General features: G+C 35.1%; 1 protein-coding gene across 1 annotated transcript; it reads right to left on the reverse strand.

Annotated features, from left to right (window-relative positions):
* Positions 1-1,854: 1,854 nt before the first annotated feature.
* CD28 (CD28 molecule) lies at positions 1,855-40,798 on the reverse strand. The gene is made up of 4 exons (XM_051983753.1): positions 40,638-40,798; positions 16,446-16,802; positions 13,773-13,897; positions 1,855-4,672 (listed from the first exon to the last, which is right to left on the reverse strand). The coding sequence occupies exons 1-4, from the start codon at positions 40,690-40,692 to the stop codon at positions 4,544-4,546; spliced, it is 666 nt and encodes a 221-aa protein (XP_051839713.1). The 5' UTR covers positions 40,693-40,798; the 3' UTR covers positions 1,855-4,543.
* Positions 40,799-72,089: the final 31,291 nt, after the last annotated feature.

Consider the following 72,089-nt stretch of genomic DNA (forward strand, 5'->3'; position numbering starts at 1 on the left):
TGAATTTTGAGATAAAGGGGAATGGAAAATCAGGAAGGAAAGAAAGTACATAATTCAGAGACATGTAGTACTTGAAGAGGTTTTTATTGTTGAGAACTTTCAGTCTTCGATTATTTGTGGAGTTTTCTTGGCGAAGATACTGAAGTGGTTTGCCATTTCCTTCTCTAGCTCATTTGACAGATGAGGAGATTAAAGCAAGCAGGGTTAAGTGACTTGTTCAGGGTTACACTACTAGTAAGTATCTGAGGCTCAGATTTGAATTTATAAAGATGAGTCTTCCTGATTCCAAGCCCAATTCTCTAGCTGCCATATTTTGAAGAATAATAGGGAGCTAATCTGGGTGTTTCCATGAGGGATTTTAATTAATATATATAATGGCGCTAAAGGTTTGTAGAGCTAGCATTAGGAGGTTGGAGAGGGGTGCAAAAAGGGAAGACATAGTATACCAACAGAAAATTTCACAGGTTACAAAATTCTATCTGAAATGCCAGATTCAAGAAAGAAGGGGAAAGGAAAAGGAAGCAAGCACTTATTAAGTGCCTACTATATGCTAGGCACTGTACTAAGATATTATTTCATTTTTGACATTTGATCCTTATAACAACCCCTGTGAGATGGGTGAACTATTTAGTTAAGAAAATTGAGACAAGTGACTTGCCCAGGAAAGAATTTCTCTTCCTCCTTCTTCCTAAGCTACTAGATTTTCTTACTCTAAGTCAAAGGTTCTTAAACTACAGGTCACAATTCCAATGAGGTGTGCATAATAGAATATGGGGATTATGAAATTATGATTTATTATCAATAAATGTTTGCTTTGTATGCCTGTTTTACATACCTATATATTCGGGGTCAGAATAAAAAGGGGTCACAAGTGGAAAAAGTGTTAGAAGCTCTGCTCTAAGGAACCAGATCTTAAGTTAATATTTCTTGGTGCTATAGTCTACCTATGTTACAGATAAAATAGACTTTGTAGGCTGGCCTATAAACCTGATCTCTGTTTATAATATAATTTCTATGAAGATTTTATTAAGCATTGACATGGCATTGTGAATCTGAAATTCAAAAGAAATGAGTTTCAATTCTGACTCAGATTAGCTGTGGCAAACTGCCCCTAAGAAATATCACTTATCTCTTTGCTCATTTTCCTTACCTCTAAAAGGACTAGAGTTTTTCCTTTTCCTTTACAAGAGGCTGTTTCATTTATATAAAGAAACTGTTTATTAATAGTAAGCATTTCAGTGAAGAAGGGATCTCAGAGTAAGGATGTGCTGGAATTGGCTCTGACCAACTTCTGGGAATTAATTGTTAAAAATTCCATTTGGGTATTTACACTATGGAAATTAGCAAATGCTATAAATAAGGAACTGGTTTATTGTCCTGTTGAATGTCTAGACTTAGGAAAATGATAGAGAAAATGTTAATAGTGAATAAAATGATCTGTATAAATGCAGATCAATCATAAAAGTGTGTTATATATTTTCTGTATCTCAGTTTCTTTATCTGTAAAATGAGATGGAGATAAAAATAGGAAACAACTCTAGCATCTTTACAGAGAAAATCCCCAATGGGATCATGAAGAGTTGGTTAAAAAATGTAAAAATACATTTTCTAGGAGCCAATTGTTAAGTCTTTATCAGAGCCTGTTGTTAAACCTTTACCAGATTGATACATCCAATCATGTATCTTTAATGATACCCCTAAAAAAAAAACCTTTAAGATTGTATGGTTGATTTAAAATAAATCCAATCATTTGCCTAATAATGGCACTTCAAGCCGTTTCTTTTTTTCCCAGGGTAAATACCCATTACCTTCAATCAATTCCCATATGATATAAACTCAAGATCTTTCACCATGTTGTGAGTAGGGATTGCTTTTTTCTTTGTATTTATTTCCACAGCACTTAGCACATAACAAAAGCTTGATAATAATAATTAATAATTAATTGATAATTATTGTTCCTGATTTAACACTTTCTAAGTTATTAGTTTCCTCCAAAATTGTGGCACACAATTGGACCCAATATTCCTGATGACCAGGGCAGAGTACTGCAGTCTAAGATTACATTAGCCTCTAAAATGACATATCACACATTCTCAAATGTTTTTCAGACAAGACAAGATCTGGATGCTCCTCATTTTGTAACTGTGAAGTTGATTTTTTTTAACCAAAGTGAAATATTTATCCATAGTAAATTTCATCTCATTTGGTAAGAGACCCTTTTATCCCCAAATGGTCAGAATATAATAAATTATAATTTTTTATGATCAAAGTTAGCAGCTCTTGGTATTTTTTTTTTGCCTTTATGATATCTAGGGCCTTAAATCGTGATTTATCACATTGTTGTTTAATTCTTTTCTTTGTGAAAACTCATAGTGAAAATGGACTTCCTCATGCAATATGTCTGTTTTAGTCCTGTTTATGGTAAGTAAGAAAATCTCAAGTGTGAGTCATCTTGAGTAAACCTTTTCCAGTCATGAAAAAGTGGAAAGAATTGATCTTTGGTCATAAACAGTAGTATTTTTTCTACCCATGCCCTTTTGAAAATGTCTCCAGCTGAATGGCTTACAAATGCAGTCTGCTAGCTTGGGCTGATGAAGAACTCAGTATGCCAAAATGCTGGTAATGGGTCTTTCTTGCCAACATAAATTCAACTGTCCTTTGCAGTTCAAGGTTAATGGGTGTTGATCTACTCGAGCTTAATTGAATTAATGGAATAGAAACATTACAAATTCCATTAATTTTATTCTAAATTTAGATCTAAATTTCCCTTTCCTCATCACAAGTTTAAAATGAATATTCTCCATATATTGAGAAGCAAAAAAAAAGAAAAAATTCCCTGTGTTTTTATTACCCTACAAGGGATTTCAAGAAATAAGAGCATGGTAAGAGCTCCTTACATCATTTTTCTTACATTTTAATGTGTGTTATTCAGTAATACACATTATGTATTAGTACATCATCTTTTAGGGGTGTCATTTTCTCTCTTCCTCATTTCAGGATGTGTTAAGGTAATCCTTGAGTTGTTTTTCCCAGTTCATGTGTTTTATGAAGTCCATAATTTAGCAAAATGCATCACACTCATTAGTAGCTCATAACACTGATGAGGTCGTGGAGTCAATGATAGTCGGTCCATTAGCAAACCGAGAGTACATCACAGATTCATCAGAGATGGAGGCAGAAAAAAATGTCCATTGTCATTCCAGAATTCTTTCTGTAATATCTCTTATTTACTTAGTCCAATCTCATTGGCGGTGATAAATGTCTGGAAAATTCCTCCCTCTGTTTCCACTGATGTCCAGGAACTGATAATGGGGCTAGTTCAGCACACCAGTTCTGAGTCTGTAAACCAGACACAGAAATGAAGTCACCTAAACAGGTTGTGTTCCATTGGCATAGCTTTTAATTCAATGGCAGCTGATCTTTCCAGGACTGAGGTCTCAGGGCTGGGAATGAGACTCTTAGTTTCACGCATTGCTTTTCATCTCTCTATTCTCCAGAAGACGCATTTAAGCCAATTTCTTTCATCCATGTGGAATGATAACATAATTTTTCACAGTAGATTCATTTATTTTACTTCTTCAAGAAGCTTCATCTTTCAGGTTTCCAATATTACAAAAATAACTGTCTAAACCTGAAATCCATAATGAATGCAGACCTTTTTCAGTCTTATTGACAGTAAATATAGTGGCATTTGGGACATCTGATGCCTCTCTCTAAGCTCAGTTCTTCCCCAAAATCCACCTTATTATTTTCATCTCATAATCAAATTGCCTAACTATTCTCAGAGTCCAAAAAAATAAAATTTCTCTATACAACTTACCCCTACATAATTTGATGGGAAATGAACTTCTGAACAGATAGTTTTGATTTTTGTTGTGATACATTAACTATGTTGAAATATGAAAAAATAACCATTCCAGCATTGTAGAGCCAGATTTCCTTAAGAAAAATCTACCAATTCTTCTAAACTAAAACATTAACAATGACAATATTAAATATAAAGTATATGATTTCTATGTGAGCAGAGCATAATTAAAACAAAAAAAAATTCAAAGTATCAAATTCCCTCATTCAAAAGGGACCTTTCCATTCTTGCACTTACACAATTTTTAGGTTGAGGCAGATCTTATATTCATTTAGGTTAATGCAAGGATGAAGGAAATAGAATTAAACCAGTCTTTTTTTGACAAATTGGGGGACTAGACATATATACCACATAAAAATCCGTTTGACTTGGGTTCCTCCAACACTATACTTTTCAATCAGGTCGGCTAATTCAGGTCAAGGTTGAATAGGAATGATAAGCTTGGTAAAAATGAACTTGCCTATTCCTGAAAAAAAAATGTTTTGGGAGACCCTATTTCATAACATTATAAAATGATCTTAAATATTTGGGTTATTCTCTGCATGAAAGAGGCATGGTGGCCTGCAAAAGGTCAAATATAACCGGCTAGTGATGGGAGGTGATCACTTCCTATCCAGACAAATAGGGTTGAGGAGATGTAGGGGTGTTAGCCGGCTTGCTTCTGGATAGGCGTCTGTGTCAGGATCGATAGGCAGCATAGTCCCTAGTTGGGGCATAAGGTTGATAATGTTTTTTGGTTGGTCCTGGTCTCCGAGGAGTCATGTTCATGTAGTCACTGTGGAGAATCCTGTTCTTTTTGCTCTTCAACTGCAAGGAAAAAAGGAAAGTCAGAAGGTTTCTCAATCTATTTTTCAAAAAATGTGAAACATCAAAAATTTGTGAAAACTGATTAGGATATTACTTATGAGACAAAGATGGCTACCAATTATCCTTGAGAGTATTACACACAAGGAAACTTTGGAAAGAAAGTGGGCAGCAGGCTGAAATATTTTGTCTCAATAACAAATATTGAAGGCTATGTCTAGCTATGTGAATTTTTAGATGCCTGCCATGAGGGTATTTCCTCACAACAGTGTCCACTGATGATTCATTTGTTTTGTACCATACCTGCTACTCCTCCACTGAAATTCTGTTCTGTTACCTCATTCTGATGTGTAGGTGACTGGTTTTGAGAGATGTTATTCAAACTCAAGTTCTGGAAAACTGAAAAAGTTATGAATATATCTATATGCCTCCTATTCATGAACCAGGCTACTCAAGCCAAGAGTGCTTAAATTGTAGTCTCAAAACTCCTGGATGGTGATAGCATTTTGGGGTCTATTTAGATATGACAAAGCCTTAAAATATTTTTTAAATATTTGAATTTAAGTACAAAAAGAAATTGCATTTCTGTATATACCACAGAATATAGAAGGAAGGTTCCATATGAAATTGTGGATCTACTTGCCCAGTAGGAGATACCCCATCCATCAGTTCACTTTAGTGAGTTTGAGCAGCAGAGACCAACTTCCCTATACTACTTTACAAAGTGTTTTGTAAATCTCAAAGTTTATAAATTACTACAATTAATTGTATTTTTGCTATTTCTTTTAATCTAGACCTGTGAATTAATTGATATGAGGAACCATTAAAATTCCCTTTACCAATATGTCTGTGTATGCTTTGCAGTTTTAATCTTAGCCCAAGGCTACACAGCTAGTTTGTGTCAGAGACTCTCCCTGAACCCAGATTCTGAGGCTAACTGGCTATCCCTTGCTCTATGCTGTCTATCATTATATATTAGGAATAGGAAGTAATAATGGCATCTCTACATGAGAGACTTTGTTTACATTGCCATTTGCATTTATTTGTTTATAATAGGCTTCCAAACAATCCAGTACAGTATATTGATATATTAAGTATATCAGTAAACCAGTATATGTACATATATATGTGGATATATATATATACACACATACATATTAAGTATGCCCTAATACTATATATACCTGATAGAGAGATAGAAAATACTATATATGCCAGATAGATAGATAGATAAAAAGAATACTGGTATACTTAGTATAGCAGGTAAAATCCTACTAATAGTGTCTTTATTATGATTAAAACCCATTAAAGATTAATGTGTGAAAGGCACTAGACTTTAATACTTCAAAAAATCAATTCATCTAGCCTTTAAGCTTTTGAGAGATCATTTTCAATAGTGTGGAAAAGACTTTATAAGAGATTAAGAAGTGAGTGATTAATGAAAAAGCAAAGACTTCAAGTCATGGATTACATAACATTACTCTCTCCTGGTTTTGCTCCTATTATCATCATAATTAACCATTATCATCATTTATCTCTAACCTGCTAAACACAAGTAGCCCCTAAAATTTAGTCCAGGATTCTCTCAATAGAGAGATGCTCTTGATGATCTTATGTACAAAAAGAAAGAGCATTTCTGTATATACCACAGAACACAGAAGGAAGATTCCTTATGAAATCATGGATCTACTTGCCCAGTAGGCGATACCCCATCTATCAGTTTAGTTTTAGTGAGTCTGAGCTGTAAGCAGAGACCAAATTTCCTATGCTGCAAAATGATCTTATCAGTTCCTATGGGATTAATTATCATCTCTATTCAGATCAAACCTATATCTATTTATCCAACCCTAATCTCTCTTTATTACCTTCATTACCAACAAATTCATTGAATTTCCCGTTGACATCTCAAACTCAACATGTACAAACCAGAACTCATTAGTTTTCCCTCTAAATTCATTCCTTCTCCAAATGCCTCTATTTAAAATAATTATTAGTTTTTTTAAAAAAACAAATCTATTTTCTCTCCCTCTAACTCCTCTATATCTGCTCAGATTAGGAGCCTGAGGATCATCTCCCTCAGTTCTAAAGTCTTCCCTCAGCATTTCTTAGATGTCCTCTTTCCTCTGTTTACACTACTAAAACCCCAAATAGTGCCCAGACTATTTTAATGACTTTCTAATTTATTGCTCTATTTTTAGCCTTCCACCTTTCCAATCAATCTTCTACTAATAGTTTCTAAGGTAAAAATCTGACCATGTTATTCTACTGAAAAATCTTCACTGGCTCTAGGATAATATACAAACTCTTTAACCTGACTTTTAAAGATCCATAGACTGCCTCCAAGCTATCTTTCTGGTTTTATTTAACATTTCTTCCTATTAGCTATATCCTCTACCCAACACCCCATCTCCCTCCTCTATCCATTTATTCCAAACCCAGAATACACTCTCTTCATCTCAGCATTTCTAAATGCTTATTATCCTCCAAGGTTCAACTCAGGTGTTACTTTTTTTCTGCAAAGTCTTCTCTCCTCCACACAGACTAGTATTCTCTTCTTTCTCAGACTGATTACCTTTTATTTATTTACCTGTGACTTCTAGTAAAATATAAGCTTCTAATTAATTGCTCATGTTTAACCTATATTGGATTACTTGCTATCTAGAGAAGAGGGTAGGTGGAGAGGGAGGGAGGAAAATATGGAACACAAGGTTTTGCAAAGGTGAATATTGAAACTATCTTTGAAAGTATTTTTAAAAATAAAAAGCTATTTTAAAAATTAAAAAAATGAATAAACTTCATTTTAGTGGGGCTCTATTTTGATTTTATAAAGATAAAATGAATCTGGAATAGTGCATTGTACAAAGCAGGCTTTTAATAAATGATTGTTGAATCAATACATGGATGGATGAATGAAGTATAAACTATTCTTTGGAGAAGTTTGACTACAATTCTCTAATCCTTCAGAGATCTATATCATTATTGTGGGTGCCACTTCTACCAACACAGAATGAAACCCATCTACAATTTAACAGATAATCTTCAAGAATTTCTATGGACAAAATCATTCGCTATCCTGCGGTCAACTTGGCAAAAGGCCTTGTTGAATTTAGTTATGCTAGTCCTTGGACAATAGACATAAAACCTATCTCAACTTCCTTACAGTGAACTTAGGAAGTAAGGTTATAATCTCCTGAGACACTTCTTAGTTCTAGGATAGCTTCCCATTTGTCCCTTCTATTTTAGGGCTCCAGGGATCGGCCCATCTGTTCTCTTTGCCGTCAGAACTCATAATCCTCCTGGGACCCACTTTAGAACAAACCTAGGATAAAGGGGAATTTTCCCCTACTTTTCTGTCCCATGAGGTTTCATAAGAGTTTTTATTGTTAGAAACAAGAGGAAAACCAGCATAAATTAAAAAAAAAAAAACAGAAAGTTGCCAAGTTACAGAAAGACTTAAAAGTGATAGTTATCCCAGGCATCAATGGAACATGAAAGGGATTGGGCCTGATCCTTATTTCTAAATTCTATCACCAATTTCTTTTTTTGTTTCAGTCTAAAAATTTATCCATGCTCAACCCTTCTTTATTCTTAGTGGATTAGTGAATAAGCTTCATCTAACTTCTCAAACATTAAAAACCCAGAGGGTAAAGTAGGTAAGAGTCAGTGTTACACGATTTGTCCACAAAGACTCAAATAAATAACTTCTCTATCATATAAGTATTTTAAAAAATAAAAAATTAATAAACTTCATTTTGATGGGGCTCTATTTTGATTTTATAAAGATAAAATGAATCTGGAATAGTTTATTGCACAAAGCAGGCTCTTAATAAATGATTGTTGAATCAATACATGGATGGATGAATGGAGTATAAACTGTTCTTTGGAAATAATTCTCTAATCCTTCAGAGATCTATAATTTCATTGTTGTGGGTGCCACTTCTACCAACACAGAATGAAACCCATCTACAATTTAATGGAGCTTAATTATCTGTCTGCTTCATTTAGAAGATCAGCATGGGTTATAAGCCAAGGGAATAAGAGATCTGAAGGGATTTTTAAGGATGGAATAGACAATCTTAAACCTGGGGTTCATATTTTGATAATTGCATTTCAACGTAATTGGTTTCCAAGGGCAGCTAGTTGGTGTAGTGGAGAGCATCACCTAAGTTCAAATCTGGACTCATACACTTAACATTTCCTGGTTGTGTGACCTTGGACAAGTCACTTAACCCAATTGCCTCAGCAAAATACACACACACACACACACACACACACATACACACACATATATGTATGTGTGTATATATATATATACACACATACATATATGTATATATATAATTGGTTTCCTTTGTAATTCAATTTTTATTGTATGCATTTTAAAATGTTATTATGAGAAGGAATCCACAGTTATTATCAGACTGCCAAAGGAATTTATGACATGCAAAAAAAAAAAAAAAAAAGGCTTAGAACCTCTGGTAGAGGATATTTGACCATGTTCACAGGTTGAAAGGAAGGAGTCAGGAAAGAATAAGGAGCAAGAGAAAGAAGAGATAATTGGGATGGCATAAAGTCCCTAGCACATGAGAGAGGATGACAAAAAGAACATGGATAGAGACTCGTCTTGGAAAATAAAAGAAATGTATCTGAAAATCATGGTATCTCAGAATAGTAAAAAGCCTCAGAAGTCAAATCCAATTCATCCCTGAAGCAAGACTGTCCTCTAAAACACCCCTTACAATCAGTCATTAAATCCCACTTAAAGACTTCCAAGAGTGGGAAGCTTATTCAAAGCAGCCCATTCCTCTCTCAGACAACTCTAATTATTCTGAAGATTCTTCCTTATATTGTCTCAGAACCTGCTGCTTTGTAACTGCTATCCATTATTGCTCATTATTCTGTCCTATAGGGTCAAACCAAGTCATTAAATATGAGTTCCTCTTCAATTCCATCTCAAAATTCTTCTATAACCTTCTTCCCTCCTGTCTGCTTTGTATACCAAGGAGAATGATATGCAGTATAAAACAAAACTGATTGCCAGGGAATTGAAACCTTATAGAAATAAAGAAATGGTAAGGGACCACTGAGCTACTTGAAGGTCATGTGAATAGATCTATTGCATGTAATATGGATGCCCTCTGGATCTGTTCCCCAAAGCTTCTTGCACATTATCTACTCACATTTCAGAGTTCAAGTGCTTGTCCACAGAAGGAGGAAGTATAATCAGACTGTCATTAATTTCCTTGGAACATGCATACAAGCAACCAGATGCAATTAATAGAGTTTATAGTATTCTGAACCATTCCCCACCCTCAAAAGGCAGACAAAAGACACATAAAGTATATGCCTATAGGCATACAGGAAATTTTGACATTTTTTATGACTACACATTTCATAGTCTTGCTAATAAAAAACAACCCTTTATTCTCTCTGCCTTTACCTCCTTGTTGGATGGTTACCATCAATGCAAAGGCAAAAGCATATGTGCAATCAGGATTTTGCATGACATTTATGCTGGGTATTGTTCTTTCAGCAAACATATTAAGCACCTGCTATCTCTAAAGTATTATGGATGTAGTTGAGTCATGGTTCTCTGATCACATATTCCAGTCAACAAAGTTTGCTTTATTTTTGGATTTATTTACTAGGGAGAAGAATAAATTTAGAAAGAACATACTTTTTCCAAAGCAATCAAAAATGTATCAATAAGAATTCTGCCCAACTTTGACTGGATGGGTTCTAATATCTTGAATCTCCTCTAACAAATTAAGAGATCCTGGATAAATTCTACCCACCATAGTTCCAAAACTCTGGAATGGTCATGGAGCCCGAACCCTGTGCAACCCCAAATGAGAATGCCCATCCTGTCATTCATCCCACATCAAGCTCTCTTTTAAATTTTGCTAAACTGACTCTCTCTACTTCCAGGAAACTAATGGTCTACCTCTACCTTTTTATGACATAAAATAGGAAGGGATCTCAAAGACTATATAATGAAAAGTTACTCATTTTGCAGAGAAAGAACTGAGGTCCTAGAAGGATTCAATAGTAGCAAAATAAATCTCAAAACCAAATTTCAATCCATGTCAGCAAACTCCAAATTCAGTTCTTGTTTCTTTGCCTTTCTTCTACCAAATTATTAGATAACTATTTGGTGCAATTTATATAGTGCTAGACCTGAAATCTGGAAGATCTGAAACCAAATCCTACTTTACATACTCTCTGTGTGATCTGGGGAAAGTATTTAATTTTCTGTGCTTCAGTTTATTCATCTGTAAATGAGGATAATAATAACACCTACTTCCTAGAGTTAATTTGAAGATCAAATAAATTATATAAATGCTGTTATTTTTATTTAAAAGTGGGGAGCCCAGCATAAACGTCATCTACATTTTCTTTATGTTATTGGAAGCACATCGATAATGCATTTCTTTACACAGTGGAATGAGTTTGCACAGCTGAGTGATTGGAGGGGAGATCAAGGATAACAGATGTGGGGCTATGAGCCTGGGGGTGTACTGTGCTATATTCACTCAAATGTCAACTACCGGTCAAGAACTAAGAATGAATCTGCAGCTGTCCCCAAGAGCTCCCTGAGTCTATAACTGTTGACAGGTTGGCATTAGGAGTGCAGTATACTACTAAACTGCAACTTTAGCTAGACCCCTCTCCTTCAGACCAGGTAACTAGCAGTCATACAGTAAGTTAACCCTCAAGAAGGTGCAGTAAGATGTACGTGACATATACTTTTTGGATATGGTCAATAAAGGAATTTTTTTGTGCTTGACTAAGCTATTTCTTTTTTGAGAGGATTTTTTTTATTTTTTAATTGGAAAAAAGCGATGGGAAACAGAGAAAGAAAAATTTTTACTTATTAAAATTTATTTATTTATTCATTTTTTTAAAAAGGTCATGATGCAGCTTTTGTTGTGGGGGCTATGCACTTCCATACTCAGCACAAAGTCTCTTTTTCAAAGCAACAACAAGAAAAGATCTCAGTAAGAAATCTGAGTCTGGAGTTTGAGGAACACCAGTTGAATCTCATTCAGAATTAGAGGAGACCTCCATCAATTAGTTCAACTTGTAGCTGAACAAGGATGACGCTTAACAGTCTCCCCTGAGAAGTACATGTGCAGACTTTGCTTGAAGTTATCCAATGAAGTAAGAAATACTATACCTCTCCTGAAAGATTCTTCCACTTTGGGGTAGCTTTAATTTTTAGGAAGGTTGATTTTTGTTTTTGATAATCAGCTCAAATGTGGCATTGTACTTTGAGAAAAGGCAAGCTTTCTATTTCACCTTAATTATTTGTGGGCATCAGAGTTTAGGATCAAATGCAAATAAAAAATTGTCACCAGGTGAATGAATCACCGCCAAGGACTTTGGCAGCCCTTTCTCTAAGCCATGTGTCTGAATTGCCAGATCTTTGAGAATGGTATTAACACTTCATTTTACTGAGGATCTTCATTCTGAGCTAGACTCCTTCAGTGCTCTTATTGTAAGAATTACAGAACTAAATCCTCCAAGTAGTCTATAATTGAAAATGAAATACTATTTAAGGGCTTTTGTAAACTTTGGGATGATATCTATATAACTCATTTCTATTGTATTAATCTCTTTGAACCTTTCATTGAATTCAACAATCATTTATTAAATACTTATTATATGTTGAGAAACAATGTGGAATTGTGACTATTGAGTCAACCAGGAAGATCTAAGTTCAAATCTCACCTTGGATACAAATGATCCTGGACAAATCATTTAACTTTTCAGTGCTTTAGGTAACACTTTAAGACTAAAAGTTGAAGAGGAAATTATGGTGTGTATTGGCCCAAGGGTTCCTGCCCTGGAAGTTCCCTAGATCCATAGTCTAAGGGGTCTTCAAACTTTTTAAATAGGGGGCCAGTTCACTGTCCTTCAGACGTTGGAGGGCCGGATTATAGTAAAAACAAAAACTTTGTTTTGTGGGCCTTTAAATAAAGAAACTTCATAGCCCTAGGTGAGGGGATAAATGTCCTCAGCTACTGCATCTGGCCCGCGGGCCATAGTTTGAGGATCCCTGAATCACTATCCCCTCCTGTCTACTAAATATATGTAGTCTGTTGGATATATACAAAAACAAAGGATGAAATAGTCCCTGCCCTTGAGTAGTTTATCTTTTATTGGATTCTTTAGCAAATTACTATACCATCCTATTAACTGGTCTGTTGATTCTGCAAGTTACCATCATATTGTAAATATGCATATTTATAACAACTTGCTCAATAGTCTCAAAGAATTCACATAATCTCTGAGTGTACCTGATAATGCAGAAGTAGGTTCAATTTTGGATCAGTCAAAAATCCTAGAAATTTTTTTTTAAATATTATCTTCTTTGGGGTTGTACCACAAGTCCACACTAGCATTTCAACACTTACCATTCTGTGATTTAGGGAGAGTAGTGGGAGGGAGATCCAAACCGGAAGCCCTAATCTGAAAGGCCATTATTGAAGTGGTTTCCACTTGCTATTAGCTTGTCTATACCAAGTTCTAGATTGGTCTGCATTCAGTCCAAAGAGACAAAGCTGAAGAAGGAGGAGAGGGTGAGGTGGGGAGTAGAAAGTAAAAGACTGCCTGAAGGTTTATTAAAGCTAGTAAAATCTGATCCGTTGCTGAGGGGGGTCTGCAGCCACCACTGTAGTTTCATAATGATAGCTCAAAGCTTGGCCTCTAACAATTAAACCTCATCAGAGGTAGAAAAAAAATCTATGACTCAGATAAAAATCTCGATTCATTGCTAATTTGAAGGCAAAGCAGCACTCTGCACCACAATTCACATGGTTCCTAGCCCAGAAACTGAGTACTCCTTGGATGGCTGTAGGAAGGACATTCTCAGGATGCTCTGTATCTCTCCTTAATCCCTGATCATCTATCTCAGTATCTAGAGGCATAGAGAAGTCTCATCAAGGTATCTCAAATCTACTTGAAGAATGAGAAGCATTCAAAGATTATGAGAGTCACCTACAGAATTATAGTAAGGATTGGGGGTGAGGGGGAGGCAAAAACAGCAGTATCATTGGGCTCTATCACTGATATTACTGAAGACAAGTACTTAATTTCTTACCCAGCAGTTAAAAAAAGCCACTGTAATTAACATGCTATAGGAAGCAAGGACACATAAAGCCGCAACAACTGCCCAAAAGGGCTTGGGAGACTCAGGAGTTCCAGGAGTTGGACAGACCTCCTTCTCTGAAATAGAAAAAAAAAAGAACAGAATGGGTCAGAATAGGCAAGGAGTGGCAGCTGAATTCATTCTCTGCTTTCACAACATCATATCAGGAAGGATGGAGAGAAATAGCACGCCCTAAAGCTCCCAGACATCTGCTGCAGAGTGAATGTCTTTTTCTGTATCAGGTATTAGTCATTACTGGAACTCAGGATGAAAATGTAAGAGAAATGGTTTTGTGATCTCAGACAAAAGCTCTCTGCAAGTTATATTGTCTCAGAGCCTCCATACATCTCATTGTAATTTGGAATCCTTCTTCGCAGTAAGCTCTATCCTGTGTTTTCAGGCTTTTCATGTCAGGCACTATGTAATGGAAAGTGCTAATACTTCTATGAGTAAGCTAAGTGATGTTCCAGAACTTCAGTTTCCTCAACTGAAAAATTTGGGAAATGGTAAATGTCCCTTCCAACCTAAACATTTTTTGATTCTGTGAAAAGAATTGCAGGCAGTCTGAAAGAATGAATGTAATTTTGGAAGAAAATAGAGTCACAGGATTGTAGGGTTAGAAAAGGTCTCCAAGATCATTTAGAATAAATCAACCTTTCCCTAAAGCATGATTGCCTACTACACTATCGCAAGTCACTGATTATCCAGATTTCACTCGAAACCAGTGACAAGGAACTCATTTTGAGCTAAGCCTTAAGAGGATACTTTGCCTAAAGATGCTATTTTGAAATGTTATTGTTGTTGCTTAGTTATTCAGTTATGTCTTACTCTTTGTGACCCTGTGGATCATGCTATCCATGTGGATTCTTGGTAAAGACACTGCAATATTTTGCCATTTTTCACTCCAATTCTGAAATATCTCCAAGGAACAAAGAGTTCAATTCCCCTGCTCTATCACTTATTTGTTATATAACCTTGGACAAGTCATTTTACCTCTAATTAAGTCTTAGTTCCTCTCTTAAAATTGATTGAACTAGACTTGAAAGACTCAAAATGTTGAATTTAGAAATAAGGTAAGATGAGACCCATTGGGTTTCTATTTGGCCTTCCTTTTCATCTTTTAGTTTTGATTTTATATTATATTGTATCACTAGTTTAGAGGCAAATATTAAGAGCTTCTATTTTAGAGGTGGAGAAAAGCCATCCATAATGGTGCCCATGCTCATATTATTTTGGCATCAAGTTATAATATGTTACAATCAAATTCCAGAATAACATCATAAAACTACCACTGAAATGCAATTTGATCAATTGGCCAAAATGTTGTTTCCTATGACACTAACTTCCCCATTCAATGTTATATCATTTAACTCAATGCTTTCTCAGAACCAATTAATGGTGTTTGGGGCATAAGTTCATATGTAATAACCAAACAATTATTTTTTTTAACCTTGGGATCAATTTAATCATAACATTATTTATGTATAAGTAGGCAGTAATAAGAAAATGTTGTCTAAAACTGCAATAGGACTCAACAAATGAAATATTCTTTTGCTACTTGATTGCATTTTCTATTTGTTTTTGATCACCAAAATGACTCTACCAGATAAAGCCAATAAAGCCCTCTTGTGCAGCTTACTATCTGTTTCTAGCAATATCTCATCATTAGCTGAGGAGAGAAAGAAAGCTAAAATAAAAATAATGCCCACAGGTAAAATACTGAGAAAGAACAAAAATGTTATTGATTTTTCTTAATTCTAATTTTGAAAATAAGGAGTCTACATTTTTAAAATGCAAATGATCATAGCATTAAAAGATTCATAATACTAATTCCATACAACATTGAGAAGTAGAAAATGCAAGTATTATTGTTATCCCCATTTTACAAATGGGGAAATTGAGGCTCACTAGAATTAAATAATTTGCCCAATGATCATATAGTTAACAAATGTCAGAACTAGGGTTTTAATCTGTCTCCTGATTCTAAGTTTAGTGTTCTTTCAGAATCTAAAGTCTCAGAATTGTGATTTGTTTCATTCCTATCAAGAAACCAACCCTAGCAATCATCCAATTCTCTGGCTTCATAATACAGATGAAGAAACTGAGATGCAAAGAGCTTAAATGTCTTATCCAATATCACTTGGCTAGTTATCAGTCAAGCCAACAGTGGAATTTTAATGCATTGCTCTTTCCATCCCGCCATCCCACTCTTTTGAATAGACATACCAGTTGGGTTCTGTACATTTAAAATGTCATTGAAATTTATAACAGAGAGGCCTTAGAGACCATCTAGTCTAATCCCTTTATCTAATAACCAGAGAAACTAAAGCCCAAAATGGCTGTCCATTACTTGCAGAAGTCACACAACTAGATATTAGCAGCTAAAAGAGAAATCTCCTGACTCATAGACTGGAGTTTTTCCCCCACATCTCAGCAGAAGGTATTGTTGCAAAGGAGGAGGCTGGCAAAGGGATATTAAGAGCCCAAGTCAGTGAAGTAAGCACAAATAGAGCTCATTCTTCCTTTCAGCCAATTTCTCTCTCAAAAAGAGGTCAATGTTCCTCCTTTGAGAATACCTAGGCAGACATAAGAATACTGTATTACCCTTTTAGAATTATTTTATACCTTTCACGTAGATGATGGTTCCATTGATCTTTTCGTTGGAGAGATATGGAGGAGGATACATGAATTCGATTTTACAGAAGTAAATATCCGTTTGGTTGACACTCATATTCCAGAGTTGGAACTTCACTGTTTTGTTATCAAAATCCACATTGCAGCTGAAGTCCTCAGTTGAGGAAAGCAAGGGCTTATGGGTTCCATTTACATACACAAAACAGACTTCAAGGGCACTGTTTGTTCCCTTTTGGAGTGAAGCTCGAAATTCACTTGGAATTTTATCATAGGTGTAGTTACAGGCAAGGGTTACCGCTTCATGATTGTCAGCTATAAGCCAGGGTGGCTGTTTGACCAAAATCTTGTCTAGGAAGGAAAGATAGCATTTATTTAGAACAGGACAGGTAAACAGGATGGGCTTCTGAAATGAAATTTATTCTCCACAAAATAAATAAATCTTTAATAAAGGTGAGCCTTTTTTTTGGTTGGTAAATCTAGACTGTTTGGTCATTGGTGGGGATGGGGTCATCATGGTTTAAGGAAAACAGGCAAATACATTTCCACTTTTGACTTAAATATGGGGCATTGCTTCCAGTTGAACTGGATCTGACTTGTGTTATATTCTGTTTGATCAAAAAGGTCCTGAATGCTAACATTTTGAATCTGGTTGAGATTCCTGTTATGTTTATGTGAAGCTGAAAATTGCTAAAGGGGTGGGGCTGATTGCTGATTGTTTTGATCTGACTTTTAAAGTATAGAGTGTAGAGTACTTTAAAGTGTAGAGCAATATAATTATTCTTCAACAGGAAACTTGACAGATGTATATAGGAAATTAAAATATGTTTTAAGACATTGGGTATTTTATTCATTAGCCTTCCTTGAATAAAGATGGAATAATTTTTAAAAAGCCAAAAGTAAATTGTTTGCTTTAATTTTTTTTGCACTGTCACTGCTCCTGAAACTAACCTCTCTGAAAGAGGTGCCAAATTTGTCACCTTATTTGTTCCTTTTCTTTTTCATCTGGACTTGTGATATTAACTTAGGTAGTATGTCAAATAGATGGAATGTTGGATATGGAGGCAGAAAAACTTGAGTTCAAATCTTTGCTGAAACACTTACTAGCTATATAACCCTGAGGAAAACACTTAACTCCCTGAACCTCAGCTTCCTAATCTATAAAATGGGGATGATAATAGCATCTAACCAATAGGATTGGTGAAAACTGGTAAAGTACTCTTCAATTGTTAAAGTGCTACATAAGTGCTTATTATTATCATTCCTTGGTATATAAAAATGCTGGTGAAAAAACAGCTCTTCAACTTATGGTATCAGAGTTGGCAGGAAATTGAGAGATCAAATAACTTGTCCTGGATCACCTAGTTAGACCTTAAATTCAGAACTTTTTAATTCTGAGAGCTAGAGCAATAAAACCAAAAATGTTCTATTCTGTGGTGGAGTTTCCTTTCCCTAGAGAGATGCAATCACTAACCTCAGTAGGTTTTCCTTTTTTTTTCCTAATTACTTGTCTTTTTCTCCTTGAAATGCATATTCCCTAAGTGTGCATGCAAGCTGTGGTGACTTTACTGATAATAGTGTTTTAGAAAACAAAAATAAATAATGCACTTCATTATAAAACATTGCACATATACTATATAATCTTCTAGATTTCCATCTTTAGCAAAATACTGGCTGGCATTAGGGTTAAGGCTAGAAGGAGAAAGATTCAGAGTATGTTAATGTTGACGGGTAGGAAGGTCTAAAGCTGTTTATTAAATATTCTCTCATTTTGTTATGTTGTCACATCCTTATCAGAGGTGGATGGAATTAGTCAATAACTTTCATTAAGTCCTTGTGGGCTAAGCCTTAGACTAATTTCTAACAAAAACCACCATTTCTAGCACCTGTAGCTTTGTTTTTCTGAGATTAAATAGTAGAACTATTTTTAAAGGGGGAAAGGGAGATGATTAGATGGCACAGTGGATATAACACCAGTCTAAGAGTCAGGAAGACTCTTTCTGGGTTGAAATCTGGCCTCAGTTATTTCTTATTTCTGTGATCCTGGACAAATCACTTAACTCTGCCTCCATTTTGTCATCTGTAAAATAAGCTGGAGAAGGAAATGGCAAACCATTATAATATCTTTGCCAAGAAAACCCTAAATAAGGTCATGAAGAATTGTTAGAATATTTCTAAATATAGAAAATATTTAATAAATGCTTTTAAAAAAGACCCTATAATTTTTCCTAATATGCTACTTTGCTACTGAAACAAAGGACCTAAAAAAAGGAACTGAGAAATCATCTTATCCATACTCTTGCCTTTCAACTGAGCAAAATAGAGAATTATTGGCCCTATTTTTTTAAATAAGTTTTTATTGATACTTTTTTGTTTGGCTGGTTGGTTTTTTTAATTGACACTTTTTATTGATTCCTTACATTACCATGGTTATCCCAAGAGAGCCATTTCACATGACAAATAATATTTTTTAAGAAAGGAAGATAATCAGCACAACTAATCAATGTATTGAAAATGTCCAAAAACATGTGCAATGTGTGGCACCAGTGGACCTCCCACTTCCACAAAAGGATGGGTTTGAAATGTCTTCTCACATACCACTTCATTGCTGATTGATCTTTATAATTTTGTTACATTTGCTTTTTATCTTTTGGTAATTATTTTTTCCATTTATATTGTTATAGTCAATATGTATATGTGTGTGTGTGTGTGTGTGTGTGTGTGTGTGTATAATGTGTGTGGTGTATATATTTATATATATATATGTATGCGTGTGTGTGTATATATGTATATATATGTTGTATTCTTGGCTTTGCTTACCACACTCTACATGATTTCATGCTTCTTTCCATGCTTCTTTATATTCATCCCACACATCATTTCTTATAGCACAGTAATATTCCATTACATTCATATACCACAATTCATTGAGCCATTCCCCCATTTATGAGCATCAATTTTATTTCCAATATTTAGCTATCACCAAAAAATGCTGCTATAAATATTTTGAAGTATATGAGGACTTTCTGCTAGCCAAATACTTTTTGAGGTATAATCCCAATAATGGAGTCTCTGGTTGAATTTCTTATGAGGAGATTCCTTAGTCTTTTCAGGGGTTTCATCACCATCAGCATCACGGAAACTTTTTAGATCATCCTTACAAAGCCAAGTTCTGGAAAGACCAGATCTTCATGCTTTTGAAGCTATTTATATTGCATCAACATAACCATTAAGCCCATTGATTTAAAAATGGCTAAATAAATTGTAATGAAATATCACTATGTCATAACAATTTATGCATGTAAAGAAAACAAGGAAAAATGGGAATAACTTTTTGAACTGATGCAAAGTAATGTAAGAATACCAGGAAAATTATGAACAAAATAACTCCAACAAGGTAAATAGAAAGAACAATAAACTGAATCTGAACCTTGTATTATAACAGAGATATTAAGTGACATAATGGCTAGAGTGCTGGACTTGGAGTCATGAATTCAAGAGTTCAAATCCTGTTTTATATATTTATTAGTTGTATAATGCTACAATGGACTCAATTTTTTTGTTATTAAAATGATGATAATAATAACATCTGCCTCAAGTTTGTTGTGAGGAACAAATGACATAATATAAATAAAATGCTTTGCAAACATTAAAGAATTATATAAGTACCAATTAATATTAATATCATCATTATTATTATTATTGATGGCCAATCTGAACCAAAGAAGAATTATGAGTATATCTCCCTCCATTCTTTGCAAAACTTGGGGGCAAGGAGTGAAATGTTATATATAATACTTACTGAATGTGTTGATTAGTTTTATTAGAATGCTTTCCCCCCCCCTTTTTTTTAGTTTCTTGTTTCAGGACATGAATATCGTGGTGGACAAAAGAGGAGCAACATATTAAGAAATCAAGGTTATATAAAAATAAAAAGTATCAATAAAAAATTAAGTTTTAAAAATTGAAATAGCAAATCAGTAAAACTTCTGAGTAAATTGGTATACAATCAAAGTGCTGGTTTTCTAATGTCTTAATTTACTCCTTAACCTACTAGGTTGTTATTGTTGTTTGTTTATTTGTTATATTAATTGATTAGTTATCATCATGTAAAAGAATTCTAAAAATTAGAAGAACTCCTAAGATAATATAGTTCGGGTTTTTAGAGGATCTGACACTCTGAAAGTAAGATCAAAAGGACTGTTTTAATGGTCTATAAATATACAGAAACATTTTGATCAAGTTAAGCTGATGTATTGGCTCAAAAGGTGCTATAATTAATTGGAACTAACTCTCCTAAAGGAGAGCCACAGTCATCTTAGGAAGCCAGTACAGAAGAGACTTAATTATTATAGATGAATCTTACAAAGCAATCCATAATTCCATAGGATCTGATAAAGAACACTTGCTCATCACAGGTTTTTATAAACATCAAAAAGCTTTATGAGTTTGACTTGGATTTCAAGAAAAAAAAAAAGGAAGCCTGTTTTGTTTTGTCATAATAGACTTTTTCTAACTACTTGCATGTGGAAAACGATGACTTTTTCCTTCCTATCTTTTTACCATTGAAAAACCAGGCAAAATCCAAACTTTTCTAAAAGCTATCTTAAACTCTGAAGATAAGCATTTGGGACCTATGTTGCTTGTGTTTCTTTGGAGGTGGTGAGATGGTATTTAGCTGGGATGACTGGACGTAGCTAAAATTTCAGTGTGTACTCATCTCTTTTGGTATAAATTCTGAACTTCTAAGCTTCAAACTCAGGTTTCTATAGTCTGACTTTTTCCTTACTTCTTCACATGTCCTCCTACTTCATCCAAAAATCTCTGTGTAACATAACACAAAAATAATAAGAGTGTTCCCAACTACAAGCTTCTATTTATACTACTCCTCCACAGGAAATACAGTCCTCTTTCATTTCTGTCAATCCAAATTTAATCCATTCATTCATCCAACAGGTATTTATCAAGCACAGTATGCATAAGGCACATTGCTAGACTCTAGGAATATAAAAATAAAAATGAGAGATCTTGCACTCAAAGTACTTACATTCTATCAGGGGAAAACACCTTGTATGAAATTAAACAAATATAAAATGAATTAAAAGTATTTTTATAGAAAAGAGAGCACTAACTACTTGGAGGATAAGAAATACTTTGTTAAGGAAGAGATACTTGAGCTGAGGCTTGAAGGAAATTAGAGATTCTCAGAGATGGAGGTGGAGAGTACATTCCAAGTATAAGAAACAACCAGTGCTGAAATATGAAGATGAGAGGTGTCATGTGATATACACAGCAAATAAGACAGTTTGGCTGAAGCAAAGAATGCATGATGGAGAATAACATAGAAGAATCTGGGAAAGACGAACCAGAGGCAGATTAGAGACATTTTCTTAGAGACATTAGGGAGATATTGGAACTTTTTTAGCATGCAAATAATATGATTAGGCCTACGCTTGAGAGAGAAGAAAATGAAGAGGAGAGACTAGTTAGGATGCTACAATACTAAGAAGTGATGGGGTGCTGAAGCAGCATGATGGCTATGTGATTGGCAAGGATGAGAATGAGAAAGAGAAAAGAAGACAGGGGGCAAGAAAGATAAAAGAGAGACAGAGAGAGACCTGATTATCAAAATAAAGAAGGAGGTGGTAAGAGAATATTTAGCTGTTCTTGATGAAATATGCCTAGTCCAGGTGAACTGTATATGCCCTTGAGTAATCAAAGCCAATAAATGTGATTGTTCCACCTATTCTCAGTGATATTTAAATGGGAGGTGTTATTATAAGACAGGAAAAGACTCAGTTTCCACTATTATTAAAAGGAAAAGGGAATAGAAAAGAGTGTGCAAACTGTATACCAGAATGATTGATTCCTATTCTTGAAAAATTCCAGAATAGATCATTCAAAAGAAGGTTGGTGAACAACTAAAAAAGGAAGTCATGATTAGAGAGAGTCTAAAACAGCTTCATAAGAAGTTTTACCAGATTAACCTCATTTCCTTTTCTTTTACAGGTATATAATAGGTGCTTAATAAATGTTTGTTATCCTCCTCCTCAAGATTAGAACAACCCAAAAGTACTTCCCCAAGAAGTAATCAGTTCTCCCTTTTTGGTTTTTAAGCAGAAACTATATCACATGTTGTATATGTAATACCCAAAACACTCTGCCTCTCATTGATTGGCCAACAATAAGTCCCAGGTCTATTGGGACCTATTGGGGTCCATGAGATCATTGTTTGGGCCCTAATTGACTCAGACTGAATGTAAATAGCACCCCATTAGATATATTTATATATACATATCTCAGACATCTTTTTTTTTTCTCATTATAGTCACCATAATTATTGTCTTCCATTGTTTGGGTTCTAATGGCTTTCAGTGAGTATAAATAGCAATGATTTTTGCTTTGGTCAGAAATCATGAAGGTCTTACCCTTTCAAATTGATTTTGTGGTGAGGGGGGAGGAATTGGGTTTTTTAATTACGTAAAAGAAGTCATTCTTTGCTCATTTCTTACCTAACCTTAATCACTGAATGGGCAAAAAGGTCAATGTCTCCTACTACAGTGGGGCCATCCTCTAGTAGTCCTGATCTATACCTAGCCACTGGACCAAGATGTCTTTGGAGAAGAAAATGAAACTGGTGTCTTTGCACAGCCCTCCCTTACTTCCCAATTCATTTGCAAGTCACAACTTCATTTTTCTTATGTCATGGCCTCTTTACTGTTTACACGTGAATCTTAGATTATTTAAAGTTCCAGATATTCATAATGCTTCAAATAAAACAGAATTTTTGGCTTTTTCATTCAATCAATTTCTCTCTATTTCCCCCCTTAATCCTGGAAATGGAAAGCATCATGTCTCAGACTAATATGCTAGTGTCAGACCTACCCTTCTCCTCTTTAATGTCTTCTCTGTCTGATTCATTCTTTCCCAGAAGCGAAGACAGAAGCAATTAAGCCTTTGTCTCTATCATACTAAATCAACTTATTACAAAGTGGAAAATTCAGTCAACCAACCAACTTTTAAAATCTAGTTGATGTCAAATGACTGGCTTTTAAATGGCATCTGAGGTATGCAGAGAGGAAGAGGCAACTTCAGATCTCTTTTCCTTCAAACTTCTGTTTGACTGCAAAAGGAAGAAAGATGAAAAGCTATTTATAGCTTCTTGCTAGATAGCTAATGGGAGCTTGGATATGTGCCACAAATAATCAGCAAATCCATAGTCCATCTTCAAGAAAACTGAGGATTGTCTATTCTCCCATGAAGAAATTGCTTACGTGAGAACATGATAATTCATTACTAATGGACTCATTTCTGTGCCTTCTAACAAATCCAATCATACTCATAAGGAGAATAAGACATCTCTTATGTGGTACAATTGAGGGGGATCAATGAAAGGGCTCCTACTCCTACCTAAAAAGTTAGCCCCCTCTCAAACTCAGTTGATGCATGAAATTCTTTTAAAGGGGGCCAACTGCCTTTATCTCTAGGGGACAAAGGTTTAAACTACAGATGTAGCTTAGAAAGGTATACATTGACTTAAATTGGTAAAATGGTGATATTGTACAATTCTCACAGGTCATTTAGTTCAAAACTTCTTAAATTGTGGGTTGCAGCCCCATATGGAGTCTCATAACTGAATGTGGGGATCATGAAATAATGATTTATTATCAGTAAATGTTTGATTTGTATACCTATTTTATATACTTATATACTCAGGGTCACATAAAAATTTCTTGGACAAAAAGGGATCATGAGTAGAAAAGGTCCAAGAAGTCCTGATCTAATCCAATCCCTTCATTTTATAAATGGACAATCTGAGGCTTAGAGAATTTAAATAAGTCTCTCAAAGCTATCAAGTAGAGGAATCAGAATTTGAACTCAAGTACAGTGAACTGATGTTCAGTACACTACTCTTTGTATCATGCGTAGAACAAATAGTTTTACAACTTACAAACCACTTTCACATACATAATTGCATTTCATTCTCATTACAACCTATGAGGTAGGCAAAAAAAAATGTTATTATCTTTGCTTTATAGGCAAGAAAACTGAAACCTAGGATAATGACTGGACATGCCTAAGATCACAGCACTAGTTAGTAGCAAGTAGACATAGTAATGAAATCCAAGTGTTCTGACTCCTAGTGCAGGATCTTTCTAAATCCAAGCGTTCTGCCTCCTAGTGCTAGCTTTTTCTAGGATATAACTATTTCAAGGTCACACTTATTGTAATTAACAACTAATTCCTTCCCAAAGATTTTATGGGAAGTACCTAAAGTAGGTACTTCCTAGTAGGAAAGAAGCACCTAAAAGTACAAAGAATGAAAGGATCCTCCAGAGAAACAAAAGAGAAAAGAGAGTCTAATGTTGGGGGTTGGGTTTTAATTCATTATTTTACCAAGCACCAGCTCTGCCTAGACTCAAAGAATCAGACTGTTTGAACTTGAAGAGACTTTAGAGCTAGCTCATTTAGCCTGCTCCCTGCTTTTACAAATAAGGAGGTACAAGGCAACAACGTGTCTGGTTCAAGAATACACGTTTGATTAATACAAGAGATAACAACTTTCTCCATTTTATTCTTTTACAATCTAGAGGAAATCATTTTAAATCACACCTGAACAAGAAAACTATTTCTAAATACAATTGTTTACAATGTGGTTTTGTATACTCAATGAGGTGAGTTCAGCTAGCATTCTTATTAGAAAAATCTGAGTTCCTTAAATTAGGGATTTTTCTTTAACTCAGTAGTTCAAATCTTGGCTCTACTACAGGATAAGGGAAAATGCATAGAAGATAAGCTGCAATTACAAATCTAGGGGACTGGAAGGATGGTGATATTTTCAATGGAATGGGTTTGGGGGATAAGACGATGACTTCTTTTTCAGGTATGTGGAGTATGAGATACTTCCCAGACATTTAGTAGCAAAGCCAGGATTTGAACTTACCCTCACAATGTATCTAATATTCTAGTTATTGTAACTTAACTAGTGTCCCCTTAACAATTCTATTGTAAAAGATAAATATTTGTTACTTTAAATAAAATCATCTACCAACATTATGATAAAGTATTAAGGGAGGAGGGACAAGTATAACTCAATCCAAGAGCAATATCCTAGGAAAATAGAAATAAGCATTTTGTCTTTGACCCTGGCTCCCCTCCCCATTTCAGATTTTCCACTATCCTCAATCCCCAGCTACCTATGCTATGCCCCATCACCTATTACTCTCAGCTAGCTATTATAATCTCTCCTAAAACATAAATTGGTTAAAAAAAAAAGAAAGAAAGCCTGTATGTTATCTTCCCAAGAATATTTACATATGAATAAGGAGTTGTTGAAAGCTGAAAAGCCTTCCAGGCTTGAACTACATTGAATTTAGTTGAATTCATACCTATTTATGATATTCAAGTACATATTTTATTGATAATAAATAAATAATGATTATTATAAATTTTAAAAGGCCTCAGTTCAATCAATAAATTACTGTTGACAAAACAAAAATAAGCAGATGTTTCATGAGCAAATTTATTATGTGATGTCACCTATTTATGGATATTGGCCTAAGTGTTGGGCTTGATTCCTCCTAATACACATAAACAGAAGTATTCCCATACAGGATAATTTGTATCCTTAATTCAAAAAAAAAAAAAATGCCCCCTCCCAACTATCATAAATAACTCAGAGGCTTAAACATTTCAAGAAATAAAAGATTCATTTCCACATTCCTTTTACCATCTGCTGCCCTGCTTCGTTTCAATTGCATGGCCCTGGTGATGGGTACCCCTTCCCTTTTCTGAGTCTTTTTGTGTGTTGTCTCCCCTTTTTTGCACTATAAGTTCCTTGAGAGCAGAAACTGACTTTCTTTTATTAATTGTATCCTTTGTATTTAGTACAAAGCCTGGCACATAGTAAATGTTCAATAAACATTTATTGGATTGGATTTATTAGACCTACCCAGCAAACACTGAGTTAGGAGATTTTAAAAAATTAATATTCAACCCTTAGCAACTCAGTTCCTAGCACAGTGGCCCCTGCATATAGTAGGTACTTAATAAATGTCTGTTTAATTCCAATAAACTTTCCAAATCAAAAAGTTATTCCTTGATATTTTATGACATCTATCCTAAATTCATTTATTCATTCAAAAAGTCTATAATGTGCAACTACTATAGGCAAGACAATTTGTTGAGAGATGCAAAAATATAAATGACACTATGCCTTTAAGAAATGCACAGGCTAATAGGGAAGACAAAATTGTTTGCATGAAAAAGTACAATGCAAAGCATTAATATAGTTGGTATCATAAGAATGATACATAGAAACATAGAAATTCAGAGGAAGAATGGATCTATCCTAACTAGAGTATTAGGGAAGGCTTTATGGAAGAAGGAGTATGAGATCTGAGGCTTAATAGGTAAATATCATGGAGGAGAGGCATTCTAAATGGAGAGAATACAAAATCATGAAGGGGAGAAAGTATAAAAAATTATTCAAGAATTGTAAGTTCTCTCATTTGGCTAGTTTGTAGGGGTCCTAAGGTTGGTTTCAGAATATAGAAAAAAAAAAAAAAAAACTGGAATGCTATCCAAAACATTCTGGACTTTATTTAATAAGGTATTCCAAAACAAAGAAGAAGAAAGAAAGAAAGAAAAGAAAGAAAGAAAGAAAGAAAGAAAGAAAGAAAGAAAGAAAGAAAGAAAAAGAAAAGAAGAAAGAAAGAAAGGGAAAGTAACATGAAAAGTGATACTTGGAGAAGGGATTGAGAGATGATATGCCACAACTGTAGGCAGGGAGACCAATTAGGAAGCTATTACAATAAACTAGTCATGAGACAATAGTAGCCTGATATAAGATGGGCATAATAGAAATGGAAAAGAAATAGTCACTGTGAGCAGCTTTGAGGAGGTGAAATCAAGAGGGCTTTGTGACTGAACGCATATGAATGAGGAGGTTGAGGGAGGATGTTAAAAATGTCAACAGAAAAGAAAGAAGCTTGAAGGAAGGATAAGTTTAGAGGGGAAGTGCAGTTATGAACATAGATCCTTGGAATTTTAGATGTCGAAGGCATCCATATTGGGTATGAGGTGCTGGCCAGACATTTGGGTATTCAATAGGCAATTGGAAGCTCAAGAAAAAGATTGGAGAGTGAAAAGTTGGTGAATGTGAAACACCACTGTTCTCATGACTTTAGATTTGTACTGATCAAATACAGTAGCATAATGCACCGGTATTGGCATTCTGACCAGTTGCACTTCATTCAAAACATAAAACAAATCAAAGCCAAGTGAAATATTAATATACTCAATTATACTTTAGGTCTCCTTACAGCCAGACAGGCAAAAAAGAGGGAAAATATGACAGAAATTATATGATATATTGAAATATACTTCCTACTGTGAATAAGTCATTTAACTTTCTTGGCCTCAGTTTCCATATCTATAAAGGGGTGGCACTAAGTGCACTTCTTTTCACCTCCAGGATTGTGATCAAATGATCCTATGAAATAGCTCCCAAAGAACCCCTCCTAACAAATAAATTCTGTTCTGATATAGACTATTTATATTCTGAAGAGTGAGCTCACAAGACCTAAACTCCACCTCACACACATATATAAAATTTCTAATTACAATTCATATTTTTCTGAGCCCTATTGTATGTTTTGATAAAACATTTTTTAACATAATACTCATGGCTTTTGATTTACTATAATTAAGTCCTGCAAATTGACCTGGTGTGGTCTGTTTTCTCAACTATAAAGCAGAGGATTTTTTTTCTCATGCAACAATTTTGCCTTCAGGTCAACCATAATAAGCTCCCTCAACTACCTTTTTCTCTGTGTATCTGTCTCAACAACTCTTCCTTTCTCCTTCCATAAATCTCAAAGAAAGAATTATTTCTTTTCTCTAATGTTAATCCCTTCCATTAGTGCCCCCCTCAATTACTCTCTCCTTTTTGAAACTTTCCTCTCTTGACTTTGGTGAAAATACTCTATAATTATTCTCCTCTTCCAATTCCATCATATCTTTTCTGTTTCCTCCACTGAATTCTTCTCCTCAACCCCTCTCCAGATTATAGCTGCTTCTTAAAGTTCAGACTTCAGACCAGGATTACGTCTTCATATTCTCCCAGGTTTTTAAACTGATCACCTCTACATAAATGGCTTCCCAATCTACTATTAGAGCTAGGACCCCCAGGTCTGGATATCTACCTGCCAACATTTCCAATTGGATATTTTTTCATCTCTTCAGATTTTATAGCTTTCTACCATATTCATCAATTGCTCCTTCAATCACCACCCCTCAATAATTTCACCTACTGAAAATCTGATCATCTTTGATGCCTCCTTCTCCTTACCCCTCAAGTCCTATTATATCTGTCTTTGCAACATCCCTCAGAACCATCCCTTTTCATTTCCATGTCTACAGTCTTAGCCCTAATCAACTAGAGATCCACCCCTTTTCATATCCATGTCTATAGTCTTAGCCCTAACAACCAGAGATCCACCTCTTTTCATATCCATGTCTATAGTCTTAGCCCTAACTAACTAGAAATCCACTCCTTTTCATTCCCATGTCTACTATTTTAGTCCTAACCAACTAGAGATCCACCCCTTTTCATTCCCATGTCTACTATTTTAGCCCTAACCAACCAGAGATCCACCCCTTTTCATTCCCATGTCTACTATTTTAGTTCTAACCAACCAGAGATCCAGCCCTTTACATTCCCATGTCTACTATTTTAGTCCTAACCAACTAGAGATCCACCCCTTTTCATTCCTATGTTTACAATCTTAGCCCTAACCAACTAGAAATCCTTTCCTTTTCATTCATATAACTACCATCTTAGTTCTAATCAACTAGAGACAATAGCAGAAACACTGAAGAGCTAAGGATAAGAAGAGCTAGATCTGAGTTCTAGCATCCACTCTTCCTGTGACTATGATAAAGTCATTTAATGTTTTTCAATCTAACTTTCCTCATCTATAAAGATAATATTTGAGCTAAATGATTCAAAGAATTATTATAAAGAAAGCCCTTAATGAACCTTAAAGCACCATATACTTATTACTATTTCACATCTGAATTTCTATATTAGCTGATTGGTATCCCTTCCCATGAGTTCATTCTATATATTGCCACAATTAATTTTCCAAAAGAACAAGTTTCAATATATCACATTTATGTTCAAAAACTTACAGTGAATTTCCATTGCTTACAGAATAAAGTCTGACCTTGTCAGATCAATATCCAAGGCTTTCCATCATTAGAACTTACACTCTATAATCAGCCTTATTTCCAAATACTCACAAACATAAACTTACCATTCCAAAACACCTCATTCTGTAATCCAGCTAGTCTGACTTCTCCCTACATCAATAGTACATTGGTCTCATTGTCCCTCTCAATCTTGGGCTCATGCTAATTCTAGACATCCTTCCTTGAGGATTCTATGTCAAGATTCATGTTGTCTAAGCACATCCAAACCAGAACATCTTGATTCATGTTTATCTATCCTTTCTTTAAACTGGCTTGGCATTTATATTCTAAACCACTGACTTTGGCACTCAATCATATGGGATTCCTTGTAATATTATTCTAGCATCTAAATGGTGCAATGGATCAGGTTCAGACCTAGAATCCAAAAGACTCTTCTTTTGGGATTTAAATCTAGCCTCAGATACTTACTAGCTGTGTAATCCTGGGCAGGTCACTCAACCCTATTTACCTCAGTTTCCTCAACTGTAAAATGCTCTGGAGAAGGAAATGGCAAACCCCTCCAGCATCTTTGCCAAGAAAACATTTCAGCTATTACTTAACTGCAAGTATGCTCTGTATCAACAAAATTGTAAAACCTTTGAGGGAAGCAACTATTATTTTGAGACAACTTAGCATTGCAAATAGAACTCTAGACTCAAAGTTAGGATCTGGTTTAGTCCTAGGTTTTGATTCTTACCAGGTTTGTGTCTATGAGTGAGTATTCAGCATCCCTAAACCTCAGTTTTCTCCTCTGCAAAATGGAATAGTAAAACATATAAGTACTTCACAAATGTTGTGAATCTCAAATGGGATTATTTATAAACAATATTACTATTTTACATGTTCTATTTTCTGTATACTTTTCATAGCATTTAACAATGTGCTGGGCAAATAATAATATTACTATTGCATATAATAATAACTAATATTTATATAGTGCCAAATTTATACTGTGCAAATAATTTTACAATTACTATCTCATTTGATCTTCACAGCAGTTCTGAGAAATAGATACTATTATAATCCCCATTTTACAGATGAGGAAATTGAGGCAAAGAAAGATTTCTTTGTTTGTTTGCTTGTTTTAAGTTATTTACCTAAGGTCACACAGCTATAGCCAAATTTTAACTTAGGTCTTCTTGACTCCAAACCCAGCACTTTATCCACTGTACCATCTAACAAGTAGCTTCGCTGTATGAAATACTTTGTTAAATGAAATATTTTTTTGAAGAAGTGAAACAAGTAATAAGCTGTGCAAATAAATCCATTTGGAGTTCAGAAACAGAGAAATGCTAAATGCTAGGGAAAATGAGCAGGCCTTAATAGAAGTGGTCACTAAGAGGGAACAAGAATTTATGAAGAAGATCTATTTCATTTCCTTTTTTCCAACATTATTAGGTTAATAGATAGGGGAAATGTCCTAGATATTGTAAGCCTGGATTTTAGCAAAGCCTTTGACAATATGTGCCATATACTTGTGGAAGGGTAGCATATTAAGACTTCCATAGGATTATAGATTTAGAGCTGAAAATCACTTTGAAAGTCATTGAGTCCAACATTTTCATTTTACGGATAGGCAACCTGAGGTAAAGAGAAATGAAGGTTCTTGCCCAGGGTCACACAATTATTAAATCTGTGAGACAGGCCTTGAACTCAGGGCTTCCAAATCTAGCACTCTACCCACTGAACCATCCAGCTTGGCCCTTCTCCTTGTTAGTTTCTTTTTAAAATTACCTTTTATCTATTTATTTGTATATATGTCATATCAATAAAATGTAAGCTCTCTGAAGGTAGGAATAGTTCCTTTTAATCTTTATAATTCCAGTAGTTAGGACAATGCCTAAAGCATAGGGACTTGATAAATAGTTGTATTGTTCTTGTCAAGTTGAAAAAGATGGGAAAATGTTTACTGGATAATAATTTGGATTCAGAAGTCGTTTAATGAATAAACTTAAAGACTGGTGATTAATAGATCAATGTCACGAAAGAGAATCCTCTAATGAAATTGTACCAGAAGTTCTGCTCTCATCTACATTCTATTCAATGTTTTATCAATTTTTTTACAGAGTTTGAGGAAATTGATGAAATGCTTTAAAAGTTTGCTAATGACACAAAGCTAAGATATTAAATGACAGAAACAGGATCCAAAGAACTTTGAACAGGCTAAAAGGATGAGCTGAATCTATTAACTTTTCAATTTTAAGTGTTAATTACTTCATTCATGTTAACAAAAAATCAACCTCATGAGCACAGGATGGAAGAGAAGTGACAAAATATTGTTTGTGGGTTTTTTAAATGTTGCTGGGAGGAGTTTTTAGTAGATTGTAAATTCAGTATGAGTCAATAATGTGACATGGCATCCAAATAGGTGTGATCATAAGGTGAATAACAAGAACATCATGTCCAGAATAAGGAAGGCCTGCTGCATTTTTCCACAACTTAGAAAGTTGTTTTCATTTCTGAGTGCCATGTATTAAGAAGGACTTAACAAATGTAGGAGATCCAGAAAAGGGTAAATAAGATGGTTAAGAGACATGACACCAAAGAAGGATAAATTAAAGAATAAAAAATGTCTTCCCTGGAAAAGTTGTTCAGGCTTAAAAGTCACATAATTATCTTTAAATATCTGAAGGGTTATCATGGGATGACCAGCTGTATTTGCCTCTGATGCAGAACTTGGCTCAGTGAGTAAAAGAGGCAGAAAGATAGATTTTGGCTCAATATGATAATAATAATAATAAATTCCTGACAATTAGAGCTGTTCATACATACCTGTCTTGGGTGAGAGGTCTTCAAGGAGAAGCTGAATCATTTTCAGGAACTTTATAACATTTTATAACAAGAATCCTTGTACTAGAGGACCTCTGAATCCTAAATGCTAGATCCTAGATCAGATCTTAGATTCTATAATCCTATGCCAAAGGTTCTTTATCCAGGGTCCAAGAATTTGTTTTATTTGACAGCTGTATTTCAATATAATTGGCTCCTTTTCTAATCCTATGCATGTAATTTTATGCATTTAAATCTGAAAAGATTCCATATTCTTCATCAAAGGTTTGTTTCTCAAAAACATGCTAAGAACCCTGGTCTCTACTGAGCTTTAAAAGATATATAGGATTTGGATAAGTAGAAATGAAAGGAAAGGGAATGAAAAAGGAAGAGCAATGCTTTTTAAAAAATGATCATAGTCCAATTATGGGAGAGATTAAGGACTGGCTTGCCTAGAGCAGAAGGATTTTGTAGTGGGGGAAAAGAGCTATCATTAGATGGGTAAGAGGAGTTCAGTCATTAGGAGCAAGGGATTACAGAAAATCATTACAACATTAACATTTTATGGCAACATCTTCTGGAAAATATTGAAATTACTTCCTTATTGCTAGAATCATGGAAGTGTAGTACTGAACATATGCCCCAAAGAGGTCAATGACAGAAATATCCCATAACTATGCACAGCAAAATTTTTTTATATTAACAAAAAGCTAGAAACAAAATGGTTGCCCATCATTGGGGAATGGCTTAGAAAAAACAATGGAATCTTATTGAACTATAAAAATGACCAAAAAATAGGACAAACATAGGAAGACTTGTGCAAAATGTGCAGAGTAACAAAAATGGAACCTAGAAAACAATATAATGATTATGACTGGGTAAATTAAAACAATACTGAAAGGAAGATAAACTCAGAGTAATTTCCATGAGTGACATTTGTTGCACAGAATCCATGGGTAAAGAGATTAGAGACTATAAGTGAGAAATGCAGCATGCATTTTCAGGTTTGGATTATTATGTTGCATTGCTTTTCTTTGTTGGAGATAGAGAAGGAAGGGAGGGCAGAATATATCAGAAAATTTCTGAGACATGAAAACGGCAATAATAAAAAATCATGGCAAAACACTAAAATAAAATAAAATTAGGGAGTTATATTAGATGATCTCTAGGGTCCTTTTCAGCCCTAAAACTCTATGATTCTTTGGTCCTAAAATAAATATTTCTAAAATTGTACAGTATTTTCTTCTCCTCTTTTTCTTCCTCTTCTATTTTCTTTTTGGTCTTTTTTATGTCTTCTTTGTCCTTATTTTTCTTCTTTTCCCTTCTTCTCCTTATTCTTATAGGTCTTCTTCTTTATCTTCTATTTCTTCTTTGTCTTCATTTTCTCCTTGTTCCAATAAATGAGAAAACCACAAGGGAATTTCTTTGAGGAACTTGGCACCTTGTATACCCCAATACCCTTCACAATCCCTTCTAAGTCTTAATCTTAAACACATGAACTGAGCCCAGAACCTTGAGGAGAAGACTTACAATAAGGAAAGCAATGAAGTAAAGCGACACTAAAAGTCAGGAGATCCTCTTGGTCCAATAGCAATCTTTCATATCTTATGCTAACTTTGGATTTGGACAAAGTAAGGAGTGATGGAATCTTTGTAGGAATGACAGTGGCTTGCTCTACTACCTCTCTTTCCTCTTATATTGTGTGGAGTCAGGTACTCAGGATAGATGTCAAAGACATTTTTATCTCCTCTCTGCCTAAAATTTTGAAATTTTAGGGTTAGATTAAATATCTTTGCTCTTCACTAACAACATTGAAGTAAGAAAGAAAATTTTCATCTCACTCAGAATTGTTAAATTCAATCACAATGTGTTCTTTCACTTAATCAATGTGGCAGGTATGATCTAACAATGAAAACAAAATTATTCTACCTTCTGAAACAAAGGAAAACATTACTCATGCATCTAAAGAGCTATATGAGTGAATCTACATCATAGTTAGGCAGTGGTTCATAAAGGAAATTCAATTCCTGTAATTATGCTAACCTTGCATACTGAACCAGCTATGTCTGAATATACCCCCTACACTAGCTACTGATACCATCAGTACACTAGAAGATGTTGTCCAAGTAAGCAGTATAACTCCCAGTGAAGTCAGTGCTCAAGAGAGACTACCTGTTTGTTCTACTATCATGAATAGATCCCAGGCAATGACAAACAGTAAGTGGGTGGTTCTTGACAAAGCCTATATCAAGAAGCCATCAACACTACTTCCCGGTAAGCTCATGAACCTGGGATGACGATCAAGATGATGATAACATGATAACGAGGGTAATGAAATAGAAAAAATTATAATGGAAAGAGAGGGGGAGGGAGGGAAGAATAGAGAGAGGAAGAAAAAGGAAAGAAGGAAGGAAGGAAGGAAGGAAGGAAGGAAGGAAGGAAGGAAGGAAGGAAGGAAGGAAGGAAGGAAGGAAGGAAGGAAGGAAGGAAGGAAGGAGGAGGGAGGAAGGAAGGAGGAAGGAAGGAAGGAAGGAAGAAGGAAGGAAGGAAGGAAGGAAGGAAGGAAGGAAGGAAGGAAGGATGGAAGGAAGAAAGAAAGATAACTACCACTACCATATAGCTGAGCAAAGAAAAAGAAAATATATCAATTCCCATGATACAATATGTGAATCCAAGTAAGAAGCATAAGTGAACTAAGCTATTGAATATCAAGGCCAAAGAAATCAAATCTAAAGTTATAAAAGCAGAATCAATCTAGTTATCCCTACACAATTTTATTATACCCAACTTCTGATCTAGTATCTTGAGTACTCATAACTTCAGGAAGGAGCAAAAGAGAACCTGCTCTTCCCAGACAGTCTATCTACAGAGGGATTCAATTACATTTTCCCTAGATCCAGATACAATTGTCCTACAGAATATCTGGGATGGAAAATGGAGAAGATTCATAGAATACCATGTTATATGACTTATTAAGATACCAGATGAAGATCAGAGAAAAGATTAATGGTGAACTGACACATTAAAGAGGAAGCATGATATTATAGAAAACACTGAATTTGAAATCAGGTGCCTGGGGTCATGTCCTATCTCTGTCAATTATTGGGAGGGAAAAGAAAAACTCCAAAATCCTATAATTCTGTGTTCCTAGAATGAAAGCCAGGGTTTTGCACAAGTATCCATGCAATATTGAAAGACTTAGAAGAAGGCTGCCAAGACATGGAATAGATCATCTGTGGAGCACTTAGGAAGAGAGTTAAGGATAAGTAGTAGCCATGATTGGATCACAGTCTAGACTGGTAAGGCTGAGCCTTCATATCATTGAGATCCCAGATCCTTCAAAGCATCAAAGTATTACAGCAGACATTAAACTAATTAGTCATCAATCTTTTTCAATACTAGGAGAGGAGTATGTATCTTAAATACCAAGCCAAAGAGGTGACTCTCTAAAAGAATGCCAAGGACAAGAAAATTCTCCAAACTAAAATTAAGAAGTTGGAAGATGAAGAGAATATTGAATATATTTTTCTTAAATCCAGACATGTGTAGAAATTGGTACATGGGTGCCATATCCTTCTTTAAGAATAATAGCAACCCCTGGGCATAAACATTGCCAACTAAGTTTGTTCAGTTTGTTTTAGTTCTTAGGAAGACTAAAATGGATTATTTAAGTCTTTTAATAACTTGATGTCTCTTTTCTATCAAATCAATAACTCTTATTTTATTCAGACATGTTGGAGATGATAGCCCTAAAGTGGAATTTTTCTAAGGAATGTTAATTACAAAAAATTCCTTTCAGTAAACTGATATCACAATTGTTTTTCCCACTTTTGAGCATTCATAAGTCACATTAAGAAGGGATAACCATGTCTCCAATAGACAACATGTCATAGTAGATAGAAGACCAGCCTTAGGGTCAGTGAAATTCATATTCTAGTACTATCTGATTCACATTAATTCTGTTGCTATGGGTAAACTACTCAATGTGTTCAGCTGTATCTCCAATCTATGTTAATAGATGGAATTTCAAAACTAGGAGGTCACTAAACCATTGAAATTACAGGCTCCCATGTATTTATAGTCATATATAAAGTAACTTGATCTAAACATACAACAACAACAACAACAACAAAAAAAAAAAAAAAAAAATCCAGCAAGATAAATCTCAGTTACAGCTTCATGATTAGAATAGTTTTGTGCCCATGAAACCAACCAGAAATATTAAAAAAGGAAAGTTTCCTGTTAGTATACCAGTGAATAGATCAAGGGTGAGGTACTAGGGAATTTTTTTCCACATAAAATGTCACAGAAATTGAAGTCAGATTATAAATTCCTGCCTATTCTGATGCTTATTTCATAATAAATAGTTCTTTCCATAGTGTTGATATTAATTTCATAATTATGTTTTTAAAATTATTGTTTTAATAGGAAATTGTTTTATAGCATTATGGTGTAAAAAAATTGAATTTCTTTGACAGTATTTATAAAATGGCAAAAATACCTGGCTAATTCTCTTAATTCAATAAAAAATTCAATGGTGAAAAAAAATAACTAAAATAACATCTCATTCAGACAAAACAGCCTCTTGATGCATTTCTCATTTTTCACTTTAACCTTCTGGCATCATAGCTTCATAGCCACAGATTGGTCTGTATCAAATGAATTAGTTCTACGTAGAGACCACTATTGACTACAAAGGGGCCATTTCTCAGTAACAAAGGAAAAAGAAAAGCCTTTAAATCAACTTGTTTCCCGTTGTTGTTTTTTTTTTTTTTAAGGTTAAATGAAGATAATTTTCCAATGTACCTTTTAAAAAAGAGAGAATCATTTAGAGTAATATGGATTCATGGAGAAAACAATGTCATCCTGATTGCTTATTTGTTAAAGTTTGGAAAGAAAGTAAACAATTGGAGGAAGAAAAAAACAAGCACTATTTTCATTGCTTTATAAGCTAGACAATTGCAATACTGTAATATAGCTAATAATGGCCTCAGAGTACAGTCTTGTAGCTTTACCACACATTATGTAAAGACTCCTATAACCAATCACATATATCTTTATGAATCTGCTGACTTGATACTTTGCTAAGTGTTAGTTCTCATGTACCATCTGACAAAAATCTTCTCTGGTAGCTTCCCAGTAGACAAGTGAAATAATCACCTGTCTCTAGTTGGTTCATAATTTTAGCAACAGAACAATTTGTGAGGAGGAAGTACAGAACTGGAATTAAGCCAATCTTTCTTTGCTAGGGAATACAAGTTCTTTCATAGGATCTCAAGAAAAATGAAGAATTATAGGGATTGTGAATAAATCTTCCCATGATGCTTTAAAGACTTTAATTCAAGCTGTGATCTAAAATGTTGGTGATAAAGGTGATAATTCTGTTAATAACAATGACCATGACAAGCACAACTCAACGGGTACTAGGGAGGCATGTGATGGGAGAAAGTAAGTTTCATTATATTACAAAAAAGAAACTATTAAAAAGAACCAGAATAAAGCAAGCCATTCATCAAAAAAAAAAAAAAAAAAAAAAAAGTCTGGTCAAAAAAAAAGGATCGGTCACATGGCAAGAGTGAGGGACAAACAATGTACAGCCTATGTGCTTTACTAATGTTCTTGCAATTTTAAGAGAAAGTAGTCTCCCAGAGTATTGTATGGCCCCTTTATAGCAAACTGATAGAATTTAGACAAGTCACATAGGATGGGCAGATATGAACATGTTTGCCATCTGATTCATTGAAAGACATGTTAACATTAATGACTTCATAGATAAATTTAAACTTTTGAGTAAATTAATAACTTATATTAACATAGCACTATAAGGTTTGTAAAATATCATATATATGATGAATATATAAGAAAATATTACTCCTACAGAAATGGTCATTTCTCTTGCTGCAAATTGTATTTAGTTGATATGCATTGGTGGTATAGCTATTTCTGATGGTCCTAGGGAGTAAATAAAGTCAGTTAAATCTTGTTTGACATAGACACAGAGAATGTCTTCATAAATCTATTTATAGAAGGTTGAGAAAAGAGAGCACCTGGTGATTGGCAAGAGGCTTTGAACCTCTGGATTAGGATGAATTTGGCATATAATATATATTTACTGATTAATATAGCTTGTTCTCTTATTCTTTACATTTCTGAGGTCGCTTGTTCTTGCATTGTTTGACGGCCAAATTACAACACTATATAAATATGGGTTATCACTCAATATTAAACAGTCATTCAATCACTAACATTTACTTTTTAATTTTTAAGAGGATCCAGTCAATATTTGGGAAAAATACAAATTTCAGGAGACTTTCACTGCCCTAAGGAAGGAAACAAAAATTTGTGGCACAAATACTAACTTAACTGTCAGTAATGTAAACTTTTAAAAGGAATAATAGCAACTAGCACATATTTATATAGTGCTTTAAGAAACGTTATTCACTCCACATGTATTGTCTCACTTGATGTTCACAACAACCTAATAAAGTAGACACAATTATGCCCATTCCCCATATATGTCCTCATTGAGGCTCAGAGATATTAATTAATATTAATTTATCAAGTTATGTAACTAAGTATCAGAGATCAGATTCTAATTCAGTTCTTCCCAAACTCTAAATCATGGGTTCTAGACACTATCCAACACTAGCAGCCATGAGAAAATGGACTCTTAAATTCAAATTTTTTTCTAATATTTTCTGACAGCTATCTTTTTAAGCAGTATTTCTAATATTTAAATTATGTCTAAGAATCAATTTGAAACATTTTGAAAATAGGGTAAAATTTCTTTTCCAATCCTTCACCATTCTTTATTTTCTAAGAAAGAAAATTCCTCTAAGAAGAAACTTGATTCGGGACACTAGAATTTTACAGCTGTTACTAGAACAATTGAAAAGAGGATTGATCATTGTGAAGTCTTCATTAGCAATTTAAGATTCCCAAAAAAATGAGTTGGGTGCTTTCTGATGCTATCTACTCTGGCAAAATGGGTTTTAGAGAGACTTTTTTTAGTTTGGGCTTTTGCTGGTTTCAGCAGGGACTTTCCACATGGTCCCAGTCTGCAGGATTAGGCCCATCCCCAAACATTTTTAATAATACATGCAATTTTTGTACATAACTCATTATGCATCAAAAAGTGGTCATGTCTAAAAATTCAAATATTAGAATTTGACCTATGCTTGGGACAGAAATTCAAAACCCACTATTAACTCAAAGAATTGCTATTTGAAGAAAAAAATGAAGTCAGGTCTCCGCAAAGCAAATAAGTGGGTGAAGGTAACAGGAGAGGAGATGGAAGAAAGATTTATATATTGCTTATTCTGTGTCAGGAATTGTGCTAAGAGCTTTTTACAAATATTATCTCATTTGATATGTGTATTTTTTAAAAAGAAGCTACTCTTTTTTTTTTACATTTTACATTTACATTCATGTTTAACTTCCCAAAAAGTAATTATACTTTAAGCCCATATTAAATCAGTCCAATTATTGCATAAAGTAAAAAAGGGAAGGGAAGGGGAATAAGCATTTATTAAGTGCCTTCTATGTGTCTACTTTGACAATGGGGGACAGAACCAACTGCTAAATTCAAGGGCTTTGTGAAACATTATTTGTCTCATATCTGAATCCATAAAATTATGCTATGATCTAGTAGGATTCTACTGTATTTTCAATAAGCTATTAGAGAAAAAACAATATCATTGAGAAATTTTAGTTGAAGAAAATTATTTTGGGACAGCAATAAAAGGAGGCAAGTAGTTGGGGCAGGAAAAAGTTTAAATTGAAAGCATTTACACTGATATCAGATAATTTCATCATGTGGGGAATTTGTTTTAGCATTAATGCAATTATGATACATTCTATCTTGTAGCACTTTGCTTGAGTAAACTTTAATTCGTAATCTCATGGAGGGAAGGAAAATGGAAATCCTACTACAAGTTAAGTAAATTTTCTTTTAAAATAAAATAAAATAAAATCAACTGGGAAAGTTATGACAAGAATATTTTAGTCAAATATCACATAGTCCAAGGAACTGGAAACTTTTTTCAACAATGTCTAATCAGGGTTGGCTAATCAAGTTTCCTAAGACTGAAACACAGTAGAAATCAAACTTTGTAACAAATCATGCAAAGAAAAATCCATAGGATTCAAATCAAAATGCTTTACCTGTTAGTTGAACCAAAGGGAAGAAGCTGAGGATGAGGAGCACCCTGAGGATCATGGTAGCGTTGAGCCGAAATCCGTGGCCTCCTCTTCTTACAAAGAGATGGGAGGAAGGCCAGTGAGCTGAACAAAGCAACCTGGTGAAACCTTACTGGCTCTATCATTCACATTCTCTACGCTTGTTTCCTCAGAGTACATAATATAAAAAAGAACTCAACCACAGGCAGATGTAGTAATACCTCAAACAGGAAGCTGTATTATTTTGATGACTTTAGCTTTTTTTTTTTTTTTCTATTACCTTTAAAAAGAACAACAGCCATCACTGGAGAAAGATTTCTATGTGTCCTTAAAGTGATTTCTTTGCAAGAATCATGAAAAGGGAGGGGCTCGACTTCCAAAACAAAGTCAGGGGTAGACACAGAAGAATCTGCTAGAACAAGTATTCTTGAGGATTCTAACATCATGGGCTCTCTAGGGATAAGAATCCTTGTACTAGAAGAAGAAGAAAGTAGTTGTTAAAAGCAAGGGAAGACAACCTAGAAAGGGCAATCAGAGTGTTTGATAGTAGAGACTATTCTAAGGAAGGTACTGTGGTGCTGGAATATAAAGACAAAAGCTAATTCCATAAAGAAACACATTCAACGGCAAGTAGAAAATATGTAGGTAAGTTACCCAAAACCAGGGTAATTAAATAAAATATATGAGGATAAAAAGGGATAAAAATGGGTCCTATGCAGAAAAGTTAAAGGGCACAGAGAAGAAAAAGCTAAAAAACAAATTGATGGACAGGATTAGTTTGGATGTGATCTTTGAGTTTCGCCACAATGACTATTTTAGTAATGTGGTCAAGCTCAGAATGAGGGAGGTACAGCTGGTAGTGATGTAGCTTTCAACTTTCTAAGTGGAAGGACTGACTGGAAGAATATAACCAAGAAAAGCCAAGGAAAAGGACATTTCTGAGATCCCTAACTTCTACTCCACTGAAAGTGTTGAAGCTATGACAGAGATTCAAATATTTCCTAATTCCTGAGCCAAGTTTATCATATCCAAATAGTAGTGTCATCTTCCTTAGGCAGTTCTAATAAAAAAGATAAAAAAGATCTGGATAAACAGATAAAAGAATAGACAAATGGATAGATAGATGGATGGATAGATAGATAGACAGACAGATGATAGATAAAGACAGGAGAGAAAGTATTGCATGACTAAGAAAATTTCTTTTTCTCACTGAGTTAAGAGATATAGCAACTGCCTAGTCTCTCCTTCCTACATGGATGCATAGAGAATTGGGGTGGACAGAAAGCAAATCAAACTCACAACTCTCCATCTCTGAATGTTTAGGAGACTATAAGGTAGTTTGCTGGGCATGCACCACAGTGTTGATGGTATATTTCTTTGATAGCATAATGTTTTCAATGTTAAGTAAATTGTTCTTTACTATTGACATAAAATCTAAGTAAGATCAAAAATATATCTGGAATTGGGGTGTTACCAATAAATGGGAGAAGGGAATCAACTGAACCAATGACAGTTATCTGGAATTCAGGAAGTAATAAAAAAAAAAAAAAAAAAGTCCTCAACAGCAACTACATGCCCCTGAACTATCTTCAAACACATAAAGCACTAATGACAAAATTCCAAATTCCAAAAGCTGTCAGGGCTTCTTAGGCCATCCCAGAGATCATCTGATCCAATGGAAAGAATACTGGCTCTTGACTCAGCTGAGGTGACTTCAAATCTAAATTCTGCTACTTACTAATAGTATAAATATATCACAAGTCAGTGACCCTCCTGGGCCACAATTTCCTCAAATGTCAATGTCCTCTAAAGGCCCTTCCTGTTTTATATCTATGGTATCATATTTTACACTGGAGGAAACCTCACTGAGGTTAAGTGATTTATCTGACATTACAGGGGTAGTAAGTAAGGTGGAGTCAGGAGTTGAAACCAGATTATCTCACTCCAAATCAAGCATTCTTTCCACTGCACCATAATCCAATTTCCTAACTTAGATAAATGAAGAAACTAAGATCAAGAAAAGTTAAGTGACTTGCTTAAGATAATACTGGTTCTTGTCAGGAACAGGATACACCCAGCTATGTTTTGTCCAAAAACAATATATATTCACCTTTCTGCCTTCTATTTCCATTACTTTCATTTTCCAATTTCTTTTTTGCATCTCTAAACATGAACAACAAAAATAATTATGACCACCTTGTCTTTTACAACCACCGTTTCCCTTCCCTCTCAAATCTAATCATCCTTCAAGATCTAATATAAATTCTTCTCACTCAGTAACCATTGTGTGGGTCAGAAACCATTAATAAAACAACTGGATAGATCTCTAGAAGCAAAGCAAAGTTTATTATATGTTCTCAAGAACGGGCGTCCCACATATGGAGGAGACAATGGAAGGGAGGAAGCACCGTAGGGGGTAAAGTCAACGCTTTTAATCCCTACCGCAAATTCCCCTCCCACCACTGACCCTCATCCTTATTGGCTGAAGAGCTTACATTCTAAATGTGGGAACTATTCAAGAAATTGAATTTAACCAATAAGTACATAGGTGCCCATATTTGGCTGAAATAGGGAGAATTACAGGAAGGGGGCTTAAGTATGCCCTTAGGGGGATAACAGGGAGAGGATAGCAGGGAGGAGACTTTAAGTATGTCCTTAAGAGAATAGCAGGGAGGAGACACTTTAAGTATGCCCTTGACTCAATACTTAAAGTCCTTCAGGCCTACTCAAACTTTGAAATAGATGAAGCCTTACTAGATTTTCACAACTGTCTTGAAAGATCTCACTTTATCTCGTTCACCATGTTTGCTCTTCCTGATTATATGTCACTAATAGTAATATGCTGTTTTAATAGCAATAATAATAATAATAAGCTATTTGTGCCAACCATAAATCAGTCAATTGTCCTTTGGGCTAGCTAGATAGTTAGTTATTAAGCACGTATTAAGGCCATCTAAAATTGATTTATTTGGATATTGTGGCATTTTATGACCTGCAATCCCTATACCTCCATATTAATAAAACCACAAACAAATACCCATTTCAAGGAGCTGGCTGAGCAAAACCATTTTGGATTTAAAGGCAGAGTCCATTTCTCAAGTAGAAATAGACTCAAGACAAAGGCAATGTGACTAATAGAAAAGTACTGTGTTCAGAATCAAAAGTCCCACATTTGGGTGCTCGCTCTGTATACCAAAGCTGTATAACTTTAGGCAAGTCTTTTAACTTCTCAGATTCCAGAATTGTAAAATGTGAAGTTTGTATTAGATAAGTTCTCAGTCCCTTTTTAGCTCTGTCAAACATTCTACATTCTAAGAATTAGTAGTCACTAATCTACAGGTATATCTGATATTGATCTCCCAACATGATAAGCTCATAATGCTCTTGCAAATTTATCCCTTCTTCCTTTAAAACAACACATCTGCATTTCTGCACAGACAATTAAGAGGAAATGGCCAAACCACCCTTAACCCTGATATCAACCTGAAAAAATAAAACTTGTACAGTCAAGAACACTATGTCTTGTTAACAAGAAAGATATCTCTATGATCAGAAATCCAGAGGGGACTTCATAAAGACAGGTCCAGCCATCTAATGTATTAAAAACATAAAGGAGAATGTACTGACTCTGGTCTCCAATAGAACAAGCTGTAAAGTTAGAAACATTCAGTTCCATTTCCCAACCAAAAAAAGAGAATGAAGAAAGACTGGAAGTATTAGTTAACATACTACTCCATAAAAGAAGACTGACTCAGGAAAATAATTTGGACAAGCTTTTTTATCCAATCAATAATTACTACTTTCCTTATCCACAAATCCAGGGCTTATTCCATAGTAAATTAAAATTAATTACAAACTCTTATTCCTCTTTCCATCAGATCTGATATTTCAATAAACTTTGGTTCAACTGGAAAAGACCTCTGGCATCCCCTTTCTTATCATAACCGTGACACATTCTGTTTTCCAAGGATGGCAAACAGAGATCCTCTTAATTGTCTTTAGTTACATGCTTTGATACCACTGCTGCCTAGAGGCTAAAGATTCAACAGACAGAGCAACCTAGTCTGGACAAGGGCCATATGCAGCACAGAAATATTTTATAACCAGGCAGAAAATAGAGACATGAGAGGTGGCCAAAATGCACATCAATGTGGAAGCATTGATATCCAAAAAGAAAAATGAGCAAATGAGATAGATACAAAGAATCCCAAAAGATCTGGTATCTAGAATATTTGAGTTCATACAAGCAACATAAGCACCAATGTTTGAGGACAACTCTTCAATCTTTTCCACAATATTCAGCTATCATCTGCTCCCTAGAACTATCATTCTAGATTATGAGGGTAGACACTGTAAGGGGACCAAAAAAAAAAAAAAATCACAGCAGTTTAAATAATCAGAAATGCCTAAACCCAGAAAGATCATACTACTTTGCAGGGGGGAGGGATGTCACACTTCATTTGGCTAAAGCCCCCACAGTTGTAGAACTCATTAATCTGCTAATGCCATTATTTCATAGTAGCTGGTTTCTGGTTGCTATCACCCTTTTTATGATGTGTGCAAAGATATGTTTGCTTTTTAGAATTTTTGTAACTAAAAATGTCATCCTTCTGCTTAGAATGCAAATGAATTGGTATTATTTGCCAGAGAATACATACATATGGTAACACTGTGAATAAAATCAATAAGTAATGTTTGAAGCCTATCTCAAATATTCATTAACTTTATGACCCTGCACAAGTCTCTTAACCTCTCTTGACCTCAGTATCCTCAGCTATAAAAGAGGAGAAATAATAGTACTTATTTGACAGGGTCATTTGTCACAATCAAATGAGTTAAAATATGTGAACTGCTTTGTAAACTTTAAAGTACTATATAAATGTTAGCTTTTTATCCATAGGAGTATAAATAAGTGAAAAGTTTTCTCCTAGTTGGATTTTTCATGTAGTAAAATTTTGTTTCTCCTATATACCCTGTAGAATTTGAGTTGGCATTCAAATGTGGAATTCCAGGAGAAAAGCCATAAAATACTTCTATCAAAGAGATTTGATCTTTCATTTGATAAAACAATCCAAGGCCATCATTCTAACAATGGCCTGGAGATTTAGAGGTGAATACTCATGTTCATACTAATTTTATTACAATCCTATAAGTACATAAATTTAACTTTTCTTCCTATTTCCATTTTCATTCTTAAAATCAAAGTCTCCCCTCTCTCTAATTATATCTTTGTAAATGTGTCTACTTGGGTCCAAGGAACAAGATTTCTCACATGCCTCATTGCCCCTCCTCCTTGTTAGCAGATCTCAAATAGGTAGGAGAGGGGGAAAATGGAATCAGAAGTTTCTCATGTGCCTCAAGAATTATAATGCCCTAAAATCCCAAAGTAGAGCTGAGAAATCTACATAACAGATAACATTTGGCTTCTCCACTAATTATCACCCTAGAACTCTCAGAAATTGAGGGAATATCCTTAATACACATCAAAGATAAGACTTTTCTTGAATAGAAGGGAAAAACAGGGAATCCATTTTAAGATTTGCCACATTCTACCCTGATATGGATACATTCCAACACTCCTCATCTCTGGCCTCCATACAATGCATAAAATATCCTTTAATATATCTTATTTGGAGATAAATCTTATCCATGAATTTTCTGCTTTTCCCTTCTCTAGGGTAGGTATTGATTTGTCAAATTTATATTAAGAAATCTTTGATACCGATGTAAAGTATTCAAATTCATTTTAACAATCCTAGAGTTCACACAAATACCCTTCATTGAAATCACCATAGTGATTGTAATTGATTCACACATATGAACCAGACAAAATCACTCCTCTAGATACTATGGGACACTAATATCAACCATTCAGTTGTAAACAAAGTGACCATGGTGTGTCAAAAGAAAATTACGTAATGCTGGAGAAATTGAGGCAATATAGAGATTAGAGAGTATTTAATAATTTATTTGAAAGGGAGAGATTTGGGACCACGATTTGGTCTCCCGGCTGACTAAGACTATCATCTCCAAGAATCCAACAAACAAGGTGAGTTCTCAATGACCTATAGACACATGCTCAGACTCGGAGTAGACTGAGGCAGGGGCGGAATCAGAGTGCTGAGAGAGGGAACAGGACTCTGACAGGGTGGGGTGAGATGGGATGACATAGGAGCTGGGATGACCTAATGGGGGGAGGAAGCCCAGAGATGGGGAAAGGCATCTTGATAAGACAGTATCTGACATTCTGATACCTTGGGATGGAGAGAGGGCATTCTGATATTCTAAAATGTAAAATCTTTTATCCTTATCAAATATTCTGATAAAGAGGGAGGGGAGGTTTTGCAGGACTGAACTTTGAGCTGATAATTATAAACTGAAGCAGAGCAATTAGAGAAACTGAGTCAGGATTATGTCAGGATAATTAGGGAAACTGAGTCAGGACAATAAAAGAGAACTGTGGCATAACAATTACAATTAAAAAAAAAAACCAGTACTATAAAATCTGCAACAAGCAGCAAGCACATATTTATATATTCTCATACTGTTGCCTGTGCTCTCAATATCCACCAAACGCATTCCACAATGTCACTGACAATTCCTTAATAAAGAATCTTTTCATGCCAGAGTCCTCTACAATCCACAAAGGAATTTAAATTTTGATGACTGAAATCTCTCGAGACATCTTAGGGTGTACCAGCTGGATTTCTTGTTTGGGTCCTGATTGGCTTAGACTAAATGTAAATAGCAATTGTTTCTGTTTGGGCCAGAAACCCTACTGAGGGTCTTCCCCTCCCAGACTGATTTTTTTTGACTAGGGAAAAGAGGTCATTCTCTACCTCATTTCTTACCTAACCTTAATCACTGATTGAGCATTGCCTCTGTCAAACTGAAACTGTTAAAGGTCTTAACTTTTAAAAAAATCAAGGTCTCCCACTGCATCCAGGACCATCTCCAGTTATCCTAATTTATATCTTGCCACTAGACCCAGATGGCTCCAGAAGAGAAAGTGAAGCTGGTGACTTTGCCCAATCCTCCCTCACTTCATTTAATTATCATGGCATCACCTCCCTGATGTCACGATTCTCTTCAAGAATAAAGGATAAAAAACAACAATAAACCCAATTCATGCTGAAATATTTCTCACTGATACATATTCTACATAGGTGTTGTCTGCTTGCTGCTCTCCACTGGCGTGGGTTTCATTTTCCTCATGTTGGTATTCTATACCCGTCTTGAAGAGCTATGGTCTCCAGACTTGTTTGATTATGTGTCCCTCAGTAAAATACATACACACACACACACACACACACACACACACACACATATATATATAAAATCATGTACTCCCATTATATGTATATTTACAAATTATACACATGTATACCTATAATAAAATATTTATTACTGATTATTATATGCATTATAAAAGATACACAAAATAGAAATTAATAAGGATGAACTAAAGACAAGATAAACAATGTTTAAGATATCTAATGGCACAAAAACTCTTTTTCTCTCTAGTATGTTATTAATGAATCATATTGGGAATGTTACTGAATAAAATAGGCAAAATTTATAGATAGAATACATAGTAAATAGAATATAAATAGAATGTTATTGATAATGTCATTTGTAATGATATTTCAAAGTGAATTTGATTTAATATGCTTCATTTTTTTAAACTTTGGTTTAATGCTTTGTCACATAGTTATCTGATTATAAGGTCAGCTTATTTTGATACTTGGTTTTAATGTCTATCATAGCTGATAACATACCTCTTAAAGACATGTAGATTCAAGTGGATAGTGTAAATGACTAATTTCTTTTGCTAAGTCATAAAACTCATTTTTTTAAATCCTGTCCACAAATTTTGCAAAAATTTTTGATGATATTTCTAATAAATTTTCCATTTTCCTTGATATCAGTCTGTTGTCAAGTGTTAAGTCAACTAACTGAGAAAGTGTTGCATTTTTATATTTTTTCCAAAGAGATTCAGAATTGGAAAACTCTTAAATTGGAAGAGTTTTTAAATTTTTTGTTTCCTTGATTTTTAAGTGCACAAGCATAAGTGACAGATACTGTATTGACTAGCAGAAGCTCTGTTTTTCAATGCCATGCTAATCATGATAGTTTTCTTCTCTCATCTAATTTCAAGTCACAATAAGTAGTTCAGGCAAAGTTCATCATTAACAATAATGGTTGTGATGCCATATTTCATCTAATCTTGATCATTTTGAACTCTTATGGATGTTTTTTGGTCAGATCTGATTAGCTCATCATTGTTTTTATTTTATAATATGACTGATGAAAAATTCATACCAAAACTGGAAAAGTAGCTACTCTGCCATTTTGTTTTTTGCTTGTATTTCTATCATTGGAGTTCTCCTTAAACCATCGTTATTTTTCAAGAGTCATATAGAGCTCCCTGTCCATCATGTGAGAATTAGTATAGCTAAAAGTAATATTATCTGTCAATCCACTTCACCAGGTTAACATAGATTGAAATGCCTTGCAATATACTACAAGTCAATGGACACGTGAGGATGTCATATTGTGGAATGCTTAATCTTTTAGGACACCATGAGTAGCATTTAACATGTAAATAAGGGAGATGCTAGTAAATGTTTCACTACAATTCTCCAGGAAAAAAAAAAACACACATATGCACAACACACTTTAATTTTTTTTATAACACACTTTTTAGTTTCATCTGCATTAATATTTTCTCTATCATTTTCTTAAATCTAGACAACAAACACAACAAACCCTGATTTCTAGCTTTACTAATATCTGAAATAAAAATCTTGAAATTGGAAATTTAACAATCTGTTCTCCTTGCCAGTACACCAGTACACCACAACATTTAATTTTCTGAGATGCAGATTATATGAGGGTACCAGTGTCATTCCATATGCTAAATATTAGTAAAGCTTAATTTCTTTTTTTTCTGGATAAACAAATAGAAATTGTAATTTTCTTCCTATATCCCAATAGTTCATATTTGATGACCACTCTTTTAAAGCAATGGACCATGTCCATTTTTCTTTTCATTTTAGCTGGGTAAGTCTGTGAGTTTATTTTATGATCTAGCCATTGATTATGGATCTTTCAATAGATTATTCATCAGGAGCATTATAGTGGGGAGTGTGTTTTGTGTGTGTGTGTGTGTGTATAGAATAAAATAGACAGCCAACCAAACCCTTTCCAATTTTCAATATAAACACCAGATTGGAGGCCTGATCATGACTTCCTTCACTGAGCTTTCTAATGCACTTACCAAATACCATCGCTATTAGTAGCATCACAGATAGAATGCTGAGCCTGGAGTCAGGAAAATCTGCAAAACCTCAGATATCTGATCCTTGGCAAATCATTTATCTGCCTCAGTTTCCTCATCTATAAAATGGGGATAATAATAACAGATACTTCACCAGGATGTTGCAAACATTAAATGAAATGATATTTGTAAAGGGATTTACAAATCTTAAAATACTATATATAAAGTCTAACTATAATTATTAATATTAATATAATATTGGGGCAGCTAAGTGGTACAGTGGATAAAGCACCAGTCTTGGAGTCAGGAGGATCTAAGTTTAAACCTGGCTTCAGACACTTACCAACTATATGATCCTGGGCAAGGAATATGTGTGTATGTTGTGTGTGTGTGTATGTATCTCTACATATATGCATATAAATATACATATATAATATAAATAATACAGTTATTCCTTCCACATCATAGGGATAAGGGATATGACACCCTCATAATTTGGAAAATCTGCCTAATATTTTTCAGTTTTCCTTTTGCATTAAAGTCTGAATTATTATGCTATTAAAAGATAAAATATGTTGATGCTACATAATACTATGCCCATATTCTATGCATTTCTGAGTTTTTAAAGTTTTTCTGTAGCCTTCATGTATCACCTGCAACTTCCTCAAAACTCCCCAAAAATTCCATTTAATTTCTTCTGCTGATTGGTGATATATTAAAACTATCATAGAGAAATTTGCAATGTGGAAGGGATAACTGTATAGCTTTTGTGTGTGTACATGAGACAGAAATGAGTATATCTGGATATTTATATATAAACACACATATACATACTATATAAATGCTATGTATGCTATATATAGTATATACTACATTGTGTGTTTGTGTGTATATATATATTATGTGTTCGAGTATATATGTATATATAAAAAAGACTGAAGTCTCTTAAAAAGGGTTGTCATAGAGCAAAAAACCATGAACCACTACGGAACACTATATATCACAATATCAATGAATAGAGTAACTCAGAGAAGGAAGGACTGCTGAATGATGGCAGAAAGTCATGGTCTGGAAGTGGCAGTGTGGAGCAAAGAGTGTGTCTACTCCTCTGGCTCTGGCTCAGCTCTGGCTCTCATGAGTCATAAGGGAATTAGCATCCAAGGAGAGGTTAATCAGAGATGTAGTATCTCCTGGAAGGAGCCCAAATTCTGTAAGCACCAAAAATTAGGAAAAGCATGGGAAGAAGAGGTTTAAAATAAAGAGGAGTTTGTTCCTGAAAGAAAAGGGGTTCCAAAGGACACAATGAAAGGTGACAGCAGAGGATGATGGGGGTTGGAGAAACAGAGCTGAGTTGGATGGGGATGAGAGAATGGGGAATGGCAGCAAAGGAGCAGTTTTTGTTTTACCAGATTCTGAATTACACAAAAGGAAGAAAGAGCTATCCAAAAGTGAAATGGAGGGGTTTGCAAAGATGACCACCCAGATCCTAGCACTTCCCAGCTTTATCCCACCCAGACATCAAGCCCAAAACCCATGTCATCTTCAAGCTATTTGCTGACAAGTGTTCAACCACAGCAGAAAATGATGCTCTGAATACCAGCAGGGAAGGATTTGGCTACAAAGGCTCCTGACTTTGCAGAATCATTCCTGGATTGTTGTGCCTGGATATGAGTGACTTCATATGCCATAGCGGCACTGATGGCAACTTCATTGATAGGGAAAATATTGGTAATGAGCACTTCATCCTGAAGCAGAATACATCTTGTATTCTGGGCAATGCTGGGCCAGATTTAAACTTCTAGTTGTTCATTAGCACAGCTAAGACTGGTTGCTTGGACGGTAAACTTATGGTCTTTGACCTGGTGAAAGAAAACTTGAATATTTTGAAAACCTGAAATACTTAAGCTCCTGGACAAAGTAAGACCAACAGGAAGATCAGCAATGCTGACTCTAAACAACTCATATAAGGTTTTTTTGGTATCTTTTTTTTTTTTGTTTTAACCACCAAACTTCTCTTTTTGTAGTTGGAGAGAACAAGTTCCTTTCCTCTCTCACTTGCTGCAGGTTTCTTTGGGGTTTATTTCCCTTTTCCTCTCTAAGTCTGGCTAGATTGCAGAGTTAAATTTATGATTACAGAATAAAAATGAAGAGAAAGAAAGACAGACAAACAGAAAGAGGAGAGAGACAGGGACAGAGAGATGAGGAAAGGAGGAGGAGAGAAAAGAAGAGGAGTAAAGGGAGGCGGGAAGGAGGAGAGGGAAAGAAAAATGAAAAACAAAGAGAAGAGGAATAGGAGGCCTAAAGAGATAATGAAATCTCTATCACTAAAGGCATTCAAACCAAGACTGATTTGTCAGTTACGGATTAGACTTCATGACATCTGAAGTTCCCTTTTTCTGTCTGAATTCCCTTCCACCTCTAAGATTCTATAATTCTATTTGTAGATAAAACAACTAAAATATCACCCCAAATCTAGTATCCTACCTATGTTAAAAGTGGACATAACTTCCCTTAAAAAATATTTCTTCTTTTGCACAGATATTGACAATTGTTCCCCAGTTAACTACCTTTAGGTCATGGATAGGATTCATTTAATCACAGAAGGCCTTCTGGGATCAGTCCTAGATACTATTTCCCACCCACCAGTAACTATGTTTTTTTAGTACCACCCAAAACTCAGGTGCCTTGAGGCCCTGCCTTGAAGTCTCACAAGTCAAACAGGAAAAATCTGATAATGCTTGCTTAATTTAGTCAGGGCTGGCTTGAGAATTTTGGACTAATAATATTTGTCATCAAAAAGTTAAAATACCATAATTCAAGTCAGGCTATTTTCTACTTTCTCTTTTTTTAATCCTAAAAATCTAATTTCCTAACAAAACTATATCAATCACAAGTATTTTTTAAGTGCCCATGAGTCATAAGGGAATTAGCACCCAAGGAGAGGTTAATCAGAGATGTAGTATCTCCTGGAAGGAGCCAAAATTCTGTAAGCACCAAAAAGTAGAAAAAGCATGGGAAGAAGAGGTTTAAATAAAGAGGAGTTTGAGATATCACTCTAAAGACGAAACTATCTATCTATTAATATATACAAATGTTAATTATGTTATATTTATATATAATACATAATTATATATGTCCATAATATAATTGTTATAATATATTAATATAGCATACATATATGCTTATATACATATATACATTGTGTACATGTATGTATGTGTGTGTATATATACTTATATGTGTGTGTGGAGAGACAGAAAGAGAGAAAGAGACAGACAGACAGAGAGAAAGGACAGAGTCAGACAGATAGAAATAGACAGAGAAGAGACAGGCAAAGTGGAGAGAGAGGGAGAGTTCCCTCACACAAAATGAATTCTATTTTGGTGAAACTTCCTAGAATATTTGGATGGTTTTTAGAGATACGAATGTTCTCTAGATATGATGGGAGCAAAAAAGAGGGAGGATGTATTTATTTTAAAGTTTCATTTTTAACACAATTTATCTCTCATAAAAGCATCCTTTCTCCTATTCCCTTCTATAGAATTAGTAAAATAATGAGAAAGAATTTTTTTTCCAGGACTTTAATCATCTTGGGAAAACATATTGTTAAGCTTTCTTCCTTCCTGAACAATATTAAAAGGCCTCCATCCTCTAGCATGTCATTTAGCTGTACCTACAGGAAGTAGAGCTGTTGAATTCCATGTTTTTTCCAATGTTCTGTCATGTCACTGGTCCCCCATGAGAACACCCTCAGTTCCCACAGTCACTAACTCAGGGAGGTCACTCTGGACACATCTCTCTATATCTCTGGAATGCTGCAGAAGACTAACAGCTGCTGATGCAGCTCCACCACCCCTTCCTCATAACATATCATCCTGTTTGTCATAAATTGTACGGCTGGAGCCTTGGCTCTCATACACAGCCTCGGTCTTCTGCAGAGGTACTTGAAGAATATCCAGGGTTCATGTATCACCAAGAGCGCGCACCAGCTCTAACTATTCAAAGAAACTTCTTTCTAGCTCCAATTCCCAAATTCCTTTAGTGTTGACATTTTCTTTAAGTGTTCAAAAAATCAGCTATCATGATGTAAATAAAATTAAATATTCAATTCTTGGGCTTTAGATCAGAAAACAACAATAAATATTTATCATATTTTTTTTCTAAATGTAGATGATTAGATCTTTTCATCAAAAGATTTTTATTTTATCTGAGAGGTATAGAAGGAAAAACCAAGCACAGAGAACTAAGGATAGAGGCTAAATAATTGCAAAGTTGCTTGGAATCAAAGGAGCAGCACTGGTGATTGTATGTATTGAACAAAGATATTGAAATTTCTACAATCTATCCAAAAAGCACTAAGTCTAGAATCTTAGAAAATAATAATGTTGTCTTTATCTGAGAAAGAAGATGAGTTGTAAGACTCTGGTTAAAGGGCATCCATCTAGGAAAAGCTGGGCCATTACAGGTGATCACCTCACTAATCTGGTGAGCAGATCAATATGGCCTGGTCAGGATTTATGTTTTGGTTATAGTAGCTTCAGGAGTGCAATATACATAAGATTGGGGTTATGTATATTTCCTGAACCTTGTTATTTTTTGTCCTTCTTCCCCAAAAAGGACACAAGTGGGCACAGTGGGGATTTCTTGATTTGCAAGTGAATTAGATTTAAGTGACATAGAACTGCTCCAAGTCACCAGCCCCACTCTCTCCTCCAGAGTCATAGAGTATGGGTTGTTTATTCATATTTGTAGAGACTTAAAAATCATTGATTCTCTGAGATTTTCCCAGAGTATGGCAAGACATAAGATGACTGGCATTGACCCTGCCTGGTACATCTTGACTGACTGAACCATCTTTGTTATTGTGCCCAGTGTGAGGCCCATGGGAACAAGGATGGTTTCAATCCCTCATGACTCACCCATCCACCCACCCAATCCAGACTCTATTACAGTTAAAGTGTCAAACCTGAAGGGTTAACCAATATCCTCTTAAGAACCAGGCAGTCTTGGAGACTTTGCTTACAGGGTGAATATTAGCAATAATATAGTAAGGATAACCAACATTTGTATCATGCTTTAAGGTTGCAAAATATGTCACACATATTTTCTTGTTTGAGTTTCCAGATGATAGTATGAGGTATATACTGTAGGAAATAATGTTTATATTATATATTAGAAAGAAAAAAAATCACCAAAATGCCATTCTAGCAGTCATGAGTCCATGTTCCCTTCCAAGGAGAGTGCAAACTATGCATAACGTTCTTAGACTGGGGGATTATCACATGAACTGATTTCTGTGAAAAGTTGGATTCATTCTAATATCAAGGGACTATCCTACTATTCGTAGGATCACTATAAATTCTTAGAGGAACATAAACTATTAATATGGGGAACTTTAGGACTCTGAAGAAAAGTGGGACTTACTCAAGAAGTAGGTGGGTTGTACTGCCACTGTTTTTTAAGTATTTTCTGTGTTTCCTTAGAAGTTCCTATGAGTCCTCCACATTTTCTCAGCTTTCCATAGGGTAAAACAAAAGAGCAACTTATACCCAATAAATGCAGTGTTATCTTGAGGATTTGTCTGAAAACTGGTGATCCTGTAGAAAGTTTGAAATTATTTATACTTTGAGATTTTCCCACAATAGCATTAGAGTAATGAAAATATAACAAGTCAAATACTTAGTAATTTGAGACTAAGGGGATCAGACATAGACCTGGTTTAAAGACCTTTGAATTCCCTTATATGACAGCCACTCTGTACAATGCCCACTGTTTATAAAATGAAAGGTCATGGAACCCATGAAAATATCTCTGTAATATTTTCTTACATCTAAAATAGATAATTTTAACTATATTTATAGTAATCTCAAAGTGATATTCTGAGTTCTGAAAATAATGCAAAATAAAAATATAAATTTTACATAAAACTTCTGTTTTTATCTTAAACTGAAAAATCAAACTATAGAAAAACCACATTTAGAACCCAAAAAAATCACAATTTACATTTTACAGAGCAAGGAGAAAGTAACAATTCAAATACTTAGTGATTTGAGAATAGGGTGATCAGACCTAGATCTGATTTAATGACCCTTGAATTCTGGGTCCTACATTAGGATTATATAGTCACCTAGCTACTTCTGCATAACAACTGTATAGATCAGAAAGGTATGAAAATTGTTTAACTGAATAAATCATAGGGAGGCATTGACTGGGGGAGAAATGGAAATTTTAGAGTTGACTCAAAAATCTTAATTGAGAACTCAATCACAGTGTCATAACATAGGAAAATAGGAGTCACTCCAGCACTTCAGTCCCAGTTAGTGCTTACCAAGTAAAATCAGGGAACAGCAATACTGTGTGTGCCACTTTCTGCTAAGGGGACAAAAGGTAAAGTGTGAATGACCCGCTCTGTCTTTTCAATTTCTAAAAACCTCTGAGTAGGTGATCATTCTTCCAGCCCTTCCCACACCCATCCTCTAACTCAGTCCTCCAAGTTACAGAAATAGAAGCATTTGAATTTTCAGTAGGAGGCCTGGCACCTCAAACTGTTAGGAATAGAGGCTGACTCCTTAGGACTGGCTGGGGGTGCTATGTCACTCCTGAGAAACACACATGTTGATTAGACTTTTCTCAGAATAGCAGCAACCTTGATCTGACTGAGCAACAGGAGGTGGCAGACGGGCTAATGATTCCCGCAGTGTTAGAAAAAGCTGCTTGTGAGAATCCTGTGGCAGGAATCCTAAGGGAGTGGTTCAAGCTAAGCCTGGCCAAGGCTGGAGTCTCTCCAGGGTTTCACTGTAAACCCTCCAAAAGCTTGCTGTTTGTTCTTTTCTTGGACCTATACTTATGGAACATTTGAAGAAGTGTACTTTTGTGGGGAAAACCATATCCCCACCAATCTGTCTGTAGGCTACCCTTCCCTGGTTTATTTGTCAGAGGACATGAGTAGGAAGTTCTGTCTCTGAAGTGGTCCAGCTGCTAACAAAGCCTGTTTGTATTTTTGTGGGTGCATAAATACATGTACATGTGTGTATTACATGTGCATATGTGTGTTTTTGTTAGGTATATAATTAGACACACATATTTGGTATGCTTCTAAACAGAACAAATGGTTGCATTTTATGGACACACTCAAATCATACTCTGATATCTTATTATGTCACAGAAATGACCTTGACTCTTCAAAGAATATGCCTTTGAGATGGCAGAGTCAACCATTTATTTCTTTGGCCATTTGTTCTCATCAGCAACTTCATTTGACCTCACTGCTCTTCTAATAAATCCACAAAGGAGCAATGGCACGTAAGAAGATGAAATCAAGAAGAGGGGACTGGACCTGGCAAAATTTATACTGAAGAAATTCATGTTTCAAAAAGCACAATGATATTGGGGGGGACATTTTCAAATTATCTCAAAGAGATTACCCCAAAATAGAAAATTTTTATGGGGATGAGGGGGTTTTTTTGGGACCAGATCTAAGATTTCTTAGGGGACTTTTGGTCAATAAATTTTCCTTACTGATGAAGATCAGCACCTGATTTATAGTTTTTAATTTCTTGGAGGCACTGAGAGATTAATTAACTTTTCCAGAGTCATGTAATTATGGCAGAGGTAAGGTTTGAATCCAGTTCTTCCTGATTTCAAGATCAATTTTGATGCAAACTTTATCATCTCTTAAAAATCTTTATGAAAATAAATCATGCATATACATAGAGCATACCTAAAGTAATGTAATAATAAAACATACTAATTTTTGTAGACATTATTCTACAAACTGACAGAAAAATAAAGTTAATATAAGCTCCCATTTTGTTTATTATTTGTTAATAACAAACAAAAAAGGTGAGGAGGGATGCAATTTGACTTTGGAGAAGATTCCATGTCAAATTTAATCACAAATATAATGAGTTTGTTCAACAACCTTCTAAATATCAATGTTAAGAGAGGCATCAAAAAAGAAACTATATGATCTCCAAAGGTCAGGGTCAAGGAGGATCTTGACACTTACACAAAGTTCAAATAAGAAAGGAGCTCTCCATTAATGTTCACCTTGTTCATTATGAATAAAATTGTACCTTAACATTAAGTACTCAACAGTGTCTCAACAAAGTCCCACAGTAAGAAAGTCTTGCAATCTACAATAAATAAATTAATAAGCAAACAAGCAAATGAACAGAAAGTGTATATGTCTTGGGTGACTTGCAGTTGGACTAATGGTTCATTGAAATAATTTATGATCTTAACATGATACCACAGCAAGCCAATAAGCTGGAACCAAGAACTGAATAGGAATATAAACTAGATTCCATTTGAAAAATTAGATGCAAATCTATATAAATCTATATAAAAATATATAAATCCATGATCCAAAACTGCTTTCCTGCAGAAAAACCCAGCTTTTTAATGTCAGTATTATCCCAGTTATCTCTATTTAACTGAATATGTTGCAATTCCACTAACTCAATATAATCAAACTTTTAAATGACCCAGAAAAGCAATGGAACATATATGGCAGATATGAGTAGTCTGGAACATATTAATGACACACATGCAAGAGGGGAACTATATGATATCATTCAGGAAACATATAAGAAAAAAATAAAGTCAATATAGAGAGAGAATAAGATAATTAGTGAACAATCTAAGTGTGATACTGATCTCTGTGAAATACTAACAGAATATCAATGTCTCAACAAAAAAGAAAGTTCTTCTCTAGAGGAATAATAGATGTAAGGACAAGAATCATAACATAAAAATTATAGATAGGTTGCCATCCATTCCAGTGGAGGAAGCATACACACCAGTGAAATCACAGCATCAATATGAAATAGAAATAAGTACCATGACTCCCACCTTTTCAGTGTAGAGCCATTTTTGCTCTGTATTATATGCCATATAAACTGTATATTTAAAATACTTTTACAGGAAAGCTTATCTCCAGGGACATTGCACTCTATTATTCTCTACCATCAATATAAGAATTAAAATATTCTGAAAAAAAAAAAAAAAACTCAGTGGAAGTTCTAAGAGGTGCAATTGCAGGTGTAAAAGAGTTAATCTGGTGAGACTTCTTGGAAATAGAATGATGATAATGGACTTAGAAATAGGTCAAGTGGTAGCTTAGCCTTGTGTCTCTGGATGACAGAAAGAAGGGCCCAGATGTCAAAGAAGTTGATTGCACTATAATATGTTTCAGGCAAACCCGCCAAAATTGTGTTGGCATACTCCCATTTTGATACACACATCCTAAGGAGAAGATGGTCTCGGAGCTAGTCATAGAGCAAGCCTGAGACTATTACACTTAGCTCATCGTCACCCAGATTTGGAGTCACAACAGCTAAGTATGAATCCCCAGCTCTGTCACTTCGTAGCTGTATAACCCCTAGCAAGTCTTGTTACCTCTCTGAGATCCCAGTTTCCTCATCAATTAAACAAAGGACTTGGCCCAAATGAACTCTAACATCCCTTTGAGCTATAAATCTATTATTTTACTATTCTATTGGTATAACACATGCCAGGAAACACCTGCAATCTACAAATGCAGCTATAGATACACCAAAAATAAAGAGAAAACCTGTAGTGTGGTGAAAAGAGCACAGGATTTAAAATCTGACCTATATTTAACTTTGTTAACCAAGGTTTTAATCATCTATAACTTGCTAGGAATCATACTAGTTGTTAGGAATACAAAGATAGAAAAGAAAAAAATTATTTCTATCCTCTAAGAACTTAAATTCTACTGTGGATTTGCAACCTTCCACAGATAATAATTCGAAGACAGAAAATACTAGTAACTAAAGAATTTGGAAAAGGCTCCATATAGGAAGTGACTCTTTGGGGGCATGTAGAGTTCTTTCAAAAGTAGTTATACATATTTAACATATATATATTACTGCTTGCCATCTAGGAGAGGGGGTGGAGGGAGGGAGGGGAAAAATCGGAACAGAAGAGAGTGCAAGGGATAATGTTGTAAAAAAAATTACCCTGGCATGGGTTCTGTCAATAAAAAGTTATTATAAAATTAAATTTAATTTAATTTTTAAAAAATAAAATAAAAAAACAAAAATAAAGATCATCGTGTCATCTACCTCATGGACTTGTTATAAAGATCAAATAAAATTTTATCTATTGTTCCTAAAAAAAAAAAAAAAAGAATAGTTATAAAGGGGGAAATAAGAATATGGCAACAGTGAAGGTTTTTAAGTATGAGAGAAAACTGGGCTTAATTATAGAAAGCAGGGGAAAACTCAGTAAAGAAAGAGCGATAGCAAGAGAGAGCATGAAAATGATCAAGGGAACAAGTCCTTAGGAAAGAAAGAAAGAGATGAGATAACAGGCAAAAGTAGAGTGCTTGTTCTTAGCAAGGTATTACTTCTTCCTCCAACATTAGAGCAAAGGAAAAAAGAACAGGAAATGATGTTAAGAGGGTTTGAAATATGAAGTTAATTAATATATGTTTTGCATGACTTTACATGTATAATTGATATCATATTGATCACATTCTCCATGGATTTGGAAGGGATGGGAAGGAGGAGTAGAATTTAGAACTGAAATATTTTTAAATGAATGCTAAAAATTATAAATAAATAAATGATTTTAAAAATTAAAAACTAAAGAAAAAAGATTGCACTAAAATAGAAAATTATGTGATTAATAAATACTTGTTAATTAATTGAATGAAGATCTCTATTTTTTCTATCAATAGAAGGTAAGGATCTTTCCTGAGGGGAAAGAAAGGAGTGGTATAGAGCTTGAGAAGAAAAGTTTTGGAATTGACACACTGGCCAGAATTATTGAAGCAAGAATAAAAGAATTATCATACATCAGTGAGGGCTCAGTTGATATCTGATATTATATAATTGTAGTGAATATATTTGGAAGTCGTGTGACTTTTTTTGAGGAGGGAAAAATGATAATACTATATTAATTATTGTCCTTGACATCAGATAGGGAGAAGGAAAGACTAATCTGTCACTTGGCCTGTTGCTTAATCTCTCTTCTCTATGCTGCCCCCAAAAAGTCTCACCAGGTTAATCATTATATTGTAATCCCTCTTTGACTTGCCACTGATTTTTTCCCCCATAATCTATTCATTTTAAGATGTCTAATAGGCATTATTTGAGATGTGAGACTGGAAGTAGGGGAAGAAATCAGGGATGGATAAGTTGATCTTTCTGATAACTATCTTATACAGATGATAATCAAAAGCATAAAAGCTAATAAAATCATAAAATGAAATGCTATAAAGGAAGAAGTAAAAAGGGACCAAGGTAGTATCTTGTGGTGATCCTCATTTTTAGAGGACATTAAGGTCCAGAGGCCAATGAAGCAGAAGGAGCTTTCAGATGGTAGGAAGAGAACCCAGGAGAAAGTAATGTCACAAAAACTTAATATGAAAGAAAAGAGATTCATCAACAGTGTAAAAAAGCTTCAGAGAAGTCAAGAAACTTTTAAAATTATCATTAATTTTGATCATCAAGAGATCATGGTAACTATGGAGAGAATAATTTCAATTGAATGATAAAATTAGAAGGCAGATTGCAAAGAGTCAAAGTTTGACATATGCTAATATTTCCTAGAACACCAGTCAGAGAGAACTATTATAAAAATGATAAGATTCTTAAATATTTTTAACTCCCAAGAAGCAATGTTCTCCATATTTGTAAGATAAATACCTTATTTTTTAGACCATAAAATAAAATTACTTCCAAGCTGGAAATCCATATGAGGTTCTTCCAGGAGAAGAAAACTTCATTAGTTTTCTATAGACAATCCTAAGGAAATGAGTTTGTTCTAAAGTTCAGGATCCTCTTGGATACTTTCCAAGGTCCCTAAAAAGAGATTCTTCTTCTTGTAGGTGATGATTACTTCACATTAAAATATCACTGTGTTGCAGCTATGTCCTCTGGATACAGGACTGTAGTTGTTGACTCTTCAGAAGAAATGGTCATTGATTCAACTGCTGCACCTTCCATCACAAGCAGCTCACTGATGAGATTCTTGGCTCTATTACCCACCCATTTTTCTGTCTGATTGGTATTAGCTTCCACTGTGACTCAGTGGTCAAATTCAACCACAGAGCAGTATTCTGGGAAACCCACTCTCTCCTCAACCACAATTGTTGAGGAAGCTGGTGTTGATGAATGGAAAGCTACTACCACAGTTAACAGAGTGAAAAAAATTGAGCCTTTTCCCAGCATTGTAGAGGCTGGGTGTCTGCAGAACAGTCAGAAAAGGAAAAAGAATGGTTTCTGTATTGGTTGAGTGACTTTCTCTAGCACTATCCTCAGCAGTATGTGATTAAGAGCAAAGAAGAAAGATGGTGGGGATTACCCAGCATTAGGGTTTGGCCGGGCAAGAACAGGAATGTAACAAGAAGGAAGGAGATTCAAGGGCAAAAGGGATAATATATAATTGAATTGACCAACATAGCATCAAGACTATGAAGGGAAAAAAAGGAGGCTAGAATATAATGAATAAGGAGACAAGACAAGAGCAGAGGGACTAGAGAACGCAGTGAAAAGAAAGAAAAGATTTAAGAGTAAAGCAGAGAGAAAGATGGACAAATAAAATTAGATTCATAGAGAGAAATTTCTGAATTCAAGATCATAGGGGTAGATCAGCTATGTGGACTTGTGAAATATAGGAGGAGTTAAGTGAAGTGAGATTCTCACTCACTAAGATGGAGGGAGGAGGTAGGTTCTGTAATGGGAATTTCAGAAACTGATGTATTGAAAAGGTGTATGGTATTCAATGGGACACATGAGCATATTGGAATTGTTAAGAATGGAGGGGTTGAATTGAGAGGGAAGATAGGAACCACATACTAAACCCATAGGACTATAGATTTAGGTCAAGAGCAAAATTTAGAAATTATCTAACCTAACTCATTCCTTTTACAGATGAGGATTCAGAAAGAAAGTATGAATTTATAGTACATGTAAGATTCATGACCTTATCACAAAATGGCAGGGGGATTATGTATATGCAAGTAGAAGAAGCAGGGAATCAATAAATATAGTTCCTCTTGTACTCTGAGTTCAGACTTCAAAGGCCTATCTCTATTAACAATTATCTATGAGGCCTTAGGTAGGTCACTCTACCACCTAAGGTTTGATTTTTCTCATGTGTGAAAGGAATAATATAAAATATATATTACTTAGCCTCACACAGTTATTGTAAAAAAAGAAAGAAAGAAAAACACTTTGCAAAACATGAAATGCTATCTAAATGTGAGCCAATATGATTAGAAGCAGAGATGGAGAGGTTACATGCCACAGTGGAAAAGACACTAAATTTGGTTTATACTATCTATGGGTCAGCTAAATGGTCCAGTGGATAAAGTTTCAGGCCTGAAATAAGGAAGATGCATCTTCATGGGTTCAAATCTGGTCTCAGACACTTGCTGTTATCCTTTCATGCTCAAAAAAGACCAATGACATCATTATGTGATGCATAATATCTTGACTTGCTCATTAATTAGATTTAAGTGAGGCAGAGTTGCACAAAGTCTTCAACTTCACTCTATCTTTCTGAGCCATTGAAGTCCATTGGCAAAACAAAAGTCAAAATGCCTGGCAATAGCCTAGGATGCATTGGATGACCTTGGTGTCTTTAATGTCTGACCAAGTTCTAAATCCTTCACTGTGCCTGCTTTAGCAGCCTTCATGACCATTGGAACAAATTAGTCTCATCTGCCTATTCCAAGGATATGTCTTCTCATGGTCAGAGTAAACATCCCTTTAACCCACAAACAAATTAGAGGCTTGTAGGTTACCCTCACTCTGGTTTTAGCCCATCTGCTGAGACAGTTATTTGGGGTATACATGAGAATTGTGTAAAGGTTTGAACAAACACAGCTCCAAAAAGGGTTCAGCAAGCCCTCACACCAGAGGTGCTAGTTCTTTCTGTACATCCCATATACCCCAGATATTTACTGACTGTTTGCTTAAATTCTTTATTTGTAAAATGAACTGGAGGAAATGGCAAACTACTCTACTATCTCTATCAAGAAAAATCCAAAACAGAGTCAGAGAAAACAACTCTATAACAATATCCTACAAATTATCTGAACTGGGAACTTCAGCTTCCTCATATGTGAAATAAACAAACTGGTTAAGAATCCCGCCAAGGTCCCTTTGAGATACAAATCCCATAATCCAAGAACTCATCTGCCCTTTCAGTTTCACTACTGTTGTGAGGAAGAGAGAACAAGCAGAGAACAAGAACTCATGCAAAAGACTAAAACACCAATCAGGACCTCAAAGTATGACAAATAGAATGTCTCCCTCCATCAAAAACCTCATTGGCTTCCTCCTTCCTTTCCCCTCCTACTCTGCTGTATCACACTCAGAATATCCTGAAGGAGCTCCTGTAGGGATCATTATCATCAATTATTACTTTGCCTCTCCTGCCTACCTTCTCTTTCTGCCCAGGATACTGGCACAAACAGATACACAAAGATGCTCTTCCAGCATAAACACTTATTGTCCCTCCTATGCCATCTCTGAAGTTCCCTTGTATTGACTTCCTTCATTGTTCCATGAGACAGAGAAAAGAAAATATTCAGGATCTGGAACCACTGAAATTTTGAGGACAATAAAGGGAGGTAATGACCAGGTTGAGATATAAAGATTAAAACGCATAAGAATGAGTTTTGAAGTGCAGAGAGGGCAGAAAGGGAGTCAGAGGGTAGCAACAAGATTTTAACAGAGTTATAGTCAGTGAGACCTAACAGCAAGATGATGATAAGGTCTTTGAAATCACTAAAATTATAGGAAGAATTGTGGGGATTTTGAGAAGAAAGAACCTGCCACAATTTGGGGACAAACACAGAGGATTTGGGGAAGCAGATTCTAGAAAGAAGGTAAGGAATATCTAAACCTACCTACTTTAGTCTTACCAACAAATCTACCTCATCTAGGCATCCCAAGCTTAAGCCATCATCCACACATGGTTGTGCATGTTTGGACTAGATTTCCAATTTAGGAAAAAACATATTTGGTCCAGCAAGAGGATGAGAACTAAAATGATAAGGGTTTAGTTTCAGATTTGTAAGTTGGACAAGATGAGTTAACAGGATTGTCATTACCTAATAGGTCATTAAATTTCTCATTTCCACAACCATGATTTAATTTTCTTTGTATCCCACACATCACCCAACAGCTTCACAAAGCAGGCGCTCAATAAATGTTGGTTGAAAGAAATTAATTAATGAACATATGGGATTTTGCCATTTATACTTCCTTTGTTTTTCTCTGTCAGGATACATGATTTTCCTGTAGCTAAGTCTGGGACAAGGAAGTGGGCATGAGTACATGACGTCTCTGACACCCCCACTTCCTGGATCTGACAAATCAATGAGTAAAATGAGGCCCTTGGATGAGATGTTCTCTTAAATCCCTTCCAGTCTAACAGTCTATGATGTTATATTGTGATATATTTCTGACTATCTCCAGCATCTTCTCTATCTCACCGCTCCCTGCATCAGACACTCCTGCCTACACATCCTTCAACCTACAGCACCTCAGAAGTTAGATGTAATACATCCCATATTCTCCACACTAAAATGAGGCAACTGTATTAATAATTCACATGCTGAATGCCTCCTAAAGGGGTTATATCCTGTCAGATCAAGTAGCCAAGGGGAAATGCTCATAACATTGTGCCTCTTAATAATAGCACTGCTTTCTCCAGCTGCCACTTCCAAAGAGGTGGACTATCCTCTATCACCAACAATGCTCACAATTTTGGTTTGTTCATTTCCTGTTGACACACACCTACAAGAATCCTAAGTCCTTCAGAATTTTCACTTTTACTTTTTCTATGATCCTTACCACATTTGAGATATCTTCTGACTTCCAGTTCTGGTAATTGTTATTCAAGAGAAGAGTAGGCTGATGACTGGATGACAATGTATGACCAAGTACCAACTGCAAAAAATTAAAATAGAAGATTTCCCCCTTGATTTCAAACCTCTGTCCCTATCCTCATGACAAAACCTACTGACCTGTACAATAATCTCCTCCTTTCCTCAATAGCTCACAATCTTCCTCTCTATCAACCATTTCCCATCATCATTATTGGCTTCTTTAATATACCTACTGATGATACTTTTGGTTACTGACTTCACAGGCCTTCAACTTCCTCAACTCCTTTAAACATTTCAATTCTATTTTAGTCACCCCCTAGACAACTTAGACTTGGCCACCTCTCAAATTTCCTTTTCACCAATTAAACTGACAAAATCTTGACCTAAAATTCTTTTCTCTTTCCTATAACTTCCTGTCTTTCCACTGCTTCTACCTATTAATTCTTAGTAAACTTACTGGGTTTTTGGGGGGGTTCTTTCTGTGGTTTTCCATTGATTGTAAGCTTCATGAGGACAGAAATTATTTCTTTGTTTTTGTCTTTAAAATCTACATGATGCCTGATAGATAGTAGACATTAAATGCCTGTTGACTGATTGTTTTAATCTCTATCATTTCCTTTATTCTCTAAAACTCTCCTATTTTCAAAGTTCATAATCTCTATCTGGGCTTCACAATATTTGACTCATCCATTCTGAGTCCTGTGGGCATTTACTTTAAATATATGTTCACCACCATTTAAAATTAATGTATTCCCAGTACTTATAAAATAGAGCTCAAACTTCTTAGTTTGGTATCAAAGACCCTCTACAATATGTCTCTATTCTCTTTTTCTATCCCATTGCATATGATTCCTCAGAATAGATATAATGTTCCAATTTACCTGCCCTGAATATCCCTTGCTGATTCCATATCTTTGCTCACACTCATCCTATTTCTGGAATGTCCTCCCTCCCTCAAGCTTCATATTTATCTGTAGAAACCCTATCCATCTACTAAGGTGATTCATTTATTGAAGTTCAAAGAGTTGAAGTGACTTATTCAAAATCATATCTTACCTTAGTACTTTAGTGATCAGTATTAAATCATAATATCTCTTAGTAAATAAAGTTTAGAAATTATTGAATGTGGCCAAAAAAGCCCATCATCTTGGACTACCTTCTTACAGAGGATCATGACATCAGGGAGGTGAAGCCATGATTTACAAGTGAATTGAATTTAAATGACAGCTGTGCAATGTCATCTGCCAAACTTTTCCCTCTGGAGCCAGCTGAGTCTAGTGACCAGATATAGATCAGGAGGACTAAAGATGGCCCTGGATACAGTGGGAAACCTTGGCTTTTTTAATTGAAAGTCTTTAACAGGTCTCAATGTGACTGAGACAATATCTAAGTAGTGATTAAAGCTGGAGAAGAAATGAGGCAGAGAGTAGCCTCTTTTACCTAGTCAAAAAAAAAATTTTTAATCAAAAAAGAGAAATAACCCAGGCACTTCAGATTCACCAAAGGTCACAGATGTAGGATTAACAGAAATGAGTTCATTTAACTCAACTCCCTTCATTTCACTGATGAGAAAACTAAGACCTAAAAAGATTTGTTGATTTGTCCAAATAGATAAATGACAGAGTAATATTTGAATATAGGCCCTCCAACTCCAAATTCAGGACTATTTCCCCTATACCACATCGTTTCCAATTCCATACACAAATCAATCTGTCAATAGACATTTATCAGGGACCCCAGGAGCAGCTAGGTAGCTCAGTGGACAGAACATTGGCTTAGAATAAGGAAGACACATTCTCATGACTTCAGCCTCAGCTCTGTGATCCTAGGCAAATCACTTAACCCTGTTTACATCAGTTTTCTCATCTGTAAAAGGAGATAGAGAAGGAAATGGTAAACTACTCCAGTATCTTTGCCAAGAAAATTCCAAATTGACTCATGAACAGTCCAGTCCATAACTGAAAGAACACAGTGGCAGCAAAGTACATATGTGTCAAGTTCAAACTAATAAAAGTAAATAATTTTAGAGAATAAAGGCAAATTTGAATCTATACATGAAATCTTTGTTTGAATTGATAATCAAGTCAATCATAGATTAAGCATTTTTTTTTTTTGCTATCAATGCCTCAGCTTACTTTCATCTCCATCTTCAATATCTTCATCATTCCCCATCCAGGAAAAGCTCATTACCAGGAAACTCATTATCATGGAGACTGTGCCAGTTTACCTAGTAAGACCTCATCAGTACTCTCAATTGGTTCTCCCCCTCTGATTGGAGGGCAGAGCAAAAAATTTCGCCCTTAGCTTCCTTTTCCAGAAGTCTTAAAATCTAGTCATCTCCATTAGCACTAAGTGCTATGCTTAATTTCTGCTCTACCATCATCATCATCATTCTAACCCTTCTTCCAGCTATCATTTCTTCCCTTCCCCATCCTTTTTCAACTTAATTTTGAAACTCATCATCTTCCCCCCAGTAGATTGTGAGTTTGTTGAAGTTTTTTTTTTTTTTTCATATTTGTATCTCCAGCTCTTAAAGCACATAGTAAGTACTTGACAAAAGTTTATCATAAACATTTAAGATGTGCCCAAAACTGCCTACTAAATGGTATTGGTGGTTCATTCATATCCAACTCTTCATGACCCCATTTGGTTTTTCCTTCTCCAGTTCATTTTACAGATAAGGAAACTGAGGTAAACAAGTTTAAATAACTTGCAAAAAGTAACTGTCTGAACCTGGATTTAAAATCAGGTTTTACTGACTTCAGTCCTAGAACTCTAACCACTATGCCACCTAGCCTCCCAATGGGTATAGGAAGACAAATACAAAACAGTCCCTGCCCTCAAGCCACTTACATTCCTTTGGAAGATGGAGAAGAGGAAGAGATAAAACTTGCTGACAAATTACAAAAGCATAAAGTAATTTCAGGAAGCATGCTAACAAATTGAAGGGATCATATTTACTACCAAACCTATTTCCTTCCAACTCTCTATAAAAATAAAATATTAAAAAGTGAAAAGATGATATTCCTTTGGGGACACTTGAGGCCAGGATTTAATGTGTAGCACAAACCCTGTCACTTTAAGAAAATGTCTGGGATTGCTAAATGGCCCAGCCCAATCCTGGTCAACACAATGAAACATTTTCCTTTAGATTACCTCATTCCCAGGAAATAATTATTTTGGTAGTCACTAGTAAACAGTGCAACACACTTGAAAAATCAGCCCTTTTTGACCCTGAAAGACAGTGGTTTCTCAGGCACAGTTGAACCTAACTTTTCTATCCAAATTCAACAAGGACAGACGTAAATGGTGTCTTATTCTTGGACTGTGGGTTCCCAGAGCCAGGCCGCACTTCAGAGCTCTGCCAAAACACCAAGGCAGACACAGCCGGTTCATTGTATCTCTGCTAAATAAGAATGTAGAATTAGAGGGGGGGTGGGAAATAAGATTTCTTTTCTGGGCTAGAATATGAAAATTCCATAGATGCCCTAGCAACTACTTCAAACACTGCTCTCCCAGATGAAAAACAACCACCACTTCAGACTTCAAGCGTGTTCAGTGCCAGGGAGAAAGCTGGCAAAGCTAGGAGCTAAGTGATAATTCTGGACAGGGCTTTTAAGGCCAAGGAAAAGGACTTGGATTTCCTTCTCTTGGTTCTAGCCAAGAATACATTTACTACTCCTCTTTTCCTACATCTAGTGAAAGATGGTTCCGAAAAAAGATAGAGTGCCAGCCTTAAGGACTTAAGGAACTGAAAAAAAATCCTATCACTGATGCCTATTGGTTATATGATCCTGGGTCAGATACTTAACATTTGCAACTATTTAAAACTGGAAGTTGCAGAAAATATGCTTATCAGGGAAGCTTCTGGGAGAGCAACTTGTAAAATTTTTATATGGCCTTTCTAAGTCTGAAAAAGCTTTTTATACTGAGGCAGTTAGTGGTATAGTAGCATTAGGCTGGAATCAGGTTACTACTGGAGATGTGACCCTCAGCAAGACACTTATCTACTATATGCCTCAATTTCCTTATCACCTAACATCTGTCTTGTGCACACTAAACACTTGAATATTAGTTAAATTGAATAAAATTAAATTGACTCTTCCCATATCCATGAACAAAGAACTCAAAAAGTGATGGTTATATATTTACACCTTGGTAACTAGCAAATGCTATAAGTCAGGGCTTGATTTAATGTTCTGTCAACTCTAAATTTTAAGAAATTGATGGAATATTTAGAAAACTGCACATGTTAGACCTATATAGCATTTGCTGTCTTGAAGATGGGGTTGGGGAGGAGAGAGGAAAAAAAATTCAGAACACAGGATTTTGCCAAGATGAATGTTGGAAATTATATTTGCATGTATTTAGAAAAATAAATACTAAAAAAAGTGATGGAGAAAATGTTAATAATGCCCATTGGAATTAAAAGCATTTTTTTCCAAAGAGCCTGTTGTTAAACATTTACCATTCTGAACACATACACACACACATACACACACACACACACACACACACACACACACAATGTACATATATACACATTTATAGGCATATCTTTATATAGTAACAGAGATGGAGATAAATAGATGATGCTAAATTAACATTTAAAAAATTGTCACTCTTTTTTTCTCAGAAATATTCCAAAACTTTCTATTGCCTATGAAATAAATTCTAAAACTTTGGCATAGAAAGTACAAACATTCTCTTCTAGTTTCATCTCATCTCTACTTACCCAAAATTCTATCCAAACTGGACCCTTTAGTTCTAGATTCCAAATGTATTAACTGTGTTTCATTCCATCCCCAAATCTCCCCCAGCAGGCCCTCACCAATGCTCCCAGAACCTAGTACAGTGAATTTCACATAGAAAGTAATCAATAAATATCTCTTGAATAGATAGATGTACAATTGAATAAATGAAAATGAATGAGTCGGCAGATGAATGAATAATTAAATATCAGAAGAGTTAGCTATCATCCATATAAAATTAAAAGGGAGGGAGAGAAGAGAATAGTAATTTATATATAGTATATATAGTCTACTATGTGCCAGACACCAAGCTATGCACTTTTAATAATTATTTCATTTGCTCCTCACAAGAATCCTGGAAAGTAGGTACTATTCTATTAAAAAATAACACCAGTGATTCTATTTTTGTCTTTATAACCACTTTGTGAAGTTAAGTTCAACTCCATGTGAGTCATTTGATTTTGGTGATTTCACAAGATTAATTCCCCTCCCCAGTATCACACAACAAGAATATTCCTTTCTCTCTCACCTGAATGTCTCCTGAACCCTTCTGCCAATAAGAAACCAGGCAGCTCAATTCTTCCATCCAATTTATCCTTCCCCCAAATTGCATATTAACTATATAGAAACCAGGGTTTGAGGTCTCTTGTGCTGCCAACAGTCTTGGCACCAATTTACTTCTGCAACTGCATGTCTTGCAAAAGAAATTGCTTGTCCAGATAATTCTCAGTTTCTTTATCTCTTTGTAAGAGGCTATTATTTTACAGTTGAAAAAACTGAGAGAAACAGAGGATGACTTGCTCAGAATGTCTAAAGTCAAATATCTACCTCACTACCTATATACCTTTTTTTGGCTCATTAACATCTCTGCTAGTCAAAAATCAGAGAAGAGGCAGAGCCAAGATGACAAAAAGAAGCCAGGACATTACCGGACCTCTGCCCAGTTTCCTTCAAAGTCAATACTAGATCAAGCCTCCAAATGGATTTTGGAGTGATAGAACCCACAAACATTCCAAGTGAAACAATTTTCCAGCTTAAGATATCTTGGAAGGACTTCAGAAAAGATCTGTCTCACTTGGACAAAAGGGAATGTGAACCAACACAGGCACAATCTAGTGGGGGGCTCTTAGCCAAAGTATAGCAACTTTGGCCACTTTTTTAAGTGGCTCAGCAGGCCAGTTGAAATGTGCAACTCAACTACAGAAGGCAAACTATGAGCCCCCATATCTCGGCATAACAAGAAGCACTAGGCCAGGTCAACACAGTAGGAAAGCCTGCAGTATTGCTGGCCCCAGAGTGGAAAATAAGTGAGAGTCCCCTGTCCTTCTGCAAAAACAAAACAAAACAAAAAAAAAACAAGTTTGGGACAATATCCCCTGTGCTCTAGAACCAGAGCTCAACTTTTAAAAGGAAGAAAAAAATCAAAAAGAGCCCAGACCATGGAAAGCCTCTATGGCAACAGGGAAGATCAGAACACAAAGCAGGAAGAGGATAGCAATGGCAAAATGTTTACATGTGAAGCCTCAAAGGGGAAT

The sequence above is a fragment of the Antechinus flavipes genome, chromosome 3, assembly GCF_016432865.1.
Source record: "Antechinus flavipes isolate AdamAnt ecotype Samford, QLD, Australia chromosome 3, AdamAnt_v2, whole genome shotgun sequence".
Taxonomy (NCBI): domain Eukaryota; kingdom Metazoa; phylum Chordata; class Mammalia; order Dasyuromorphia; family Dasyuridae; genus Antechinus; species Antechinus flavipes.

Bases quoted from the DNA above. Each gene is read 5' to 3' on its own strand.
- CD28 (XM_051983753.1), bottom strand. From the start codon at position 40,692: ATGATCCTCAGGGTGCTCCTCATCCTCAGCTTCTTCCCTTTGGTTCAA. The intron at 16,803-40,637 runs GTAAAGCATTTT...TTTCCTTCCTAG, and splicing joins CCCTTTGGTTCAACTAACAG to ACAAGATTTTGGTCAAACAG. The intron at 4,673-13,772 runs GTAAGAAATTAA...TTTTCCTTGCAG, and splicing joins TGGCTTTTTTTAACTGCTGG to TTGAAGAGCAAAAAGAACAG.